The sequence below is a fragment of the Triticum urartu genome, chromosome 2 (assembly GCF_003073215.2).
Source record: "Triticum urartu cultivar G1812 chromosome 2, Tu2.1, whole genome shotgun sequence".
Taxonomy (NCBI): Eukaryota; Viridiplantae; Streptophyta; class Magnoliopsida; order Poales; family Poaceae; genus Triticum; species Triticum urartu.
The window spans coordinates 37,904,810-37,976,898 of record NC_053023.1 but is presented as its reverse complement, the minus strand read 5'-3'; the positions used below and the strand labels follow the sequence as shown (position 1 = coordinate 37,976,898).

At 47.2% G+C, this 72,089-nt stretch overlaps 2 long non-coding RNA genes across 2 annotated transcripts; both read left to right on the top strand.

The window, feature by feature from the left end:
- The first annotated feature begins 33,112 nt into the window (after positions 1-33,112).
- On the top strand, positions 33,113-40,913 carry LOC125535489. The gene is made up of 2 exons (XR_007294691.1): positions 33,113-37,712; positions 37,779-40,913. It is a non-coding gene; the product is annotated as an uncharacterized LOC125535489 (long non-coding RNA).
- Positions 40,914-52,735: 11,822 nt separating this feature from the next.
- LOC125535488 lies at positions 52,736-59,001 on the top strand. The gene is made up of 2 exons (XR_007294690.1): positions 52,736-57,345; positions 57,446-59,001. It is a non-coding gene; the product is annotated as an uncharacterized LOC125535488 (long non-coding RNA).
- Positions 59,002-72,089: the final 13,088 nt, after the last annotated feature.

Sequence of the window (72,089 nt, the reverse complement as noted above, 5' to 3'; positions counted from 1 at the left end):
GCACTCCCCAGGTAGGTGCTAGGAATAAAATTACAACATAAGATTCTCACGAGGAGACCGATCAATGCTCAAACATGAATTAGAAGCCAAGTGTTTGATTAGTGGTACGGGAAATGTACATGGCTAATTGGCATGAGTTTTGTCTGAGGATGATCAGTTACTAAGAAGACCGTCTTCAAAAAAATTCAGCTCAAAATGAGGAGCCTAGGTGGTACTTGATTTGCAAAGTACCACACTGGACATATATACAAATGTTAAAGCTGGGCTCAAAATAATGAATGGATTGAGCTGGTATTTGGTGGAGGATGGTTATTTGGGCATAGGAAATGTCGGGGACGCTGAACCCACGGACACCTATGGGACCACGGTGGACCGAAGCCCCTTTTTGGTTCGGCGAGGGCGGGGATTGCACAAAGAGCAGATCGAGGCGAGGCACGCAAGCGATATTACCCAGGTTCGGGCCGCACGGATGCGTAAAACCCTACTCCTGCTTTGTGGATTGTATTGAGTTCTTGCTCGGGAGCGCGGAGTGCTACAGTACACTCCGGCGGCTGGTGAGGGCGAGCGTGAATGAGTGTCCCCCCCTCCCCCACGTTGCGCACGGGCCTCCTTTTATATGCTCAAGGGGTTACCGACAGGTGGCAACGTAGACAGAAGGGCAAAAATGGGAGAGTGGTGGTTGGTACAACTACTTGTACAGTGGTATCGTACCTACCCCTGACAGCAGGGGGCAAGGGCATTAACTGCCCGTCTGTGTCGCCCAAACAGTGCAGAAAGGGACCGTTTGGGACGCCACCGTTTGCCACGATGGCTACCTTGTCAGTGCATGCTTGCCACCGCGCACCCCTAGCTGCGCAGCCCCCCCCCCCCCCCCCCCCCCGCGCCACGTGTGCTTGGGAGGGCCCAGAGCGACACGTGGTGGGTGTGCTGGAGCGCGGGCACGAAGTGGGGGCTTGCCGCGGCAAGTTCCTTGCCGCGGTTGTTGTCTTGTCGCGTCCGGGAGCTTGTCGCTCACCGGGCCTTGCCGGAGCGCGTGGCACGTCGCGGCAAGTCTCCTTGATATGCCTTGGTTGGCCTTCCCGGCAAGCTCCTCTTGCCGAGGTCTTGCATGCCTTGATAGGCCTTCCCGGCAAGCTCCTCTTGCCAGGGTCTCGTTTTCTTCCCGGCAAGCTCCTCTTGCCGGGGCCTTGGTTTAAATACTTTGCTCTTGAATGGGTCTCGTTTTCATCCCGGCAAGCTCCTCTTGCCGGGGCCTTGGTTTAAATACTTTGCTCTTGAATGGCTCAAAAGTAGCCACGGAGGGTCTTGGCGGACGCCTGGCAAGCCTTGCCGCGGGAGGCTGCGACTGCCCGTGCACAAGTTCGGGGTACTAGGGTACCCCTATTCTAGTACACCGACAGGAGCCCCCGGGCCTGGGGCATACACGGTGCCGAGCGCTGTTGGGCCAGGCCCAAAACAGTGCACGGGCACGCGCGGCCTAGGTCACGCCGTAAATCTGTCTGCTCCCACCACACGCGCCCCGAACAGCACGCGCCGAACGAGGCGTCGTGGGCGAGATCATGGGTGGTATTTTATTCGGAAATGCGGAACGTCCCCCCTCTCCCCCCCCCCTTTATAAGCAGGGGAAACAGGGGCAGTTCGCCCATTACTGCTTCCAATCTCAGAAATCTCCGCCGCTCCCCCATCTAGAGAGAGAGCAGCGCTCCATCCCCCATCGCCACCAGCACCGCCCACGCCGTCGTCCTCCTCCACTACTTCCGCCATGGCTCCGAAAGGCGACAAGGGGAAGGTCGTGAAGTCGAGCGAGGCGCAGCGGCTCGTAACGCTGCGGAAGGAGCAGGCCGTCTTCCCCCCAAGGCTCGCCGCGAAGGAGCTGAGGGATGACTTTTACCTCTTCTGGGCAACGGAGACGCGGGCGCACCCGCGCACGAGGGTGCTCCCCGCCATTGCCTCGAAGATGGCTCCCAACGGGTATCCCTTCTTTCCTCTGTTCTTCTACTGCGGGCTCTGCCCGCCCTTCTCGGAGTTCTTCTGTGACATCATGAATACCTACGGGTTCCTCCTCCTCGATTTCACCCCCAACGTCGTTCTGACCATGGCGGTTTTCGCACACTTGTGCGAAAACTTTGTCGGAGTCCATCCCAACGTTGCCCTCTTCCGCCACTTCTTCATACCCCGAGTAGAGAAAGGAGAGGTACTATCCGGTGGGATTGCCTGGGTCTCAAGGGGCGGCAAGAAAGAGGCGTATCTGGAGGGGGAATTCCGCGGCAAGTGGGAGGAGTGGAGAGCCGACTGGTGCTGGGTTGTCGAGGAGGACCCGCAGCCATTCACTGCCCAGCGCCGAACCCCAGTAGTCCGCGGCAATGACTGGAGCGACGTGGCCCCGGAAGATGCTAGGCTGAGAATCGCCATCGCCCAGATCCAACGCCTTAGGTGCGCCGGGCTGACTGTCGGCGCGGATGGCGCGGATTTCCTCTGTCGCCGCATCGCTCCGCTGCAGGAGAGAGGGAGGCCTGCCTGGGAGTTCAAGAACGCGGCGGATATCATGAGGTTGCGCCCGGGCCTCAATTATAACTTCACCGTGCTGGAGCTCAACTCGGTGCTCCAGGAACTGTTCAAATATGACTCGGAGCACCCCGAAGTCTTCAGGTTGCCGCAGGGCGTCGTCCCGTTGTGCAACAATTCCTCGCTCGACCGCATCCGCGCAATGATGCTGTTGTGCGACTCACATGGAATTGTGCCAACTTGGCAAGAGCCAGACGACGCCGTCGTGCAGAAATTCTTCGACAGCCTGGTGGAAGTGCCGATCCGTGCCGACGAGAAGGACGGCCTCACCCACGCCACCACCGAAGAGGAGATGCAACGCATTTTCACCCGGTTGGAAGAGGCGGTGGTAGCCGCGGCCGCGGGCGAGTATGGGTTTACTTTGGCGGAGGCGGAGGAGGCAAGCCGTGCGGAGCGAGAAGAGCTTGCCTGCAAGGAGAAGAAGACTGCCGGCCGCGACGCCGAGTCGAGCGAGCCCGCCAAGGACGCGAGCGGCCCATTAGAGATCGGCTCCCCCCCCTCCTCGCCTTCGGGCAGCTCGCCGCAGGCAAGGCCTCCATCTCTGCCAAGAAGGCGCCTCCGCAAGGTCGGGGACGTGGTGGAGCAGCGGACGAGCCAACAGCCGCCGCGTCGCGCGACACGCTCTACCACGACAAACACTGTTGCCGCGGGAGCGCCTCACGTTGCCGCGACAACGGTGGCGGGGTCTTCCCGAACCGCCGCTCCCACTCCTGCCGCTTCTCGCGCCGTGGGGTCGTCTCAGACCACCACCACTGCCCCCGCCAAGCGGCCAAGGGAGCCTACTCCTCCGCCTCCCCGCGCCGGGCGTGAGCCGGGTTTCGACTTCTCGGCGCTCAGCTCCGACGAGGAGGAAGAAGAAGAGTAAGATTCCCGTGCACCACTTGTAGTTCTTCAATCCTTGCTTGTTTTATCTTGCGTCTCATTTGCCTCGCTCCGAATCCATTCCTTTTCAGGACCCTGGCCCAGAGGGCGGCAAAGAGAGCCAGGATCCCGGTGATCAATATTAACGACGTGCCCACTCCGCCAGAAGAGGGTGCGCCTGAGACCACCTTGCCGGATCCGGAAATCATTCCGCGGAGCAGCCCCCAGCGTAAGCATGCGGCTTGTTTTCTGCCGTTGGGCATGCTGGGATGCTTTTTCTTTGCTGACATCTTGATCGTTGATTTGTGCAGGAGCAGAACAGCCCCACCAGGAGCGTCCAGAGACAGCCCTCGGCATGCCATCTGCTTCGACCACGCCGCCAAGGGAAAACTCTTCAGCAAGAGACCCTCCGGCAAGGGACTCTCCGGCAAAGGGCAGTTCTCCGGCAAGGGGGAGCTCTCCGCCAAGGGGCGGCACCAGCGTCCCTCCAGTGACAGAGACCACGCCCACCGAGCCCAGCACAGGTAATCCTCTTGCTTGGAAACTTTCCTTGGGTTCTTCTTCTTTTTATCTTTGCTTGATTCTCTTGGATATTTGTCTGATTCTGCTTCCTTCCTCGGTTTGCCAGATCCATCTGCTCCGGAGCCGATGGAGATGGAGGTTGCCGCCAACGACGACGCCGCCCCCGAAGGGGGCAACGGTGCCGACGATCCCGCCGGCGATGAGGCCGCCAAGGCTGCCGACGCAGCAGCAAGTGGGGGATCCGGCGATCGTACCGACGACCCGGAGGCCGCGGGAGCGCCATGCGCTACACCGACCGCCGATCCGTCCGCTGCTGCCGCTGCGCCAGGCTCCGAGGAGCCCCAGCCAGGCGTCTATCTGAAGGCGGGCGAGGACGTCTTCATCAACCTCCCCTGGGCGTCAAGCTCCAGGGCGCCGATCGAGGGAGAAAGCTTCAACGGGGAGGTGCTCGTCTCCGCCGAGCTGAAGGTAGTTGACACGCCGAGCAGCAGCGGCAGCGAGCCGGAGGAGGAGCGGCTGCTGCAAAAACTGCTGTCGCTCTACCGCGCGCGGCAGGCCAAGCTGGAGTCCCGCGAAGCGCTTGCCGCCCAGGCAAGCGTGGACATTGAAAAGCGCGTGGAGGAGCTTGCGGGCTTTCACCGAGAAGCTCTCCGGTCCTTGGCGGAGGAACGGGAGAAACTTGCTGAAGCGCGGATGGCCTTCCTCCCCGAGAAGGCTGGCGTCGAAGAGCAACAGCGGCTCGCCGCTGAGAAGATATCTGCGCAGGAGGGCGAGTTGGCGCAGCGGAAGACCAGCCTCGACAGCCACGAGGAAGAGCTTGCCGCGCGCGAGCAGTCGTTTGGCGGGGCCCTCAAGGAGGCGAAGGAGGCTACCGCAGCCGCCGAGGCCGCCAAGAAGGTGCTGGAGATGAAGGTGGAGCTGGAGGCTGATCGCAAAGCACATGGTAAAGAGCTTAGCGCCGCCAAGGACTCCAACGCCGCCCTCGAGTCGAAGCTGGCTGCTTTGACCAGGGCGCTGGACGGCGCCAAGCAGCAGGAGGCGGCCCTGAAGAAGGAAATCGAAGCTGACAAGGCACTGCTGGCGAGTGCTGCCACCACCCAAAATGCCTTTAGGGACACGATGGAGCGCTGGACGGAGAGCCTTGTGAGCATCGCCGGGGACATCGACAAGGAGCTGGCGCAGCTGGGGATGGAGGACCTCGGGTACTCCTCCGACGAGAGCCTCCAACCTAGGGCCAAGCTCACTCTGTATTTCAAGGGCGTGGCGACGGCGCTCCAGCGGCTCCGGGATAGGATCCCGAAGCAGCTGGCCGACGAGTCGCGCAAGATCTGCGCGGGAGCCCTTCAGAAGGTGTTGATGAAGGTGGCCTTCCGCAACCCAGGCCTCCGCCTCAACAATGTCCTCAGACCCTTGCCGTCTGATATCGATCAAGAGGAGCTCAAGGCCCTTGTCGCACCCATTGTGGACAAGGTGGGCGGGATCAAGAGGGTTGAGGGCGACCGCGTTGACTAGGCCGCCTGCTTTCTTCTTTCCTTGTCGCTGCTAGCTATGTCATGGAAAACATCTGTTAGAGCTGCGACAAGCTATTTTGTAATATAACTTTAACCTTGGTTAATAACCGCTATGTTATTTCCTTTACTTGCTTCCTCCCCTTGTATGCTTTTACCCTACGCTTTTAGGGAACTTGCCGGTGCGGGCACCTTTGCCGCGAGCGCTGAGTGCGGAACATCAGCAGCGGAACTCCAGCAGCCTGCCGGCGGTGCTGTAACCGACAGGAAACCTCGTCACGGAGCTAGTCGCAACTTACTTAAGTCGTTGAGCGGGCTCGAAACGACAGTAAGGCAACTAGCTACGAGTTGGTTCCCTGCCGGCGGTGCCGCAACCGACAAGAAACCTTGTCGCAGAGCTAGTCGCAGCTCCCTTAAGTTGTTGAGCGGACTCGAAACAACAGTAAGGGGGCGACTAGATACGAGTTGGTTCCTCCGCGCACAGGTTTTCCATACAAGGGACGATCGCAAGAAGGAAGATAACTCTATAAATTTAATTGCTAAGTTATTTCCTTTACTTGACTCCTTCCTTTGCATGTTTTTACCCTGCGCATATAGGGAACTTGCCGGCGCGGGCACGCTTGCCGCGAGTGCTGAGTGCGGAACGTCAGCGATCTGCGGGCGGTGCTGCGGCCGACAAGAAACCTCGTCGCGGAGCTAGTTGCAGCTCACTTAAGTTGTTGAGCGGGGCTCGAAACAACAGTAAGGGCGCAACTAGCTACGAGTCGGCTCCTCTGCGCCCAGGTTTCCCATACAAAGCACGGGCGTTCAAGGAAAATAACTTAAAATCTTAAAGGGAAACTGATTGTTCAAACTTTGGCACTTATCTTTCTCTGTTGTCTTCTTTCCCGGGGGTATGTGCTGAGCACATAATCTTCATGCACGGGGTCTGCGCCCGGCTTTGTACAAAGGATTACATGCAACAGCGGCAAGACTTGTACAAATGGGTGGTTGCCGGACGGGGTCCGACAACCGCGCCTCACGGGCAAAGCTTGCGAAGATGCGCAATATTCCAGGAGTTGCTCACTGGTACGCCATCTTCGGTCCCAAGGCGGACAGCGCCAAGCCTAGCGACTCGCTTCTCCCGGTAAGGGCCTTCCCACTTCGGCGTCAACTTGTCGGAAACCTTGGCGGACTGATCGCACCAAGGAAACAAGGTCGCCTTCCTCGAAACTTCGGGCGTTGACTTTGCGGCTATGGTAGCGGCGCAAAGCTTGCTGGTAGCGAGCGACTCGCACAGCAGCCTGAAGACGATCTTCCTCAAGGAGCAGTGCGTCATCTTGCCGCAGCCGCTCTTGCTCAAGCTCATCATAAGCGAGCACTCGAGGTGACCCGTATACGAGTTCCGTGGGGATAACTGCCTCCGCTGCATGGATTGGAGCGAAGGGTGTGCGGGCGGCGGCGGCGAATGGTGCGAGGAGCGAGATATGCTTGGACTTCTAACTGCGTTAGAAGGAGCAGTACCTCATCCAAGCGACCGTGCCACGCTCGTGTCGGCATGTTGGCGTGCATCCCGGCCTCGAGCGCTCCGGGATCCGCCAGCTTGATCTTGGCCCAGCAGGCGTATGGTACCGTGGGTACCATGACGCTGCTGGTCCCGCGCCTCCTGGGACGGGCGCGGTGCGTGTACGGACGTCGAGGTCTTGGAGTGCGCGCGGTCATTGTGGGAGGTGACCGCGCCGCCGGCGTGTGGCGCAGCCCGGTCCTGGGACCTGGCAGCGCCACGAGTCTCCCCGTCGGCGCCCGCTCTTCCGCCGGCGTCTACCCCACCAGCCGCTTGCTCCGATGGCGGTGGGTTCGGCGCGGACGGAGCGGCCGCCTCCGAGGCCTTCTTCTTCGGTGGCATGTTGATGAAGATGATGGAGATCTAGCTCGTGTGGACGCCGGATCAGGTTCACACAACCTCGACGCCCCCTACCTGGCGCGCCAGAGATGTTGGGGACGCTGAACCCACGGACACCTATGGGACCACGGCGGACCGAAGCCCCTTTTTGGTTCGGCGGGGGCGGGGATTGCACAAAGAGCAGATCAAGGCGAGGCACGCGAGCGATTTTACCCAGGTTTGGGCCGCACGGATGCGTAAAACCCTACTCCTGCTTTGTGGATTGTATTGAGTTCTTGCTCGGGAGCGCGGAGTGCTACAGTACACTCCGGCGGCTGGTGAGGGCGAGCGTGAATGAGTGTCCCCCCCTCCCCCACGTTGCGCACGGGCCTCCTTTTATATGCTCAAGGGGTTACCGACAGGTGGCAACGTAGACAGAAGGGCAAAAGCGGGAGAGTGGTGGTTGGTACAACTACTTGTACAGTGGTATCGTACCTACCCCTGACAGCAGGGGGCAAGGGCATTAACTGCCCGTCTGTGTCGCCCAAACAGTGCAGAAAGGGACCGTTTGGGACGCCACCGTTTGCCACGATGGCTACCTCGTCAGTGCATGCTTGCCACCACGCACCCCTAGCTGCGCAGCCCCCCCGCCACGTGTGCTTGGGAGGGCCCCAGAGCGACATGTGGTGGGTGTGCTGGAGCGCGGGCACGAAGTGGGGGCTTGCCGCGGCAAGTGCCTTGCCGCGGTTGTTTTCTTGTCGCGTCCGGGAGCTTGTCGCTCACCGGGCCTTGCCGGAGCGCGTGGCGCGTCGCGGCAAGTCTCCTTGATATGCCTTGGTTGGCCTTCCCGGCAAGCTCCTCTTGCCGAGGTCTTGCATGCCTTGATAGGCCTTCCCGGCAAGCTCCTCTTGCCAGGGTCTCGTTTTCTTCCCGGCAAGCTCCTCTTGCCGGGGCCTTGGTTTAAATACTTTGCTCTTGAATGGATCTCGTTTTCTTCCCGGCAAGCTCCTCTTGCCAGGGCCTTGGTTTAAATACTTTGCTCTTGAATGGCTCAAAAGTAGCCACCGAGGGTCTTGGCGGACGCCTGGCAAGCCTTGCCGCGGGAGGCTGCGACTGCCCGTGCACAAGTTCGGGGTACTAGGGTACCCCTATTCTAGTACACCGACAGGAAAGCACTGTAGAAAATGGATAGTATTTGGACATGCCAAAGTGGTACTTCCTTCACAAAGTGCTGCTCTGAACAGAATAGGAAAATGAATATTGTTGAAATATTTTTGAACAAGGCAAGGTAGGTTTTTGACATATTTGATGAAGATATGATCCAAACAATTTATGAGAATTTTTTAGGAATTTTTGGAATAAAATAAATATAGGTTGCTTCACAACCTAGGGCAAAAACTGCCACATGGACATGACACATAGGCAAAACTGACGAGGTGGCGCCTAGTCATAGCAACCCACCACAGTTTACAAGGTTATGACCATCTATATTGGTCGTTAACAACTAGAAATAAGGCAACGGACTAGCGTTGTCTGCTTTATGACCATTTCGTGTAAGGAAATTACGACCTTTCTGACCAAAATGGTCGCAATGATTTAGGGTTTGGAGCCCCCCGAACAGCTTTTGACCAATTGGTCTCAAATGGTCATAGATCTATGACCAATTCTTCCAGGGTCACTGATAGAAGGTCACTAGTTGACATATTTCTTGTAGTGCAACATTCGTTTCAGTATAGCTTTTCATCCTCAAACTAGTGGCCAAGTTGAGCGTGTCAATCAGATTCTTGAAGATATGCTCAGGGCTTGCGTCATCTCTTTCGGTATGAAGTGGGAAGATTGTCTTCCATATGCCGAGTTCTCCTACAACAACAGCTTTCAAGCGAGTTCGGGCAAGGCCCAATTTGAAATTCTCTATGGCAGGAAGTGTCGTACTCCTCTTAACTGGTCAGAGACTGGTGAACGTCAACTTCTTGGCAATGACTTGATCACACAGGCAGAAGAGATGTGCAAAGTCATTCGTGATAATCTCAAAACCGCGCAATCGCGCCAGAAGAGCTACTATGATAGTAAGCATCGTGACTTGGCATTTGAGATCGGAGTCCATGTCTACCTCCGCGTCTCTCCAATGAAAGGTACTCGTCGCTCCGGTATCAAAGGGAAGCTTGCCCCTAGATACGTGGGTCCTTTCAAGATCTTAAGCAAGAGAGGCGATCTCGCCTATCAACTTGAGCTTCCCTCCAACTTTGCAAACGTGCACGACGTGTTTCATGTCTCTCAGCTCCGCAAGTGTTTCAAGACTTCTGACTGCACCGTCAACTTCGAAGACATTGATCTCCAAGAAGACCTATCTTATCGTGAGCACCAGTCGCTATTCTTGAAGAAACTGAGCGCAAGACTCGCAACAAGTCTATCAAATTCCTCAAAGTCAAGTGGTCACATCATTCCGACCGTGAAGCCACCTGGGAACGCGAGGATCACCTTCGTTCTGAGTACCCGGAGTTTTACAAGTCCTAGATCTTGGGACGAGATCCTCTCGTAGTGGTGGAGTGTTGTAACATCCCGGATGTAACTTGCCTTATCTGTATTCCAACTCTTGCTGTTTCCGGCACTAAGTTATATTATTTCCTCATTGTTGGGTTTTTGTCTCCGTGTGCTTTTGTCTTTGTCAAGCATCTCATATCATGTCATCATGTGCATTCCATTTGCATACGTGTTCGTCTCATGCATCCGAGCATTTTCCCCGTTGTCTGTTTTGCATTCCGGCGCTCCTATGTCCTCCGGTGTCCCTTTCTACCTCTTTTCGTGTGAGGGCATTATACATTTCCGGATTGGATCGAGACTTGCCATGCGGCCTTGGTTTACTACCGGTAGACCGCCTGTCAAGTTTCGTACCATTTGGACTTTGTTTGATACTCCAACGGTTAACCGAGGGACCGAAACGGCCTCATGTGTGTTGCAGCCCAACACCCTTCCAAAGTGGACCAAAACCCACCTAAACGCCTTCCATCATCTAGAGCGTTCGATCACGATCGTGTGGCCGCAAACCGCACATCATTTGGAGCTTCCTAGCTCTCTCTACCTCTATAAATAGACCCCTCATTCCAAATCCCGGATCTCCTCCCCCGAAACCCTAAAAATTCCTCTCTGCGCGGCCGGACACGTCCGCCGGCCGCCGGACACACCGCCGCCACCACTCAGGAGCCAACACGTGGCGGATCCGGCCGCCTCCCACCGCCACGGGCCCGCAGGCCCATCTCCGGCCCTCCCCGCGCCCGCTCGGGCCGCGCCTCGCCGCCGCCTCCTCCCTGCCGAGCGCCGCCTGCCGCCGGGGTTGCTCCGCCGCACGCCGCCTCCAACGCCGGCCGCCTCCGCCGCCCGCCAGCTCGTCGCCGGCGCCGACCCCGCCGCCTTGCCCGGCCTCTCCTCGCCACCGGAGAGCCCCACGCCGCTTCCCGTCGAGCGCCGCGCCACCCCGCTCGTCTCCGGCCTCCTCCGCGCCCGAGATCTGTCGGCCGCCATCGTCCCTGACATTTCCGGCGAGGGCGCCGCTGCCTCGAAGTCCATGCGTGCCCAGATCTGATCTGCGCTACAGTAAATCCTAATTTTCGGGTTGACTTTTGCCCTGAGTTCATTATATTTTTGCTCATTTCACCGCATCATAACTTCGTCATTGTGGCTCCGATTCGTGCGTGTAGCATATCAAAATGTTCGTCTCGAAGAGTACATCATTTAATCTCATTGCATCATTTTCATTTGAGCTCATCTTGATGCCCGAAATGCTGTTGGAAGAGGGCTATGTGATGATAGTTTTAGATCTGTTTTAGCAAATGCACTTTTGTCATTTTTGCCATGATTAATGTGTGCATGCTATGATCCTGAGCTCTACATGTGTTTTGAAGAATGCCATGCCATCTTTACAGGGGTGTATGCCATGTATTTGTTTGATCTTTGTGGTGACTATCACAAGCATGCAAAGTAGCTTACTTAAAGATGCTGATTTCACGGACTTCGAATTTCACTAAGTCCTTGCCCTGTCATTATTTTTATGCCATATGTTCGTGTTGTTTCCTAGTGATCTGTGCCTCTTTTGAGCATGATCAGTAAGGATGTTTTGTAAATAATGTTGTGCTCTATACATCCATATCTTTGTTTGCAATTATGGAGCACCCTAGCTTGAGTTAATCGAGCTCTACTTGTGCTATAAAATGTTCCTGGCAGATTGTTAACATGTTTAGCAATTTTGCCGAGCTTGTTGTTGTTGATCCGTGCATGCTATGATGCTGTTATTGCCATGTCTACTTGCTGGGTGTATGCTTAGATTATCATGCCATGCTTTGTAGTGAGTGCATCGAGCTCGTAAACATGCCTACTCATTATCTGTTTTGCCATGCTCCAGTTTTTCACAAAGTCTGAATCTGTTTATGTTTTTGCTATGTTCACATGCTTGCAATTGTATTTTCTGATCCCTTTTGGCTCATGGTCACCAAGGGACTTTTGTTATATGCTTTGAATAGCTTCATGCCATGCCTTTGTAGCATGTAGTTTTCATGCTCTAAAGATTGCTTCCTGTTAATAAATTCCTGACTTGCTGTTAATTTCACTAAGTTTGAAACTTGTTATCTTTTGCACTTTTACCATGCTTGTTTGAACCTGTTATTGAGTGAACTAGCCGTAGCTCAGTGTTCATATTTTGTCAAGCATCATGAGTGGATCCCTGCCATGTATTTTGTTGTCATGTTGGAGTGTTGTAGCATGTTGTTCTTGATGCATTTAGATGGTCTCGTGCTGATTATCGCAGACCGGTGCCATATTTGTTTTGCTTGCCATTTCCAAACCGTCCATCCGATTCCGGTGATCTTTATATCGATTTTGACCGAAATCAACTCACCTTTCTAGTGGCACTCTTGGTTTTCCAAGTTGAGGCCAGGTTCAATCATTCCTTTGCAAATCATGCATATGCATCACATACCACATCCCACATATCATACCATGTTTGCATCATGTTGCTTGAGCATTGCACGTGGTTGATTATGTTCCCTTTTGCTTGTTGTTATTGCTTGGGTAGAGCCGGGAGACGAGTACGTGAACGAGGAGCCCATTGAGTACACTTACGAGGATCAAGTCGACTCTGAGAACTTTGCAGGCAAGATGACCATACCCTCGAAATCACTTCTATCTTTGCTTGCTAGATGCTCGCTCTTTTGCTATGCCTATGCTACGATACCTACCACTTGCTTATCATGCCTCCCATATTGCCATGTCAAACCTCTAACCCACCTTGTCCTAGAAAACCGTTGTTTGTCTATGTTACCGCTTTGCTCAGCCCCTCTTATAGCGTTACTAGTTGCAGGTGAAGATTGGAGATCATTCCTTGTTGGAACTTGTTTATTATTGGGATATCATAATATTATCTTGTTTATCTTAATGCACCTATATACTTGGTAAAGGGTCGAAAGCTCGGCCTTATGCCTGGTATTTTGTTCCACTCTTGCCGCCCTAGTTTCCGTCATATCGGTGTTATGTTCCCGGATTTTGCGTTCCTTACACGGTTGGGTTATAATGGGAACCCCTTGACAATTCGCCTTGAATAAAACTCTTCTAGCATGGCCCAACATTGGTTTTACAATTCGCCACCTAGACTTTTTCCCTTGGGTTTCGCAGACTCAAGGGTCATCTTTATTTTAACCCCCCCCCCGGCCAGTGCTTCTCTAAGTGTTGGTCCAACTGAGCGATGTCCGGGGCTACCAGGGGCAACTTTGGGCTGTCCTACTCGACGTCTGGCTCATCTGAGTGTGCCCTGAGAACGAGATATGTGCAACTTCTATCGAGATTTGTCGGCACATTCGGGCGGCTTTGCTGGTTTAGTTTTACCATTGTCGAGATGTCTTGTAACCGGGATGCCGAGTCTGATCGGATTGTCTTGGGAGAAGGAATATCCTTCGTTGATCGTGAGAGCTTGTGATGGGCTAAGTTGGGACTCCCCTGCAGGGATTTGAACTTTCAAAAGCCGTGCCCACGGTTATGGGCAGATGGGAATTTCTTAATGTCCGGTTGTAGATAACCTGAAACTTAACTTAATTTAAAATGCACCAACCGTGTCTGTAACCGTGATGGTCTCTTCTCGGTGGAGTCCGGGAAGCGAACACAGTGTTTGAGTAATGCTTGACGTAGGTTGTTCTAGGATCACTCTTGATCATAGTTGTTCGACCGTGCCTTTGCCTTCTCTTCTCGCTCTCTTTTGCGCATATGTTAGCCACCAAATATGCTAGTCGCTTGCTGCAGCTCCACATCATACATTTACCCTTCCTATAAGCTTATATAGTCTTGATCGCGAGGGTGTGAGATTGCTGAGTCCCCGTGACTCACAAATTCCTTCCAAAACCAGATGCAGGGACCGATGATACCGCTCCAGGTGATTCAACTGAGCTCAAGTGGCTGTTCGATGAGGACTCAGGACGATACTACGTGTCTTTCCCAGATGATCAGTAGTGGTGCCCAGTTGGGGCGATCGGGGACTATGTTGCATTTGGGGTTTATCTTCATTTTGGTTCCGTAGTCGGACCTTGAGTGTATTTGGATGTTTGTAATGTTATTTATGATATTTGTGTGATGTGGCGAGTGTAAGCCAACTATGCATCTTTTCCCTTATTATATTACATGGGTTGTTGTGAAGATTACCTCACTTGCGACATTGCTTTCAATGCGGTTATGCCTCTAAGTCGTGCTTCGACACGTGGGAGATATAGCCGCATCGAGGGCATTACAGTGCACCACCCCCGTCCAGGGGTTGTACCCTGTGAGCTAGGGCGGGGGCGCCGCAGCCTGGGCAGGAGCGGGGGGAGCCGCTTGGCGGGGCTGAGAACCGTCGTTGCGGCCGCGGCCGTCGCAGCCTCCCCACCTCTTCTGGCGGCCCTGATCCGGGGCGGCAGGCGGCTGTGGAGCTGGTGCGCGGGGAGGCTACGGTAGGGCGGCGGGGCCCTTCACGGTGCCGGCGTGGAGCGCGGCGAGAGGCGCTTGCCGGGCGCGTGACGAAGACGTTTCTCCTCCATGCGAAGATACGTGACCACCTTGGCGTACGTCGGCGTGATGAGGGAGAGGTTGGTGGCGGATTGGCCGAGGTCGGGGTGGAGGCCGCGAAGGAGGTTGGTGAGGAGGACGGAGTCATCGGTGACCATGCCGACGTCGCGTAGCTCATCGGCGAGAACCTTCATCCGCGTGTAGTACTCGTCGATCGAAAGATTGTTTTGCTGCATGGTGAAGAAATCCTCTTGGAGGAAAACACGACGCTGGAGTTGATTGTCGAGGAAGAGGTCGCACAGCCATGTCCACATGGCGTACACCGACCGGTCACGGGAGTTCACCATGTTGAAGAGACCTGGAGAGATGGTGAGAAAAAGCCACTTGACGATGGAGGCGTCCACGGCAAGCCACTCGTCGTCGTCCTTCATGTCGCGGATGTCGACGCTACCATCAACATGCTTGATGAGGCGGTAGGAATGAAAGAGGAGCGCGAAGTAGGTGCGCCATGCGTTGTAGGATGGTGAGTCGAGGTCAAGGATGACGGGGACGTGGTCTTTGATGTGGAGCTCGTTGAGGCGATCGGAGGTGAAGCTGTGTAATGCCCCGAGACCGATGTGCCAGGTGTCTTCCAGTTATTCGCCGTTGTTGCCTTGTCATTGCTTGCGTGTCATGCATTCCATATCATGTCATCATGTGCATTTCATTTGCATACATGTTCGTCTCATGCATCCGAGCACTTTCCCCGTTGTCCGTTTTGCATTCCGGCGCTCCTATGTCACCCGGTGTCCCTTTCTACCTCTTTTCATGTGCGAGTGTTAAACGTTTTCGGATTGGACTGAGACCTGTCATGCGGCCTTGGTTTACTACCGGTAGACCACCTGTCAAGTTTCGTGCATTGGGACTTCGTTTGATACTCCAACGGTTAACCGAGGGACCGAAAAGGCCTCGTGTGTGTTGCATCCCAACACCCTTCCAAAGTGGCCCAAAACCCACCTAAACCTCCTCCATCATCTCGGTCGTTCGATCACGATCGCGTGGCCGAAAACCGCACCTCATTTGGACTCTCCTAGCTCCCTCTACCTCTATAAATAGATCCCCTCCCCGAAATTCCGGGTCTCTTCTCCCCCTAACCCTAAAATTCCCTCGCGCGCCGCCGGACATTGTCCGATCCAGCCGGACGCTTCGCCGCCACCACTCCCGCGCCGCCACCTGTCGCGCCTCAGCTCCCTCCGCCGCCGCGGCCCGCGGGACCCAGATTGGGCCCGCGCGAGCCCATCTCGCCGCCGCCCGAGCGCCCGAGCTCTCCCGCGCTGGCTCGCCGCGTCCTTCGCCGTCCTCGCCGGTGCCGCCGCAGGACCTCGCCGCTGCTCCGTCAGATTGCCGCGCCACCATCCTTCGTCGCCCGCCACCCTCGGCCGCCGCGCCGGCGCGCCTCCCCGCTGTCTCGCCGCTGCGCTCGCCGCCGGTCGCGCCCCGCCCGCGCTGCTCCGGCCACCGCCTCCGCCACCGCCCTGCCGGACCTCCCTCGACCCCGGCCACGCCAACCGCCATCTCCGGCGAGCTCGAGGAGATCCTCGTTTTGCGTGCTGCCTGCTACAGTGCGAGATCTGGATCTGGATCCCCTCGGGTTGACTTTCTCCCCGATACCCTAATTTTTATGCAAACTTTGCAGCATCATATCTCTGCATCCGTAGCTCCGATTCGTGCGTGTAGCATATCAAAATGTTCGTCTCGAAGAGTACATCATTTCATCTCAGTACATCATTTTCATTTGAGCTCATATTGATGCCCGAAATGCTGTTGGAAGAGGGCTATGTGAGGAATATTTTAGATCTGTTTCAGCAAATGGCATTTTGTCATTTCTGACATGATTAATGTGTGCATGCTATGGTCCTGAGCTTATGCTATGCCATCTTTACACGGGTGTTTGCCATGTATTTTTGTGACATTTGTGGTGACTAGCACAAGCTTGCAAAGTAGCGTAATCGGTAATGCTGATTTCAGGGACTTAGAATTTCACTAAGTCCTTGTCCTGATTTTGTTGTTATGCCATATGTTCATGTTGTTTCCTAGTGATCCGTGCCTCTTTTGAGGATGATCAATAAGGATGTTTTGTTAATATTGTGGTGCTATGTCCATCCATGTCTTTGTTTGCATTTATGGAGCACCCTAGCTTGAGTCAATCGAGCTCTACTTTTGCTATAAAATGATCCTGGCAGATTGTTGACATGTTTAGCGATTTTGCCGAGGATGTTGCTATTGATCCGTGCATGATATGATGTTGTTCTTGCCATGTATAGCTCCTATGCCATGTCTTCTTGATGAGTGTATGCTTAGTTTGTCATGCCATGCTCTATAGTGAGTGCATCGAGCTCGTAAACATGCCTACTCGTTGACTGATTTGCATGCTCCAGTTTTTCACTAAGTCTGAATCTGTTTATGATTTTGCCATGTTCACATGCTTGCAATTGTATTTTCTGATCCCTTTTGGCTCAAGGTCACTAAGGGACTTTTGTTAAGTGCTTTCAGTAGCTTCATGTCATGCCTTGCTTTGCCATGTTAAGTTCTTGTAGCATGTAGTTTTCATGCTCTAAATTATGCTTCCTGATGATAAATTCCAGACTTGTGTTAATTTCACTAAGTCTAAAACCTGTTGTCATTTGCACTTTTGCCATGCTTGTTTGAACCTGTTAATGGATGAATTAGTCGTAGCTCAGTGTTCATATTTTGTCAAGCTTCATGAGTGGATACCTGCCATGTATTTTGTTGTCATGTTTGAGTGCTGTAGCATATTTTACTTAATGCATTTACATGCCTACTTGCTGATTATCGTAGGTCGGTGCCATATTTGTTTTGCTTGCCATTTCTAAACCGTGCATCCGATTCCGGTGATCTTTATATCGATTTCAACCGAAATGACCTCACCTTTCCAGTGGCAGTCTTGGATTTCCATGTTGAGGCCAGGTTCAATCATTCCTTTCTAAATCATGCATATGCATTACATACCGCATCCCGCATATCATACCATGTTCGTGTGTTGGTTGTTTACTATGTTGTGTGCTTCTTTCCAGTGTTGCTTCTTCGGCTTGGTTCCGATTACGCCACGTTTGTGAGAACCCGTTCGACTACGTCCGTTTGTCTTCTTCATGGACTCGTTCTTCTTCCTTGCGGGATTTCAGGCAAGATGACCATACCCTCGAAATCACTTCTATCTTTGCTTGCTAGATGCTCGCTCTTTTGCTATGCCTATGCTGCGGTACCTACCACTTGCTTATCATGCCTCCTATATTGTTGAGCCAAGCCTCTAACCCACCTTGTCCTAGCAAACCGTTGTTTGGCTATCTTACTGCTTTGCTCAGCCCCTCTTAGAGCGTTGTTAGTTGCAGGTGAAGATTGAAGTTTGTTCCTTGTTGAAACATGGTTATTTTGTTGGGATATCACAATATCTCTTATTTAATTAATGCATCTATATACTTGGTAAAGGGTGGAAGGCTCGGCCTTATGCCTGGTGTTTTGTTCCACTCTTGCCGCCCTAGTTTCCGTCATATCGGTGTTATGTTCCCGGATTTTGCGTTCCTTACACGGTTGGGTTATAATGGGAACCCCTTGACAGTTCGCTTTGAATAAAACTCCTCCAGCAAGGCCCAACCTTGGTTTTACCATTTGCCACCTAGCCTTTTCTTTTCCCTTGGGAGTTGCGCTCCCGAGGGTCATCATTTTAACCCCCCCCCCCGGGCCAGTGCTCCTCTGAGTGTTGGTCCGAACCGAGTAGACTGCGGGGCCACCTCGGGGCAACTTGAGGGTTGGTTTTACTCGTAGGATGTCTCATCTGAGTGTGCCCTGAGAATGAGATATGTGCAGCTCCTATCGGGATTTGTCGGCACATTCGGGCGGCTTTGCTGGACTTGTTTTACCATTGTCGAGGATGTCTTGTAACCGGGATGCCGAGCCTGACCGGAATGTCTTGGGAGAAGGAATATCCTTCGTTGACCGTGAGAGCTTGTGATGGGCTAAGTTGAGACACCCCTGCAAGGATTTGAACTTTCGAAAGCCGTGCCCGTGGTTATGGGCAGATGGGAATTTGTTAATGTCCGGTTGTAGAAAACATGAAGTTGATATTAATTAAAATACATCAACCGCGTGTGTAACCGTGATGGTCTCTTTCCGGCGGAGTCCGGGAAGTGAACACGGTGTTGGAGTTATGCTTGACGTAGGTTGGTCTAGGATCACTTCTTGATCATAGTTGTTTGGTCGTGCTTTTGCCTTCTCTTCTCGCTCTCATTTGCATATGTTTAGCCACCATATATGCTAGTCCCTTGCTGCAGCTCCACCTCATACCTTTTACCCTTCCTATAAGCTTAAATAGTCTTGATCGCGAGGGTGTGAGATTGCTGAGTCCCCGTGACTCACAGATACTTCCAAACCCAGCTTGCAGGTGCTGTTGAACTGTGCAGATGACGCAATCAAGCTCAAGGAGGAGCTCGTTGAAGATCTTGTCCTTTGTGTTGTTTCGTTCTAGTTGATCAGTAGTGGAGCCCAGTTGGGGTCGATCGGGGATCTGTGTAGCATTTGGGGTAGTTTACTTTTATTTTGGTTCCATAGTCGGACCTTGATTGTATCTGGATGATGTAATGCTTTATTCATGTAATTGTGTGAAGTGGCGATTGTAAGCCAACTATGTATCTCTTTCCCTTATGCATTACATGGGTTCTGTGAAGATTACCTCACTTGCGACATTGCTTTCAATGTGGTTATGCCTCTAAGTCGTGCTTCGACACGTGGGAGATATAGCCTCATCGAGGGCGTTACAAGGTGGCACCGGCGAAAGAACCGGCGTTGGAGGGTTCGGCTTTGCGAGACATGGTGGTGATTGGGAGGAGGTGGGTAGGGGCGGCGGCGGCTACAGAGGAAGGAGTGTTGGAAATATGCCCTAGAGGCAATAATAAATTAGTTATTATTATTATATTTCATTGTTCATGATAATCGTTTATTATCCATGCTATAATTGTATTGATAGGAAACTCAGATACATGTGTGGATACATAGACAACACCATGTCCCTAGTACGCCTCTAGTTGACTAGCTCGTTGATCAATAGATGGTTACGGTTTCCTGACCATGGACATTGGATGTCGTTGATAACGGGATCACATCATTAGGAGAATGATGTGATGGACAAGACCCAATCCTAAGCCTAGCACAAAGATCGTGTAGTTCATATGCTAAAGCTTTTCTAATGTCAAGTATCATTTCCTTAGACCATGAGATTGTGCAACTCCCGGATACCGTAGGAGTGCTTTGGGTGTGCCAAACGTCACAACGTAACTGGGTGGCTATAAAGGTACACTACAGGTATCTCCGAAAGTGTCTGTTGGGTTGGCATGAATCGAGACTGGGATTTGTCACTCCGTGTAAACGGAGAGGTATCTCTGGGCCCACTCAGTAGGACATCATCATAATGTGCACAATGTGATCAAGGAGTTGATCACGGGATGATGTGTTACGGAACGAGTAAAGAGACTTGCCGGTAACGAGATTGAACAAGGTATCGGGATACCGACGATCGAATCTCGGGCAAGTATCGTACCGCTAGACAAAGGGAATTGTATACAGGGTTGATTGAATCCTTGACATCGTGGTTCATACGATGAGATCATCATGGAGCATGTGGGAGCCAACATGGGTATCCAGATCCTGCTGTTGGTTATTGACCGGAGAGTTGTCTCGGCCATGTCTGCATGACTCCCAAGCCCGTAGGGTCTACACACTTAAGGTTCGATGATGCTAGGGTTATAGGGAAAGTATGTACGTGGTTACCGAATGTTGTTCGGAGTCCCGGATGAGATCCGGACATCACGAGGAGTTCCGGAATGGTCCGGAGGTAAAGATTTATATATGGGAAGTCCTTTTTTGGTCACCGGAAAAGTTTCGGGTGCTATCGGTAATGTACCGGGACCACCGGGAGGGTCCCGGGGGTCCACCAGGTGGGGCTACCTGCCCCAGAGGGTTGCGTGGGCCAAGTGTGAGAGGGGACCAGCCCCAGGTGGGCTGGTGCGCCCCCCCCCCCCCCACCAGGGCCCAAGGCAAAGAGAGAAGGGAAAAGGGGGAAACCCTAGGCTCAGATGGGCCTAAGGCCCACCTGGTGGTGCGCCCCCCCTCTCTCCCCCCTTGGCCGCCCGCTAGATGGGATCTAGGGCTGGCCGCCACCCCTAGGGGTGGAAACCTAGGTGGGGGCGCAGCCCCTCCCTTTCCCCTATATATAGTGGGGGTTTTGGGCTGCCATACATACGATTCAATCTCCCTGTTGGCGCAACCCTGCCCCTCTTCCTCCTCGTCTCTCGTAGTGCTTGGCGAAGCCCTGCTGGAGTCCCGCGCTCCTCCACCACCACCACGCCGTCGTGTTGCTGCTGGATGGAGTCTTCCCCAACCTCTCCTTCTCCCCTTGCTGGATCAAGGTGTAGGAGACGTCACCGGGTTGTACGTGTGTTGAACACGGAGGTGCCGTCCGTTTGGCACTAGGATCATCGGTGATTTGGATCACGACGAGTACGACTCCATCAACCCCGTTCACTTGAACGCTTCCGCTTAGCGATCTACAAGGGTATGTAGATGCACTCTCCTTCCCCTCGTTGCTAGATTGCTCCATAGATTGATCTTGGTGATGCGTAGAAAATTTTGAATTTCTGCTACATTCCCCAACAGTGGCATCATGAGCTAGGTCTATGCGTAGTTTCTATGCACGAGTAGAACACAAGTTGTTGTGGGCGTCGATTTTGTCAATTTGCTTGCTGTTACTAGTCTTATCTTGATTCGGCGGCATCGTGGGATGAAGCGGCCCGGACTGACCTTACACGTACTCTTACGTGACACTGGTTCCACCGACTGACATGCACTAGTTGCATAAGGTGGCTAGCGGGTGTCTTTCTCTCCCACTTTAGTCGGATCGGATTCGATGAAAAGGGTCCTTATGAAGGGTAAATAGAAATTGGCACATCACGTTGTGGTTTTCGCGTAGGTAATAAACGTTCTTGCTAGAAACCTATAGCAGCCACGTAAAAACTTGCAACAACAATTAGAGGACGTCTAACTTGTTTTTGCAGCTTATGCCTTGTGATGTGATATGGCCAAAAGGATGTGATGTATGAGATTGATCATGTTCTTGTAATAGGAATAACGACTTGCATGTCGATGAGTATGACAACCGGCAGGAGCCATAGGAGTTGTCTTAATTTATTTATGACTTGTGTGTCAACATAAACGCCATGTAATTACTTCACTTTATTGCTAAAGCGTTAGCCATAGTAGTAGAAGTAATAGATGACGAGACAACTTCAAAAAGACACGATGATGGAGATCATGGTGTCATGCCGGTGACAACGATGATCATGGAGCCCCGAAGATGGAGATCAAAAGGAGCAAAATGATATTGGCCATATCATGTCACTATTTGATTGCATGTGATGTTTATCATGTTTTACATCTTATTTGCTTAGAACGATGGTAGCTTAAATAAGATGACCCCTCACTAAAATTTCAAGAAAAGTGTTCCCCCTAACTATGCACTGTTGCGAAGGTTCGTCGTTTCGAAGCACCACGTGATGATCGGGTGTGATAGATTCTAACGTTCGAATACAACGGGTGTAAGCCACATTTACACACGCAATACACTTAGGTTGACTTGAGGAGCCTAGCATGTACAGACATGGCCTCGGAACACGGAAGACCGAAAGGTCGAGCATGAGTCATATAGAAGATACAATCAACATGAAGATGTTCACCGGTGTTGACTAGTCCGTCTCACGTGATGATCGGACACGACCTAGTTGACTCGGATCATCTTTCACTTAGATGACTAGAGGGATGTCTATCTGAGTGGGAGTTCATTAGATGAACTCAATTATCATGAACATAGTCTAAATTGTCTTTGCAAATATGTTGTAGATAAATAGCTCACATTATAGCTCCCTGTTTCAATATGTTCCTAGAGAAAGATTAAGTTGAAAGATATTGTAAGCAATGATGCGGACTGGGTCCGTAGTCCGAGGAGTGTCCTCACTGCTACACAGAAGGCTTATGTCTTTGATGCACCGCTCGATGTGCAAACCCCTACAACATCATCTGTGGATGTTGTGAACACCTGACAGACACGTCCTGATGACTACTTGATAGTTTAGTGCACCATACTTTACGGCTTAGAATCGGGATTCCAATGACGTTTTAAACGCCATAGAACATATGAGATGTTCCAAGAGCTGAAATTGGGATTTCAGGCTCATGCCCGTGTTGAGAGGTGTGAGACCTCTGACAAGTTCTTTAGCCAACAAGATGGAGGAGAATAGCTCAGCTAGTGAGCATGTGCTCAGAATGTCTGGGTGCTACAATCACTTAAATCAAGTGGGAGTTAAACTTCCAGATAAGATAGTGATTGATAGAGTTCTCTAGCCTACTAGATCTTCATGATGAACTATGACATGCAAGGGATGGAGTTGATCCCGGAGCTGTTCGCGGTGCTTAAGACCGCAAAAGGTAGAAATCAAGAAGGAGCATCAAGGGTTGATGGTTTAACAAGACCACTGGTTTCAAGAAGGGCAAGGGCTAGAAGGGAAACTTCATGGATGGCAAATCAGTTGCCGCTCCAGTGAAGGAACCCAAGGTTGAACCCAAACCCGAGACTAAGTGCTTCTATTGTAAGGGGAACGGTCACTGGTAGCGGAATTACCCCAAATGCATGGTAGATAAGAAGGCTGGCAACTTCAACAAAGTATATATGTGTTATTGATGTGTACCTCACTAGTACTCCTGGTAGCACCTGGGTATTAGATACCGGTTCAGTTGCTATTATTGGTGACTTGAAGCAAAAGCTACAGACTAAACGGAGACTGGCTAAGGGCGAGGTGACGATGTGTGTTGGAAGTGTTTCCAAAGTTGATGAGATCACCATCGCACGCTCCATCTGCCTTCGGGATTAGTATTGAACCGAGATAAATGTTATCAGGTGTCTACGTTGAGCATGAATATGATTAGATCATGTTCATTGCAATATGGTCATTCATTTAAGTTAGAGAATAATGGTTATTCTGTTTACATGAATGATACCTTTCATGGTCATGCACCCTATGTGAATGGTTCATTGAATCTCAGTCGTGGTAATACACATGTTCACGCCAAAAGATGTAGAGTTAATAATGATAGTACCACTTTCTCGTGGCACTGCCGCTTAAGTCATATTGGCGTAAGATGCATGAAGAAACTCCATGTCGATGGATGTTTGGAGTCACTTGATTTTGAATCGCTTGACACATGCGAGCCATGCCTCATGGGCAGGATGACTAAGACCCCGTTTTCAGGTACAATGAAACAGGCAAGTGACTTGTTGGAAATCATACATGCTGATGCGTGTGATCCAATGAGAATTGAAGCGTGCAGTGGATATCACTATTTTCTCATCTTCACTGATGATTTGAGTAGATATAGGTATATTTACTTAATGAAGCACAAGTCTGAAACGTTTGAAAAGTTCAAGCGATTTCAGAGTGAAGTTAAGAATCATCATAACAATAAGATCATGTTCCTACGATCTGATCAAAAGGGGATTTTCTGAGTTATGAGTTTGGCAATCACTTAAGACATTGTGGAATTGTTTCACAGTTGAAGCCACCTGGAACACCACAAGGTAATGGTGTGTCCGTACATCGTAATCGAACCCTATGAGATATGGTGCGATCTATGATGTCTCTTACCAATCTACCGTTTTCATTTTGAGGTTATGTGTAACGCCCTCGATGCGGCTATAGCTCCCACGTGTCGAGGCACGACTTAGAGACATAACCGCATTGAAAGCAATGTCGCAAGTCAGGCAATCATTACAACATCCCATGTAATACATAATAAAACGGGGAAGATAACATAATTGGCTTACACTCGCCACGTCACATCAGAGTACATAAATAACATTCATCATACAAATCACTCATGGCCCGACTACGGCGCCAAAATAGAAAAGACTCCCAACATGCGACAAGGCCCTGAATCGATAACCCCAACTAGGCACCACTACTGATCGTCGGGAAAGGAAACATAATAACGCTGAGAGTCCTCGTCGAACTCCCACTTGAGCTCGTACTCGACACCTGGAGCGGAATCACCTGGACCTGCATCTAGATTTGTAGTATCTGTGAGCCACGGGGACTCAGCAATCTCACACCCACGCGATCAAGACTATTTAAGCTTATAGGAAGGATAAGACAAGTATGTGGAGCTGCAGCAAGCGACTAGCATATGTGGTGGCTAACTTATATGCAAAAGAGAGCGAGAAGAGGAGGCAAGGCGCGAGCGAGAATCTAGAGGAACAACCTGCGCAAGCATTACTCCAACACCGTGTCCACTTCCCGGACTCCGCCGAGAAGAGGCCATCACGGCAACACACTCAGTTGATTCATTTTAATTAATTAAGGTTCAAGTTATCTACAACCGGACATTAACAAATTCCCATCTGCCCATAACCGCGGGCACGGCTTTCGAAAGTTCAATCCCTGCAGGGGGGTCCCAACTTAGCCCATGACAAGCTCTCACGGTCAACGAAGGAAAAGACCTCCACCCGAGACACACCGATCAGACTCGGTAACCCGGTACAACAAGACAATTCGACAGGTTAAAAACAAGACCAGCAACACCGCCCGAATGTGCCGACAAATCCCGATAGGAGCTGCACATATCTCTTTCTCAGGGCACACTCAGATTGTCCAAACTTCCGGTAGGCCAGCCCAGAGTTGCCCCTGGTAGCCACCGGCGGCTGACGGTTTGGACCAACACTCAGAGGAGCACTGGCCCGGGGGGGGTTAAAATAAGATGACCCTTGAGTCTGCAGAACCCAAGGGAAAGAAAAGGCTAGGTGGCAAATGGTAAAACCAAGGTTGGGCATTGCTGGAAAAGCTTTAATCAAGGCGAACTATCAAGGGGTTCCCATTATAACCCAACCGCGTAAGGAACGCAAAATCCGGGAACATAACACCGATATGACGGAAACTAGGGCGGCAAGAGTGGAACAAAACACTAGGCGAGAGGCCGAGCCTTCCACCCTTTACCAAGTATATAGATGCATTAAGACAACATAGCAATATAGTGATATCCCAACAAGCAAATAAAAGAAGTTCCAATAGGAACGGCTCCAATCTTCACCTGCAACTAACAACGCTATAAGAGGGGCTGAGCAAAGCGGTAACATAGCCAATCAACGGTTTGCTAGGACAATGGTGGGTTAGAGGTTCAACATGGCAATTGGGAGGCTGACAAGCAAAAGGTAGGCATCGTAGCATTGGCATAGCAAGAGCGAGCAAACTAGCATAGCAAAGATAGTAGTGATTTCGAGGGTATGATCATCTTGCCTGCACAGTTGTCAAAGTTGACTGGATCCTCACAAGCAAAATCAACGGGCTCCTCGGTAGCGAACTCGTCTCCCGGCTCTACCCAACAAGACAAACAAGCAACAAGGATACAATCAACCACGTGCAAGACCAAGCAATATGATGAAATGATGATATGCTATGCGGGATGCGATGCGGGATGCAAAATGCAAGATATGACAGGAAATGCATGAACCTGGCCTCAACTTGGAATTCCAAGGGTGCCACTGGATAGAGGGGATGAAATCGCTTGAAAACGATATAAAGATCATTGGAATCGGAGCTACGGTTTGGAAATGGCGAGCGTTTTAAGATATGACACCGGTCTGCGATTTACAGCAAGTAGGCATCTAAACGCAACGAAATGAACATGCTACAGCCACCAAACATGAAAACAAAATACATGGCAGTGATGTACACAAGATTCTTAACAAAACACTAGCACTGAGCCATAGGCAAATTCATCCATTAAGGGGTTCAAACAAGCATGGCAAAAATGAATATGCAAAACAGATTCCAGACTTAGTGAAATTAACACTAGCCTGAAATTTCAGATCACGATGCTCTCTTTGGAGCAGCAAAACAACATGATAAATGACCTGAACATGACAAGTAAGAACATGGCATGGAGCTACTCAACAAGCTTAACAAAACACCCAAAGTGACCTTGGGCCAAAAGGGTTCACAAAATACTCTACCGAGCTCACGAACATAGCTCGAACACAATCAGTTTTCAGACTTAGTGAAAACTGAGACATGCTGAAATATAACTCACGAAGGCATGTAAATGAGCTCGATGCACTCACTACGGTGCAAGTCATGGCAAGTCAGGCATACATCCATTAAGAAGGCACAAAATACAAGCTAGACATGGCAAGAACAATGGCATAGCATGCATGAAACACTAACGGTAGCATCGGCAAAATCGCAAACAAGTTGACGATCTGCCTAGATTAACAACGAAGCAAAAGTTGAGCTCGATTGAGTCAACCTAGAGCACTCCACATATGCAAAAAAAGACATGGATGGATAGAGCATAACATAAATATCAAAACTCCCTTACTGATCATCCTCAAAAGAGGCACGGATCACTAGGAAACAAGCTGGACATATAGCATCACGAACTAAAATATCCCAGACTTAGTGAAAATCACTAAGTCCCTGAAATCAGCAATCTCAGGTACCTCTCTTCGCAAGCTTGCACAAGACAATAAACACATCCTAAAAATTCATGGGTGACACCTTTGGAAAGAAGACAAAATTCTTAACAATTCATCCCAAAGGGGCACAGGCATATCATGCACGGATTAAACATGGCAAAAATGACAAAAGTGCATGATGAACTAACGGATCTGCAATTTAACTCACGAAGCCTCTTTCTAACAGCATTTTGGGAATCAAGATGAACTCAAATGCAAATGATGCGATGGAATGAAATGATGTACATGTCGAGACGAAGATTTTGATATATTATATGCCCAAAACGGAGTAACGGTTACAGAGTTACGGGCGGTCAAAGTATGCATAAAAAACTAGGGTTAGGGGCGAAAAAGTCAACCGAGAACTCAGATCCAGATCGGGATCTCGCGGGTACTGTTCACGACACTGTTCACGGCGCGTTCTTCGAGAACTCCGGCGAGGGCGTGGTGGCCGGAGATGGAGGGAAGAGGCCGTGGGCCGGTAAGGGGCGGCCGGATCCGGCCCGGACCTTGCCCCGGCCGGGCGGAGGGCGGCGGAGCTCACCGCGGTGAGTTGCGGCGGCGGTGGAGCGGCCGGCCGGCGGCTGGGCGGCGATGGCGGGGCTCACCGGCGACGGAGGCGTGCGGCGGTGCGGGTCGGCGGCGTCGGGGAAGACGGGTGGCGCGAGGCGGCGGGGAAGTGGCCCGCTCGGGCGGCGCGGGGGCCGGGCGCGGGCTCCCGCGGGCCGGCGGCGGCGGCGGCGGTTGGCGCCACGTGGCGCGCGGCGAGAGGGCGAGGGGCGCGGCGGACATTGTCCGGTCCGCTCCGGACACGTCCGTCGGCGGCGGTTCTGGAGTTTTTTTTTAACTAGGGTTTCGAGGTGAAAGACGAGATCCGAAATGGAGGGGGCTATATATAGGCATAGAGGGAGCTAGGAGACTCCAAATGAGGTGCGGTTTTCGGCCACGCGATCGTGATCGAACGCTCTAGGACATGGAGCAGAGTTAGGTGGGTTTTGGGCCAAATTGGAGGGGTGTTGGGCTGCAACACACACGAGGCCTTTTCGGTCCCTCGGTTAACCGTTGGAGTATCAAACGAAGTCCAAATGACCCGAAACTTGACAGGCGGTCTACCGGTAGTAAACCAAGGCCGCATGACAAGTCTCGGTCCAATCCAGAAATGTTTAATCCCCACACACGAAAGAAAGTTAGAAATGGCCACCGGAGGAGAACGAAGCGCCGGAATGCAAAACGGACAACGGGGAAAATGCTCGAATGCATGAGATGAACATGTATGCAAATGCAATGCACGAGATGACATGATAAGAGATGCACGGAAAAGAAAAACACACACGGAGACAAAGACCCGAACCCGAGAAATAAATATAACTTAGCGCCGGAGACGGCAAGAGTTGGATACAAATATGGAAAGTTATATCTGGGGCGTTACATTATGCGTTAGAGACAGCTGCATTCACTTTAGATAGGACACCATCTAAGTCCATTGAAACGACATCGTGTGAACATTGGTTTGGCAAGAAACCAAAGTTGTCACTTCTTAATGTTTGGGGCTGCGATGCTTAAGGCTTCAGCCGGAGAAGCTCGAACCCAAAGCGGACAAACACATCTTCATAGGATATCCAAAGGTGACAGTTGGGTACACCTTCTATCTCAGATCCGAGGGCAAATTGTTTGTCGCTAAGAACGGGTCCTTTCTCGAAAAGGAGTTTCTCTCGAAAGAATTGAGTGGGAGGAAGATAGAACTTGATGAGGTTGTCAACCCTTTACTTCAACCAGAGAGTGATGCAACACAGAAAGATGTTTTCTGCGGCGCCTACGTCTGTTGAATAGGAAGTTAATGATAGTGATCATGAAGCTTCGGATCAAGTTGCTATCGAACCTCGTAGGTCGACAAGGATATGTACTACTCCTGAGTGGTACAGTAATCCTGTCTCAGATATCATGTTGTTGGACAACAATGAACCTACGAGCTATGGAGAAGAGATGGTGGGCCCGTATTCCGACAGATGGTTAGAAGCCATGAAATCCGAGATAGGATCCATGTATCAGAACAAAGTATGGACTTTGGTGGACTTGCCCGTTGATCGGCAAGCCATTGAGATAAATGGATCTTTAAGAAGAAGACGGACGTGGGCGGTAATGTTACCGTCCATGAAGCTCGACTTGTGGGAAAGAGTCTTTTCACAAGTTCAAGGAGTTGACTACGATGAGAATTTCTCACCCGTAGCGATGCTTAAGTCCGTCGGAATCATGTTAGCATTCGCTGTATTTTTCGATGAAATCTGACAGATGGATGTCAAAAACAAGTTTTCTTACCAGTTTTCGTAAGAAAGAGTTGTATGTGATACAATCAAAGTTTTGTCGATCCTAAGGATGCTAAAAGGTATGCTGGCTCTAGCAATCCTTCTATGGACTAGAGCAAGCATCTCGGAGTCGGAATATATGCTTTGATGGAGTAATCAAAGCTTTTAGGTTTATACAATGTTTGCTAGAAACTTGTATATACAAGAAAGTGAGTGGGAGCACTACAACATTTCTGATAAGTATATGTGGATGACATATTGTTGATTCGAAATGATGTAGAATTTCTGGAAAGCATAAACGGTTGTTTGAAGAGTGTTTTTCAAAGGAAGACCTGGATAAAGCTGCTTACATATTGGGCATCAAGATCTATAGAAATAGATCAAGACGTCTAATGATACTTTCAAAGAACGCACACCTTGACATGTTTTTGAAGGAGTTCAAAATAGATCAGTCAAAGAAGGGGTTCTTACCTGAGTTGTAAGGTGTGAAGTTGAGTAAGACTCAAAGCTTGACCACGACAGAAGAAAGAGAAAGGACGAAGGTCGTCCCCTATGCTTTTGTCATAGGCTCTATACGGTATGCCATGCTGAAGTACCGCACCTGATGTGTGCCTTGCCACATGTCTGGCAAGAGGGTACAAAGGTGATCTAGGAGTAGATCACCAGATAACGGTCAAAATTATCCTTAGAGGAATAAGGAAATGTTTCTCGGTTATGGAGGTGATAAAGAGTTCGACGTAAAGAGTTACATCGATGCAAGCTTAACACCTATCCGGATAGCTCTGAGTAGAGATACCGGATACGTATAATGGAGCAATAATTTGGAATAGCTCCAAGTGGAACGTGGTAGCAGCATCTATGACATAAAGTTTTGCGAAATACATAGGGATCTGAATATGGCAAGAGCCGTTGACTACAACCTCTCTCACAAACATAACATGATCAAACCCAGAACTCATTGAGTGTTAATCACATAGTGATGTGAACTAGATTATTGAGTCTAGTAAACTCTTTGGATGTTGGTCACATGGTGATGTGACCTGTGAGTGTTAATCACATGGCGATGTGAACTAGATTATTGACTCTAGTGCAAGTGGGAGACTGTTGGAAATATGCCCTAGAGGCAATAATAAATTAGTTATTATTATTATATTTCATTGTTCATGATAATCGTTTATTATCAATGCTGTAATTGTATTGATAGGAAACTCAGATACATGTGTGGATACATAGACAACACCATGTCCCTAGTAAGCCTCTAGTTGACTAGCTCGTTGATCAATAGATGGTTATGGTTTCCTGACCATGGACATTGGATGTCGTTGATAACGGGATCACATCATTAGGAGAATGATGTGATGGACAAGACCTAATCCTAAGCCTAGCACAAAGATCGTGTAGTTCGTATGCTAAAGCTTTTCTAATGTCAAGTATCATTTCCTTAGACCATGAGATTGTGCAACTCTTGGATACCGTATGAGTGCTTTGGGTGTGCCAAACGTCACAACGTAATTGGGTGGCTATAAAGGTACACTACAGGTATCTCCGAAAGTGTTTGTTGGGTTGGCATGAATCGAGACTGGGATTTGTCACTCCGTGTAAACGGAGAGGTATCTCTGGGCCCACTCGGTAGGACATCATCATAATGTGCACAATGTGATCAAGGAGTTGATCACGGGATGATGTGTTACGGAACGAGTAAAGAGACTTGCCGGTAACGAGATTGAACAAGGTATCGGGATACCGACGATCGAATCTCGGGCAAGTATCGTACCGCTAGACAAAGGGAATTGTATACGGGATTGACTGAATCCTTGACATCGTGGTTCATCCGATGAGATCATCGTGGAGCATGTGGGAGCCAACATGGGTATCCAGATCCCGCTGTTGGTTATTGACCGGAGAGTTGTCTCGGCCATGTCTGCATGACTCCCGAGCCCGTAGGGTCTACACACTTAAGGTTCGATGATGCTAGGGTTATAGGGAAAGTATGTATGCGGTTACCGAATGTTGTTCGGAGTCCCGGATGAGATCTCGGACATCACGAGGAGTTCCGGAATGGTCCGGAGGTAAAGATTTATATATGGGAAGTCCTGTTTTGGTCACCGGAAAAGTTTCGGGTGCTATCGGTAACGTACCGGGACCATCGGGAGGGTCCCGGGGGTCCACCAGGTGGGGCTACCTGCCCCAGAGGGTTGCGTGGGCCAAGTGTGACAGGGGACCAGCCCCAGGTGGGCTGGTGCCCCCCCCCACCAGGGCCCAAGGCGAAGAGAGAAGGGAAAAGGGGGAAACCCTAGGCTCAGATGGGCCTAAGGCCCACCTAGTGGTGCGCCCCCCTCTCTCCCCCCTTGGCCGCCCCTAGATGGGATCTAGGGCTGGCCGCCACCCCTAGGGGTGGAAACCTAGGTGGGGGCGCAGCCCCTCCCTTTCCCCTATATATAGTGGGGTTTTTGGGCTGCCATACATACGATTCAATCTCCCTGTTGGCGCAGCCCTACCCCTCTTCCTCCTCGTCTCTTGTAGTGCTTGGCGAAGCCCTGCTGGAGTCTCGCGCTCCTCCACCACCACCATGCCGTCGTGCTGCTGCTGGATGGAGTCTTCCCCAACCTCTCCTTCTCCCCTTGCTGGATCAAGGCGTAGGAGACGTCACCGGGATGTACGTGTGTTGAACACGGAGGTGCCGTCCGTTCGGCACTAGGATCATCGGTGATTTGGATCACGACGAGTACGACTCCATCAACCCCGTTCACTTGAACGCTTCCGCTTAGTGATCTACAAGGGTATGTAGATGCACTCTCCTTCCCCTCGTTGCTAGATTACTCCATAGATTGATCTTGGTGATGCGTAGAAAATTTTGAATTTCTGCTACGTTCCCCAACAAGGAGCACCGGCGGCGGCGAGATAGGGTTAGGGTTTGGTGTGGCGGCGGCTATAGGAGAAGTAGCAGCGGCGACGGCGACGTGGAAGGGCTAGGGTTGGGTGCGGCAGCGGCGGCGTGTGGAACAGGCGGCGGCGGCAGGAAGAGAGGGGCGGCGGCGGCCTAGAACGCGGCGGTGGCGGAAGCGAGAGAGATCGGTAGAAAACTGATATCATGTAGAAGACTATAGGATGCAACTCAATTGTATTTCATCGGAGTTGGTTACAATATATGCAGGGTGGTGAGTTGCGTGACAAGCCAACTAACCCTACAATATTTCTAGAGATCAACCTATACAAGACTAGAGATAATAGGAGAATCAGTCGGAAATATATACAAAAATATCACGTTTCAACATTTATCATTTTCAAATGTAAAATAAACTCCCTGCAAAAAAAAGATAAAATAAACTTAGCTAGCGAGCACGTTGATTCCGTAAATCCGCGAAAAAAGAAGATAAAATAAACTCAGCTAGCGAGCACGTTGATTCCGTAAATCCGCAGACCACGTTTTAGGACCGGGACGACGATCCTCTCACGGCACCGCCTGTTCCACGTTCTCATCCGTCGCGCTCGCAGACACGGTATCTCACCTCACATGGCCCGTCGCGACTCCCCGAGCACCCTAGAAATTTCCCGTTGAGTAAAGTCTGGAAAAAAACCTTAAACTCGTACGTTTCGTCGAAATTGGACCCTCATCTTCAAATCTCAAAAAAAAAGTTTTTTTCAGACTTTACTCTTTCCCGTTCCGCCGGTGCGGTGCGGCCCACGTCCCAAACCCCATACCCAACCCGATGCTTTGCCGACCTGCCAGCCACCCGCCCACCCGAACCGAACCAAACCAAACCCGGTCCGGATCCAGTCCGATCCCACCAGCCCAGCGCCCACCCGTGACCAGAAAGCAGAATTATGCCTTGCCACGCCAGCGGGGCGAAGCCGTGTCCGGTAACGACCCGGTTGGCGCCAGCGCCAGGCCGGCTCCCTCTCCCGCACCGCCTCTGCGCCGGCTACAAAAGGCGCCACAGGTGCGCCCCCCTGCACCCCGCGCTCCGGCCTCCCCTCTTCCCCTTCCGAGCTTTCGTTCCGGCCGCGCCTCTGCTCTGCTCTCCCGAGCCGCCTCCACGCGTCTCCGCGACCGTTTCCTTCCCCTTGTCCGTCAATTCTCGATTCGTTTCGAATCGCGATTGATTTCGCTCCTCGTCGCCTCCGCTCCCTGTGCTCGCAGGGGATTCGGCGCGTCCCGTCCTTCTCCGGGAGCGAGCGAGCGAACGATCGATCGATCGATCGATCGGGGATTCCGTCGAGCCGTCCGGCTATGCCTCTGCGTCTGATTTGATTTCGGGTGACCCCAGGGCCGAAGCAAGGTCAGTTTCCGGTGCTCGGTCGGTCAGATCGATTCCTTGGTTCCGTCACCTGCCTCTGCGTTCGTCTCGTCGGCGGTTTCAGATTTGAATTGAATTGAACGGCTGTCGCCCGTGCTGTCATCAGTTAATACGAGGTGAATTCGAGGCCCTCGTGGATTCTTGTTGTACCGGCTGATCTTGCTTTTGGCATATGTGCTCTCGGTCCTAGATGCAGAAGAGGGCGAGCGCTCTCGGTCAGATCTTCTCGGGTGATGATGCTTTTGACCTCTTACCAACCTGGAACCGGTGATCTGAGTTTGGATAATAATTAAATCCCTCCCAGTTTAGTTTCTTGGTCCCCCCAGTAGTCAATGGCAATTCTGATTTCGATCTGTTGGCGCTTCTCCAGATATTGGATTAAAGGCATAGGGGGAGCGGCATATCTTACCTGTGTCTGGATGATTATTACATTACCTCCTCTGTTTAATTCCTAAATCTACACGGTTCAATTTTAGTTGGTTCTCATTTAGATTTCTTGATGATTGTCCAGAAATTGGGATTATACGGCTTAGCGGGATTTACTTGTCATCCTTCATGACCTGTGTTTGAATAATCATACTCTCTGTCTATTTTCTTTTCTTCACAGTTCTGTTAGTCTCCACACAATTCCGATTTGGATTTTGGATTTGTTGCTGGTACTCCAGATATTGGAATTGTACGGCTTAGCGGGTGGCCCTATTTTCCCTCGGCACGGCGGTTCTTCTATGGCGCAACATTTTCTTACTCATCAATAATATAATTAGAACACACCAGACAAGTTTCTCTGCCTTAGTTTTGTCATTCTCAGCTCTTGCAGACACCATCTTGGAAGGGATATAATTGGAATCGGTGCTGTCTACCTGAGCTTCCCAGCCCAAACTTCCTTATAACTTCTACTCCTCGTTTGAATGCTTTAGTTGAGCCTAGTTTTCCCCTAATTTATAGAGACACATCTTGCCCGTTGCAGGTTTGACGAATGCAAAGTCCAACCTGATGCTGAGTTCAATCTGTTTGCAGTTTTTTCTAAATCTAATCTCTAATCAATTCATCATTACTTAGATAACCTTTAAAATCTTCTCACTAGGCAATATTTTAAATTCAGATTTATCTACGAAGGTGCCAGATGGAGATTCAAACTTGGCAAACCTTACAAGCAGAAAAGAGACTCCTCCATTTTTAACTCTCATCTCTTATTTTTATATCACCTAGCTACTTGTACATGCCTTTGATTTAGGCTTTTTTCTGCCCCTGTGATTGCAGATTTATTTTAGCCCAGAGCGTGCTGGTAGTCGAAATCTGTTAAAATCGTTTGGTTTGCATTCTATCTCTATGCGGTTCAATTCATTATCTGTACTCTTATCCTGTCGACTGCAGGACATAGTTAGGAAGTTTGGGCTTATGGGTAAATCTCTGTACAGTGAGTCAGGTTGTTTGGTTTAGTTGTGTTCCTCCACACATTGGTTGCAGGATTGGATCTGGAATGTGGAGAGCCCTGTGGTGTTGTATGTTGAAGGGGCTCTGAGCAGGTCAGGTTTGAATGGCTATTGCCTGTGTGGTCTTCTGGTTCTCATCACGTGTTTCTTCATCATCAGCTAATATGAGGTGGATTAGAGAGGTCCTGGTGGATTCTTATTACCAGCTGATCGCGCTTTTGGTGTGTGTTTGTGCTCCTTTGCTTGCAGCAGATGCAGAGTGTAGTAAGATGAATCATAGGGTGGAGATTTGGTTTCTGTTAGTCATTTTGATTGATTGGATAATGAAGCTTTGGATCTCTTACCAACCTGGAACTTGTGATCTGCGTTTGGATAATATATATTCCATCCCAATTCAATTTATTTGGCTTGCACAATACAATTTATCCCTTGGTAGTTCTGATCTGTATTCATTTGTGGTTTTCCAGAAATTGGGGTTAATTGGTTGATTGGATAATGAAGCTTTGGAACCTGGAACTTGCGATCAGTGTTTGGATAATGAATTCCGTCTCGATTCAGTTTATTTGGTTTGCACAGTACAATTTAGTCCTGGCAGTTCTGATCTGTATTCGTTTGTGGTTTTTCAGAAATTGGGCTTAGTAAGGTTTAGCAGGAGCAACCTATCTTCTTGCTGATTTGCATTTGGATGATTACGAACCCCTCTATTTAATTCCTTCTCCTCAATTCAATTTTAGTCTCCGACAATTCTGATTTGGATCTGTTGCTGGTTGTCCAGAAATTAGGATTATATGGCTTAGCGGGAGCGACCTATCTTCTTGCTGACCTGTGCTTGGATGATCATTACTCTCTCTGTTCAGTTTCTTCTCCATAGCTCAATTAGTTGCCGGACAATTCTGATTTAGTTTTTTTGCTGGTTCTCCAGAAATTGGAATTATATGGCTTAGCGGGTGGTCCTATTTTTCCTCGGCATGGTGGTTCTTTCTGTGGCCCAACATATCCGGCCTTTATCCTCCCTTGATAATTTAACTTCCAAAATAGTTTCTTTGCCTTGGTTGGTAATTCTCAGCTCTTGCAGATGTTGACTTGGGAGCAAAATAATTGGAACCAGTGTTGTCTACCTGACTTTCCGGCTGAGACATGCTTACTTACCCTTTACCTCAACATTTGATGCATGCTTTAGCTGAGCCTACTTTTCCTCTTAAAGGTATCTTCCTCGTTGCAGGTCATAGTTGATTGAACTCGTCCAACCTGATGCCGACTTGAATCTGTTTGCAGCCTTTAAAATCATCTTACCAGACAATATTTTGAATTCTTATTTATCTTCCAAGGTTCAACCATGAAGATTCAAACTAATGGAACATCCTATAATGAAAAGACTGGTCCAGTTTTAACTTGCCTCTTATTTTTGTTTCACGTAGCTACTTGTTCATGTCTTTGATTTAGGTTTTTCCTTCTACCCTCCCTTTGGTTGCAGATTAAGCCCAAACCATGCTGGTAGTGTGTTGGTATCTGTTGTTTGCGATCTATCTATCTCTCCCTGGGTCAATTTGTTGTTTGTACTCTTGATCCCTGTGCTTGTCTTCTGCGCGTATCAGTTGCAGGATATATTTAGGAAGTCTGGGCCTGTGTGCAGGATACATATTTGGATATGTTGGTGGTTCTCCAGAAATTGGAATTATATGGCTTAACGGGAGCGACGCATCTTGCTGCTCTGCGTTTGGATAATTATCACTCCCTCTGTTCTGTCTTGGCTTCCCACAATTCTGATTTAAACTATTTCTTGGTGGCTCTCCAGAAATTGGAGTAATATGGCTTAGAAGGCGGTCCTATTTTGCCTCGGCATGGCGGTGCTGCTCTGCGTTTGGATAATTATCACTCCCTCTGTTTTACTCTTTTGTCTCCACTGTTCTGTTTTGGTTTCCCACAATTCTGATTTAAACTATTTCTTGGTAGCTCTCCAGAAATTGGAATAATATGGCTTAGAAGGCGGTCCTATTTGCCTCGTATGGCGGTTCTATCTGCGGCTAAAACTTTTTCAACCTTTTTTACTCTATAATTGAACTCGCTAGACATTAGGTTTTCTTTGCCTCAGTAATTATCAGCTCTTGCAGATACTGACTTGGAAAGGATATAACTGCAGTTTGGAACCGGCGTTTTTGTCCTCCATCATCCATACCTGACCCTAGACAGGCTTTACTTGTTCCCACTCATCATCCATGCTTTAGCTATTTATAAGCAGCATTTCCCCTAACAATTTTTTTTTATAGAAACGGTCTCTTGCTCGCTGCAGGTTGTAGTTGACGAACTCCTGTCCAGTTTGATGAATCCGTTTACTGATCTTCAAAATCAACTAGTACCGTTTCAATTCATTGTAACTTACATAACTTATAAATTATCTTACTAGACAATGTTTTAAATACAGATTCATATGCAGCACAAATATAAGGATAATCCAGAGCTTTCAAATAATGGCACATCCTACAACCGAAAAAGACTCTTACCTTCCTATATTTTTTAGTTTCATTTAGTTACTTCGCCATCTCTCTGATATAGGTTTTTGCCCCTGCCCTTCCTATGATTGCAGATTTTTCTTTAGCCCAGGCCATGTGGGCAATGACTAGCTCTTCATGATTATTATCTGTACTCCTGATCCCTGTGTTCTCTTGGTCTTCTGCGTGTGTGGGTTGGCAAGATATAATTTTGTTAGGAGTTTGGGCCCAAACCTTTGCTCTGGAGTCAGGTCAGTGTCTTGTATACGGTCTGTTTGTTTCATTTGTTATCGCCTCCTCTACAATTTGGCTTGCAGGACTGGACCTCGATCTGGTCTGGAAGTGAAGCTCCATGTGGTGTGTGAACGTATGGTGAAGGGGACTCGAGGCAGGTCAGTTTCCCATGTTTGGTCACATTGGTTTACTGGATTCCTCATCTGTGCTTGGTGACGTCAGATTTGAGTGGCTATACATTAAGTTCTTTGATTTATGTTCGTCTGATGGCTGTTTGGGATCTTCGTTCGGAATCTTCTTCAACCACAAAAACTTACACCTGGACTCCAGCTTGTTTCAACTGATTTACCAGATTTCACTATGGTCTGACTTTCCATGAAGAAACTTTAAGTATGCTGATTATATTTGGGCCGTCCATTGATTTGCATTGTTGGAGGTTTTATTGCAAGATTGTAGAGTTGGATAGACAGTTAGCGTGGGGACTTGGTGAAGCAAATGGACTTTCCTGATGGTTTTGACCTCTGATTACTGATCCTGAAGCATAATGATTTGGTCTTTGTGGTAGTTTTCAGTTTGAACTTGCATTCAGTGGCCTCATATCTTTGGTGCAGCTTGGAGTTGGTAGTGTGCACATCTGATGATTCTTTCAACTGTCCTGAAGCATCTTACTTGGTTCTGTTGTGCCATCCTACTGGTTACAGTATCTTATTCAACTTGCATGTGGTTTGGATGGAATATGATCTTATATTTTGCTCGAATCAAGAAAATGCTAGAAGTTTCAAACAAGGGTCCAAAATGGAAATATCAGTTCGTACTCAGTTTGTATAGCAGATTATCAAAGTTTGACTTGGCTATTAATTACCTGGTTACCATACTGTTTCATGAAGTTTGGTTTTGGTATTTGGCTGCTTGTATATTTTAACTTGCAAATTTATCACCTAATAGGAAGTAAAGATCGCATGTACATGAGCTTTGGATGCAGTAAAAATGTTAAGCATATTATATGAATATATGTGAATTGGTCATACTTGGATTTGTCAGTCTACTATTCTACATACTCTTGTCCATGATTGTACTTGGTTTGTTTATATACGTTCTTTAGGTTCATCTTATGACACAAAATTAAATTTTGGTGTGCACATAATTTTTAACTGAAAGATCCCACCCTTGCACTTGTGTTGGTTTAACAGTAGTGGCCTCCTGTAGTTGGGTAGTATTGATGACTTGACATGCAGAAAGAGGTTAGGAGTTCTTGCTATATATGTACTATAAAACAATGAAGAGTTGAAGGTTCTGAACTGGAAGCTTGAACAAATATTTTGCCCTGAACACTCCACCAATGTCCACTGAATATGATTCTGGTTTGTTGGTCTGGAGTTGATTTTCAGAAGTGATGTTCTTCTTATTGGTGCTTCTCATGTGAGATCTGGATTCTTCAATGCATCTTCTCGGTTTGCTGGGGAACTTCCTACGTTAAATTGACAACTAGCAAAACAGTCTGGCTAATTTGATGATTCCTAAACACACTGGCAAATATGATGATGAATCCCACTGATTACTTTCAACATACGGCAGTTTGTTTTCGTACTTCATTCATCCTGGATTTAAAGACACAAAGCGCTCACACATCTCTACGGTCTTCCAATGGCTCATTTGATCTCTTTACAGCAAACTGCTAACTTGATCTCGATTATGGAATCTTCCAATACATATTCTTATTAAATATATATAATATATATAATTTCATAGCATTTACACATCTGGCAGCCCTCTAATGGCTAATTTGACCTTCTTTTTGGCCGAAATGCTAATTTGATATGGATTATGGAATCTTCAATTACGTAAATCTATAATTTCATGGCGTTCACACATCTGACAGTCCTCTAATGGCTAATTGACCTTCTTTTCTGGCGAACTGCTAATTTGATCTGGATTCTGAATCTTGAACCACATATTCTCTTTAATTACATATATATTCGTAGTTTTCTGGAAACTTCCTAGTTTTAATTTAGTTGGCAAGTAGCAAAAGTACTAATTTGATTATTCCTGTCAATTGCTTAGACAAACCCATTCTGTTTCATACTACATAATAATCCTATATAGATTATAGACACGGAAGTATCTGTTAACAATTCTTACGGTCCTCTGACCCTGTATAAACTACAAAAGCTTTCTCTGTGCAAAGATTTGAATCTAGCTCATCCCACTAGATAAATTAGTTACTCCCATTCAGGTTCTGGAATTTATGGCATTCTTTGTTTGCGCCCCATGTCAGTCTTATGATGTTGTGAAAACTTTGCGTGAATATTTATTGCCAATCGCTTGTCGTGCCAATGTTGCCTTTGGTTGATTGCGTGGCTTGTATGCTTAGCTGAATATAATTGTTTGTAGTGTTTGCTGTTTTTTGTGTTTATGTAGGAGTAGTTTAACACTGCCTTTGCCGGTCCCAAGCCCGGATGAGAAAATGTGGAGGGGACTGCAGTTAGCTCCTCTGTATCGTTTACATTGAGTAGCAGTGAATGATGTGAGTAAGTTGCACAGACTGTCTAGTCGAATACCGAATCGTCACACAATGTGGTGGCAAGCTTTGGAATGCATCCTTTGCTATGAAGAATCTGGGCAAGTGTAATTTGTAGTCAGTCAGACTCCTCCAGGAACTTGCTGATTACTAGCTGTACAAGGTCAGTGTGTTTTACTTACGTTCCCAGAGGGAAGTGAGTGTATAGGAAGCTTTGAATGAAAGGCCTCATGTACCACACAATTCTCAAGAAAAGATGTAGTTCAATTGTTGTGGGTAAACTGCTTCCCTAGAAAATGTTGTGGTATTGTAGGTAATGGCAGCCTGACCCGCAGTGTAGCAGATGCAAGCAAGTGGGGATGGTTCACAAGTTCCCTGATAATTCCAGTTTCAGTAAACTAGCAGGTATGGTTTGCATGACTGATCCTGGATGGGCGTGGTAATCATAGCTCATAGCAGTGATTCAGGAGTTGGGAAATATGTACTCCCTCTGTAAAGAAATATAAAAGCGTTTAGAACACTACTTTAGTGACCTAAGCGCTCTTATACTTCTTTACGGAGGGATTTAATTACCACTAGTTGAGTTAATGATGTGTACTAGGTTAGTAGAGGAATTGTAATAATCTGTCAAAGCAAGTTCAGGGTGTGTTGGGAAATACTTCCTTCGTAAAGAAATATAAGAGAAGCTGGTTGTCCTTGAGCAGAGTTGTGGTTGTCGTTCTCACAATCTGATTTGCGCCCATAAGAAAGTCAGAGATGCAGACATGGTTCATTTTCAGAGTAGAAATTCAGGTCCGACGAAACTGAAGCTCTTCATCACCTTGTGCGTAGAGGTTCATTTTAGTTAGACACGCCGACAGTCAAGCTTTGCGCACTAGATGTCGCTGCAGTTTCGACTGTTTACAGATTTCCGGCCACAGAGTTTGTCTCGTCTTGTAATTTCATCGTGCTGGTGAGACCTATCTTAAATCTTGTCAGCACAGATTTGTTTTTTCTGTTAATATGCTGTTGAATCATTGGGCAGTTGTTTGTCGAGTTGGTGCTGATGTCCAGGAACCGTGGGTTATTCGGCATATGTGACCTGTTTTTCCTTTCTAATAAAGCACTAGTGGGCAGAGAAGCCAATGTGGGTGTCTATGTTGTTTTTTAATCAGAGAAACGAAAACAATGCATTTGAAAGCGAAAAGTATCTGTGTATTTAGCAGAGTTGATGCAGGTCACTATATTTTCTTATTTGTATTAGCTAGGGAGGCCATAGCAACATGCAAGGAAGTTATTTTTCGCATGAAAGAGTGGTGTCATGGCTAACTATGCTAAGGAGCCGGACGGCATTGCTGGCGCCAGCGGGAAAGAGATGGACAGGAAGATGGTTGGCTGTGGCATTGGAAGTCGGGTAGTGTGCTTGTTGGTTTGCTTGTTATGTGAGTGAAAGAGCGCTAGAGGTGTGTGTTTTATATCCGGGGCGGCTGGGCTAGTTGGCCTGGGCCCAAATCCGCAGGCACTCCATGTCGGATGCCGGGAGCCGCGTCGGGCGCTGCCTCGCCTCCATCGGCCGCCTTCGTCGTTGCCAGGAAGTAGAAAATACAGGTGCGTCACTGCCGAGGAGCCGCTGTGGGCTCCGCCACGAGCCGTGATGGGGAGGGTGCAATGCTCCACGCAGCGGGAGGTCAAGGCCGGGCTGTGCCCCACCGTCGGCACCGAGCCTCCGGTTGGGAGGCGCTAGCCATGCTGTCGTCCTCGAGTAGCAAGCCGGGGTCATTAAGAGCATGTTTAGTAGAACCTTCAAACTCTTAAAGCAGTTTTAAAAATTGAGAAGTGCCATTTTTTAGCATTTTTTAGGGGTTTTAAGGGTTGGGTTTGAGGGTTCTAATTAAGGGTTGGGTCTAATTAAGGGTTGGATTTGAGGGTTCTAGTCTTTGTCTCAATCCCAATCTTTAAATCTATCATTTCACATATCACAATTTATGACTACAAAAACACAATCAACCTCAAACAAACTACCCAATGACAATCATTGATGCATGGTTTAATAGTTTACATCACAAAATCATCATCTTCCCCCTTTCATCGGCACCATCACCAAAAAGTTGCACCTCGGCGCCATCTCCTAGACCACATTCGGGCTCCATCAAGCATCTCCATAGGCGCCGGCGGAGTCGTCCACACCGCCATCGCCACAACTACTCATCGGAGTGTCACCTCGAAAAGTAGAGGACGCATCAGGGAACATCCTCTTCCTCTCCGCGATGTCCTCCTTGTAGTCCTTCTACCATTGCAATTGGTCTTGATCCATGTCCTTCTTGGACATCATCATGTGCTCCTTCTCTTCCACCATGAGTTCTTTCCATACATTTGCCTCTTTGAGCTTGATCATCCTCTCCTCCAAGTCGGCTTTGCGCTTTGCTTCAACTTGTGCAAGCTTAACCTCTTTCTTCTTCTTGGTGATAAGAAGCTTCGTCTCCAATGTCTTCGTTGTCAATTCCTCTCTTGCCTTCATCATGTGCTCCATCTTCTCCCTTAGGCTTGACGCCTCTCCTTCCATCTTCACCCTTAGCTTGCCCTTCTTGTTTCCCTCGGGCTTGCCCAAGTTACTCTCCTCCTCATCTTCACTATCATCCATCCTAAGCATTGCCGACTTCTTGGGTGCGGTCTCTTATCCCTCAACTTCCACTTGTCAAAGGTTTGAAGAATTGCCCAAGCATGCTTAAATGGGAATGGATTGCCCTTGGAAGCAGCCATCTCCTTGTACCTCATGCCGGCAATTGTCTCCTATCAACCACACATAATCACATAAGAACCCACCAATAGCATAGTACACACACATAATCAAAATAGTGAAGAGATATGTACTCACATAGTCACTCTCCACGGTTCCACTAGGTGGTGCATCCCTCACTTGGTCCATGGCCGCACTCCAACGAGCACAAGCGGGCTTCATCAACTCCCACCGGCCTTGAAGCGACCGGTAAGTGCGAGAGATGAACCCACTATTCTTCGGCTTGATCCTACAATACGTGTCCTCGATCCTTTGCCAATACCGTTTACCGGTTTGATCAGTGCCGGTGCTTGCATCCGCCCCCACAGCTGCCCAAGCACGAACCAAGAGGATATCTTCCGCCTCGGTGTAGTTTGTCGACCGTGCGTGTGGGCGGGAAGCGGCGGTGAATGCCTCCTCCCCTATCTCGGCCACCTCCTCCTCGTCATCCCCTTCATCCTCCTCATCTTCCTCCAAGTCGTCACCAACCCTAAAGGGGTCTAGAGGTGGAGCTCTGAGGTCCACCTCCGCGTTTTGGAGGAGGTCCATGAACGAGGATGGGGTTGCCATTTCCTCGAACACCTCGTGCGCGGCGGGAGGAGGTTCGACGACGACGGTGGGCGGGGCCGCGGGCTTCTTCCGCGCCGCGGGCTTCTTCGCGGCTTGTTCACGGCTGGGACGAGCCGGCGACCTTGGAGGCCGCCCCTCGCGGCCCATGAGAGGCCGCCTTTGGCCGGCTCTTCTTGGGGGCGGGCGCGGCGGCGGGGCCAGGCGCCGGGGCGGGGACGGGGGCCGGGGCGGGAGCCGGGGAGGCGGGAGGAGGCGGGGCGAGGCCCGCCCGCCGCCGCTTGGCCCCGACGTGGGTCGCCGCCACCACGTCGGCCCCGGTCGGGGCGGGGGCGGGCCCCGAGTCGGGCGGGGCGGCGGGCGGGGGCGCGGCGGCGGCGGAGGCCTCCATGGCCAGCGCGGGGCGAGGCGACGGGAGGAGCCGGGGAGGCAGGATGAAACTTCCCTCCCACGCGAGAGGAAAGAGGAGTGCGGGTTGGGGGGAGTTTTTCCTCTCAACCCTCACTTCTACTGCTTGGGAAACAGTTTGAGGGTTGGACCTCTAATTTTTTTTTTACGGGTTTGAGGGTTTAGAGGTTCTAGTCTACGGCTTTTTTTCGACGAAAACTGTAAAAAAACAGTTATTTTTAGGGGTTTGAGGGTTTGAGGGTTATACTAGACTTGCTCTAATGCGCCACGATCTGCATCTGGAAGAAGGGGAAGGAGAGGACGAGACCAAACCATGCGCTGGAGGACGCCGCGGTTGAGCGTCGGCACCTGGGCTCCAATTCCTCGACGCCGGAAGGTGTCTCGCCATGAGCGCTAAATGAAATCGTTGTTCTTCTCTTCTATCGCGGCCTTCCGCTCTCGGCCAGATCATGCTGATAACGTATTAGAAAGAAAAGAAAATGATGGAATCGTTGTTTTTTACTGATGATGATTGAAGGCTATATATACAATATGAGGGGATGCGTTGTCGCAACCCTTATAAAGAAGGACAACCAATGACGGTTACCAAACATAAGTCGATTGCTAATAAGCGGGGATTACCCATCGATGCCATCTATATGTGATAAAAAAACATTTCACACACGGGAATCCCCGTCCGAGCCGACCCACTAGGAACCTTCTATACCGTGCTCTGCGGTCTGAGAGAAGACACGGCGCGCCTGCATAGGCCGGCCCATGTTCGACGGCTTGTTCTTTAAATTTCATTTTTATTTTATGTCTTTGTTTTTTTCAATCTATAAATAATTTGCACTTTAAAAAAGTTCTGAAATTTTTTCAAAACCGGGAATTTCAAAAATTATTCCACCAAACAATCTCTAGAAAAAATGTTCGTCAATTCTAGATATGTTCGTCTATTCAAGAATAATATTCTAGAAAATGTTCAAAATTTAAAAAATGTTTGCAAATAGTATAAGATATTCATGATTTTATAAAATGTTTGAAAATCTGTAAAAATGTTCACCTATATGAAAAATGTTCACGGTTTCAGATATGTTCACGAGTTTAAAAAAATATTCATGATTCCCAAAAATTGTTCATGATTTCACAAAAATGAGAGTGATAGCGTATCTCGGTGATGCAGCAAAATATGGTCATCGCCATTGGAGATTATGATTTCTTCTCTGTTGCAACGTACAGGTGGTTTCGCTAGTACCTAATAATAAGGGGTTATTACTTCTTGCAGTACATCATGGAAATTGTCACCAAAGTTGCAAAATATTATCCAAGGCCACCTATAAGTGATAAAAAATGTTGCATATACGGAAATCCCCCACCTGGGCTGGCCCATGTAGTAGGGACCTCCTATACTGCGCTCTGTGCGCCAGGAGGAGACACAGCGCACCCGTTTGGGCCGGCCCATGTACGGACGGTCTGCTATTTATTTAGTTTTTAGTTTTTAGTTTTTTTGTTTCGTTTTTTCAGTTTTAAATAATTTAGGACTTCATAAAAGTTCCGGATTTTTTTAAAAATGATAATTTTGAAATACAATGTTTAATAAATCATAAAATGTTTGTAGATTCACAAAATGTTTATGATTTTATAGAAAGATGTTTGCTTATTCAAAAAATGTCTGAAATTTTGAAAATAATTGTAAGGGAAATCAAGAAATTCTCATGATGTTTAAAAAAGTGGACGTATTATTTAATGAAATTGAAAGAAAATCTGCTGATTCAAAAAATGTTCACAAACGGAAAAATATACTTAAAATTCAGAAATTGTTCGTACTGAATAAAGTATTTGCTGATTTAAGGAAATGATGATGCATTTAAAAAATGTCTGATAAATCATTTTTTAATGCAGAAATTGTACCACCAATTTCCAAAACAATATTCGTCCATTCTAGTATGTTCGGTGATTCAAGAAAATTGTTTAAAAATGTTTACAATTTTTTTTTGCAAATTGTATAAAATGTTCTTGATTTTAGAAAATGTTCAAAAAATTGTAAACGTGTTCATGTTTACAAATATGTTCACGAGTTTAGAATATGTTCATGAGTTCATCAAATTGAGAGTGATAATGTATATCGGTGATGCATTAAAATGTGACCATGGTCATCGAAGATTCTGATTTTTTTTTCTTCCGTTGCAACGCACGGGTGTTTTTGCTGGTTATCCTAATTATTTTATTCCTAACGCGTGCAGCGACTTATACAGTGATCAGTGTGTTCACGCCGGACATTATAAATAAGTAAAAATTACTACTACCTCCGTCCGAATTTATTAGACCCTTCGTATTTTGGGCCAGACTTTGATCATCTATATAGACTACTAAAATATAAACACAGTACAGACGCAAAGTGGGGACGTCTTCTCCCATTGAACGCGTATCGCCGGAATTCCTGAAAATAAATTTAGGGTAAATGCGAGCATTAGGACTTGAACCTTGGTGGAAGGATCGAGGGTAGTTGAACGGCGCCCTTCTGCTTGGATCACCCCTCCAGAATGCTTTGTGAAGCTGAACATGGATGCTGCGGTAGGTCGCGGGGGTCGGTATGGAGCTGTTGTTGCGATCTGCAGGGAGCGAGATGGAAGCTTTCTAGGGGCATCAGCACTTATTTTCAAACACATTGCTGATCCAACCACACTTGAAGCTTTGGCGGTCAGAGAGGGCCTTGATCTTGCTGCCGATTTGAATCTTGCAAGAGTATATGCTGCTACAGATTGTAAAGAGGTGGTAAACGAAGTAGAAGGAGGCAGTGCTGCGGTCTATGGTCCAATCATTAGGGAGATCAAGTTACAAATTTCTTCTTTTACTTCTTGTAACTTAGTTCATCAGTTTAGGAGTTTAAACTTTGATGTTCACAACCTAGCAAAACATGTTTTAAATTTGGGAGTTGGCCGTCATGTTTGGTTAGGCCAGCCAGACGGTATTTCATTCGTCCCTGTAAACATTGTGACGATCTAATACTTTGCGAAGTTGTCTCAAAAAAAAATCAACCACAGGTTGGTTCGTTATATATAGTTTATATATTGATAGTTAAATTTCTAGGTCAAGTTTTAGCTCAAAATAAGAGGGGGCCTAGTAAACCCAGACGGAGTGAGTGTTTGGGAGAAATTAAAACAAAACAAGTGAGCACATTGGTCGCGTAAACACAGCAGCTGATTCGGCGGATCACGTTTAGGACCAGGGCAACGCTCCTCACGGACACGGTCGGCGATCAACGGCGGCCACGGACGCTGATAAGTAAATAGGCAGTTTTCCGATTAAATTAATCCATGAATAAATCATGAGCATGACATTGACAATATTGATAACACACTGGTTACGATCTAACAGAGCATTATTACGCATATAGTAGAAACATCTACGCATATCGCTAGTACTGCTATAACAGAAAGAAACATGGGAGGGATAAACGACGTATACCCTCCAATCGGCCATGCGGCGGCGGTGGCGGTGGCAGTAGCCGCGGCATCCTGGCGGCCTTCTTGTCGGCTTCGGCCTTCTCAGCGGCGGCACGGTCGGCGTCGGTCGACATGGTGATGACGAAGGTGATGTGGATGTAGATGAACAGAAGCGAGCAGTCGCGTAGTCGCTACCCAAAAACCTAATCGCCCCTCTCCCGTACAGGATCCGGAGAAGCGGGGTTTCAGAGGCCTGCTCTCCCGTCAACTGTGTACGCGGTGAACGGGACGGAGTCGCCGGCGGCAGCAGCAGCAGAGGAACGACGTGGGCGTGGAGGCGGAGATGCGTTCTGTTTCGTGGCGGCTAGGATTGGCAGCGCCCCACATATATATGTGCGGCTGCGCGTGGAGAGACGTGGGCTGAATCCACGTCCAAGTCGGTAGCCCATGATCCGACGTCTCAGGTCGTGGCCTTACCTGTCAAAGACTCTCTGTTCCTGACCGGCAAAAAGAAGCGCATAGGAGTGAGCTCGGCTCGGCTCAATCCCGCAACCCGCGGCGCATCGTGAGGAGGCGTGGCGAGGCGAGCGGAGGAGGAGGAGTGCGCGAGGGCCTCATCTCTTCTTAAGCTCCAATAGCATGAGGAAGAGAATCCCTTATAAACCACTCCAACTCTTCTTCCACTTCCGGGGTGGGACTAAACTTCCCACCATCTTGTCATGCCACCTACATGGGCCCTTAGAGATCAAATCTGAAATTGCTATATGGGCTCTAGGCCCATCTCATATTTCAACAATCCCCCACCAGATCTCAGGGGCCCACTTTGTCCTTTGTTCCAAATGCTGTTTTGATATACCAGCATCTCAGTGGAGACCGATTAAGGTTGAGCTCCACCTAGACCAAGTAGTTACACTCCTTCACAACTGAACAATGGATTATACCTTGAATTGTCAGTTTGGCGTCAAGAAGTTTCACCACAAGTCTCACTGATACGAGGCTGCCGAAGGCCGATCCCTCGGGTGAAGCATATTAGTCACACTCCTGGCCTGTTCATGAGCTTGCTAGAGATCACCCCAATCTCATAAACCGTGACCAGCAGTCGGGCTCATATAAGTGTGTTCCTCCAAAGATCGCTCTGTAGGATAGCATCTTGCTTATGCATATAAGCCTTGGAACACATTAAGACAGTAGTCATCCTTCCATACAGTTTCCGAGAGTATTGCATCTCCAACGGAGTGGGTTAGTAAAGTTACTCTCCTCAGTTCACCACTGGCTTGTTTTCCCAGGTCCTACTTCACGGGATCTCCGATCACATAGGTTGGGTTACTACCATGGCAACTCATGTGGGTCTCATACCCATCTCCCTTGATGCGCTATCTATGACAACATGTGATAGCCCTTTAGTAAAGGGATCTGCCAGATTCTTAGCCGTTTGAATATAATCCAACGCTATCACTCCGGAATTCCTCAATTTTCTAACAGCTTTCAATCTCATTCTTATGTGTTTATTGGACTTCATGTTCTACTTTGAACTCTTCACCTTGACAATAACTGTTTGATTGTCACAGTTCATAAGGATGGCCGGAACCGGCTTCTCAACCACTGGCAAGTCCATCAACAGATCTCGAAGCCATTCTGCTTCGCCACCCGATGTGTCTAATGCTGTTAATTCTGCTTCCATTGTCGATCTTGTTAAGATCGTTTGCTTGCAAGACTTCCAGCAAACAGCACCACCTCCAAGAGTAAATATATACCCAGTTGTGGCCTTCATCTCATCAGCATCAGAGATCCAATTCGCATCACTATACCCTTCAAGTACCGACGGGTATCCGGTATAGTGAAGTCCATAGTTCATAGTACCTTTCAGATAGCGCATAACTCTCTCAAGAGCACGCCAATGTACATCACCCGGTTTGGAAACAAATCGGCTCAGTTTGCTAATAGAAAATGCGATGTCAGGCCTCGTTGCGCTCGCTAGATACTGGAGTGAACCAACAATCTGAGAGTATCTCAATTGATCTATAGCTGTGCCTTTAGACTTTCGAATCAGCACACTAGAATCATATGGTGTTTGAGATGGTTTGCAGTCCAAATATCCAAAACGACTCAACACCTTCTCAACATAATGGGATTGCAGAAGTGTAATCCCACCTTCATCATCTCTCAATAGCTTGATGTTCAAGATAACATCAGCCACTCCAAGGTCCTTCATCTCAAAGTTCTGAGATAGGAAAGACTTAACCTCCTCGGTCAACTTGAGATTAGTCCCAAATATCAGTATGTCATCAACATATAAACACAGTATAACTCCTTCGCCCCCACCATAGCGATAGTATACACATTTGTCGGCCTCATTAACAACAAAGCCAACAAATGTCAACGTTTCATTAAACTTGTCATGCCATTGCTTAGGCGCTTGTCTCAGGCCATACAAAGATTTCACCAACTTACACACCTTTCCTTCCTGACCATCCATCACAAAGTCATCAGGCTGTTGCATATAGATTTTCTCCTTTAGCTCTCCGTTCAGGAAAGCCGTCTTAACATCCATCTTATGAATGAGAAGACCATGCGAGGCCGCCAACGAGAGTAATACTCGAATGGTGGTCAGTCTGGCCACAGATGAATAAGTGTCGAAGAAATCTTCTTCTTCTTTCTGGGCGTAGCCCTTGGCCACAAGCCTAGGCTTGTACTTTTCTATCGTACCATCGGGCCTAAGCTTCTTCTTGAACACCCACTTGCATCTCAATGGTTTGCAACCATAAGGACGTTCAGTAAGCTCCCAAGTCCCGTTAGCCATGATGGAATTCATCTCGCTACGGACCGCATCCTTCCAGTAGTCAGCTTCTAGAGATGCATACGCTTCTGAAATAGAAGTGGGATTATCCTCCACGAGGTATATGAAGAAATCATCACCAAAGGTCTTTACAGTCCTTTGTCTCTTGCCCCTACCAAGGGATTCCTTATTATCCTCCTCTGGATTTTCATCATGTGTTTGATTATAATATTCCATCGGAATGGCAGGTTCAGGAGTCTCCTCAGATTCCTGTCTAGAAGTGCTTTGTACATCTCTCATGGGAAAAATGTCCTCAAAGAATGTAGCATCTTTAGACTCTATAATTGTACCGACTTTCATGTCAGGTACCTCAGATTTCACTACTAGAAATCTATAGCCAACACTATTCATAGCGTAGCCCAAATTAACACAGTCCACAGTCTTTGGTCCAAGCTTACGCTTTTTGGGGATCGGCACATTAACTTTCGCCAAGCAGCCCCAGGTACGTAAGTACGAGAGTGTTGTCCTTCTCTTGGTCCACTTCTCGTAAGGAGTGATCTCGTTATCCTTTGTCGGAACTTTATTCAGGACATGACAGGATGTCATTATAGCCTCCCCCCACCATGCCTTGGATAAACCCGACGTATCTAACATGGCGTTAACCAAATCAGTTAGAGTACGGGTTTTCCGCTCGGCAACCCCGTTTGACTGGGTGAGTAGGGAGGCGTCCTCTCGTGAATAATGCCGTGTTCCGCACAAAAGTCATCAAACTCTTTCGAGAAGTACTCTCCACCACGATCTGACCGGACTCGTTTAATTTTCTTTTCAAGTTGATTCTCAACTTCCGCCTTATAGATTTTGAAGTAGTGTAGAGCCTCATCTTTAGTATTTAACAGATACACATAGCAATATCTAGTGGAATCATCTATCAAAGTCATGAAATATTTCTTTCCACCTTTAGTCAACACACCATTCATCTCACAAAGATCAGAATGTATGAGTTCCAGTGGCGCCAAGTGTCTCTCCTCTGCTGCTTTGTGAGGCTTGCGAGGTTGCTTAGATTGCACACACGAATGGCACTTAGAACCTTTGGCTAAAGTGAAACTCGGGATTAAATTCGATTTTGCTAGCCGTGTCATAACACCGAAACTAATGTGACAAAGACGTGAATGCCATACTTCAGATTCATTAACACTCAAATGAATATTGTTCACGACTTTATTACATAGATCTGCAAGAGAAAGGCGGAACATGCCTCCGCATTCATAACCCTTTCCAACAAATAGTCCATATTTCGTAATAACTAATTTATTAGACTCGAATACCAACTTAAACCCTTCTCTACATAGAAGGGAGCCACTAACGAGGTTCTTCTTGATGGCGGAGACATGCTGCACGTTTTTCAGCTGCACAATCCTTCGCGAAGTAAACTTCAGATCGACCGTGCCAACACCAAGAACAGAAGCACTCGCGCCATTCCCCATCAGTACGGACCCGTGACCTGTGGCCTGGTAAGAAGAAAACAATGAAATGTCAGCACACACATGAACACCTGCACCTGTGTCGACCCACCAATCGGTGGACGGCTAAACTGAAAATACAGCAAATAAATTACCATACCCAGATGCACCACTCTCATTGTTGCTCACAATCATATTGACGGACTTGGAGTCCTGCCCTTGCTTCTTATACTTGTTTGGGCACTTGTTGGCCCAATGTTCAAGCGAACCACAAGTAAAGCAGCCCTGATCCTTCTTGTTCTTCTTGAAGGTTTTCTTACCCTTCTTCTTAAAAGTCAGCACTTTGTTGGACACCGTTCTTTCCCTTGGGCTTGTGGGAATTGGAGTTCTTATGATGCACCATGTTGGCCACAGAAGTTCCTTCGACCCCTTTTCCGTGCGAGTCATTTGCCACGCAAGTCCTTGGCAGACCGCACATGCAAATATGCGTCAACCAGCTTATCTCCAATCACGCTCAGAACTGCCCCGAGGAACATGACAGTGGCCTAGTCACACCGGCGACCCAGAACACGTTCATGGCAGTGAGCCATAAGGTGGTTTTAGTCTGCCAACGCTTAAAGTACGTCCCCGTTCCTGACCGGCGCAGCGAGCGGAGGAGGAGGAGTGCGGAGGGCCTCATCTCTTCTCAAGCTCCAATAGCATGAGGAAGAGAATCCCTTATAAACCACTCCAACTCTCCTTTCACTTCCGGGGTGGGACTAAACTTCCCACCACCTTGTCATGCCACCTACATGAGCTCTTAAAAATCAAATCTGAAATTATTATATGGGCTTTAGGCCCATCTCATATTTCATTCAACAGACGACGTCTCCCGTCACATGGCCCGTCGCAACCCCCGAGCAGCGAGCCCCCTAGAGATTTCCCGTTCCGTGGGTCCGGCCCACATTTATCTCCGCGTCGCATGGCTCTGCCGACCTGCCAGCCGACCGCCCGCCCGCCCACCCGAACCAAAACCAAACCCGGTCCGGTCTCACCAGCTCCGCTCCCGTTTGATTTCCGCCGCCCCCCCCCGTGACCCGAAAGCACAATTATGCCTTGCCTAACACGCGGGTGGGCTCGCCAGCGCGGCGAAGCCGTGTCCGGTAAGGAATCGGTTGGCGCCAGCCGCCAGGCCTCCCCCACCGCCTCTGCCCCGACTACAAAAGGCGCCCCAGGTGCGCCCTCTCCTCCCCGCGCTCTGGCCTCCTTTGAGCTTTCGTTCGGGCCGCGCCTCTGCTCTCGCCCAAGTCGCCTCATCGCGTCTCCGCGATTGTTCCCTTTCCTTTCTCTCGTCGTCTCGATTCGTTTCGAATCCCTCGTCGCCTCTGCTCCCTGTGCTCGCAGGGAATTCGGCCCGTCTCGTCCGCCTCCGGGGAGCGATCGACCGGGGATTCCGTCGAGCCGTTCGGTTTTGCTTCTGCGGCTGATTTGGTTTCGGGCGACCCCAGGGCCGGAGCAAGGTCAGTTTCTCGTGCTCGGTCCGATCGGTTCCTTGGTCCCGTCACCTGCCTGCGCTCGTCTCGTCGGTGGTTTCAGATTTGAATTGAATTGAAGGGCCTTCCGGTTCCATGTCCCCGATCGAGCGCCCTCGTCGTGATGTTAATACGAGGTGAATTCGAGACCCTCGTGGATTCTTGCTGTGCCGGCTGATCTAGCTTTTGCTGTATGTGCTCTGCTCTCATCCTAGATGCAGAACCAATTGAGCGGGCGCTAGTTCTGGTCAGACGATATAGATGAAGGGGCGAGGTTTGACTTCTGTTCATGGTTATTCTGATTGATTGGTTACAGTCCAACGGTTATTCTGATATGGTCAGATTTTCTCGGATGATCAAGCTTTCTATCTCTTATCAAGCTATATAGGATGGAATACACGATCTGCGTTTGGATAATATGTCAATCCCTCCTAATTTAGTTTCTTGGTTTGCACTGTAAGGTACAAATTCTGATTTGGATATTTTGCTGGCTGTCCAGAAATTGGGATTACAGTGCCTAACGGGAGCCACTCGTCTTCTTGCTGACCTGCGTTTGCATGATCACTCTCTGCTCAATTTGTTCTTCTGCACAATTCAATTATTCTCCCAACAACTCTGATTTTGATATGCTGCTGGCTCTCCAGAAACTGGAATTACATAGCCTAGCGGCGGGTGGTCCTATTTTGGCTCTCCATGGCGTTTCTTCTTATGGGGATCAACTTTCTGGACCTTTCTTATTGAAATAATTATATTTCAGCAAACATTAGTTTCCCTGCCTTAGTCATTCTCAGCTCTTGCAGATGGTGCCTTGCAAGGGATATAATTGGAGCTTGTGTTGTCTACCTGACCTGATGAGTTTGCGGTTCTTCTGAATCTATCTTCTCAATTCCTTAACTTAGATAATAGTACTAAGATTTCTTACTAGGCAATATTTCAAATTCAGATTTAGCTGCAAAGGTGCAAGAATGAAGCTTCAAACTAGTGGCGTATCCTACAACCGGAAAAAACTTAATCTCTTATCCTCTTATTTTTATTTAATACAGCTACATGTTCTTGTCTTTGATTTAGGTTTTTTGCTTCTGCCCTCCATGTCGTTGCAGATTTGTTTTGGCCTCAGACAATGCTGGTAGTGAGCCTGAATCTGTTAAAATTCGTCTGGTTTGCCATCTACTATCTCTTTGTGGTTTGATTGGTTATCTGTACTCTTGATCCCTGCGTTAGTCTTCCTGCCCATTGCTATCTGATATATTTAGGAAGCCGGGGACTACATGCAAACATGTGCTTTGTACGTGTCACGGTGTCAGGTCAGTGTCTTGACTGTTGGTTCATTTGTGTTTGCTTCCATGCGTTGGTTGCAGGACTGGATCTGGTATGTGGAGATCCCTGGGGTGTTGTATGTCGAAGGGGATTTGAGGCAGGTAGATTTGAATGGCTGTCGTTCGTGTGGTCTTCTGGTTCTCACTTCTGGTTCTCACCGGAGGACATGTTTTGGTGTTCTAACTGAAGTTTTGGGTTGCTCATCAACCTGGAACTTGTGATCCGTGTTTGGATGATCTCAAATTCTCGATCACTCTGACTTAACTTCTTCATATTCATTTTCATAGTAAAATAATTTACTCTCCAGAGGTTCTGATTTGGATTATCATTGATGGATCTCCAGAAATTTGGATTTGGCTTAGCGGCGGGGCTGGTCTTCTTCCGATCACTTTGACTTAACTTCTTCATATTCATTTACATAGTAAAATAATTTACTCTCTAGAGGTTCTGATTTGGATTATCATTGATGGATCTCCAGAAATCTGGATTTGGCTTAGCGACGGGGGTGGTCTTCTTCTTGCTGATCTGCTTTGGAATCATTGCTTCCTCCATTTCATTTATTTCTCTCCATAGCTCACCTTTAGTCTACGACAATCCTGATTTGCATTTGTTGGTGGTTCTTCAGAAATTGGGTTATATGGCTTAGCGGGAGCACCTATTGTCTTGGTGGTCTACATTGGATGATCGTTACCTTCTCAGATTAATTTCTTCTTCTCCAGAGTTCAATTAGTCTCCCAACAAATTCTGATTGTGATCTGTTGATGGTTTTCCAGAAATTGGAATTGCGGGCGGTCCTATTTTGCCTCAGCATGGCAGTTCCTTTTGTGGCTCAAACTTTTTCAACCTTCCTTATTGAACTGTAATGACATTAGGTTTTATCTGCCTTAGTCGGTAATTCTCAGCTCTTGCAGATACTTGACATGGAAAGGATATAACTGCAGTTTCGGACTGGTGTTGTTGTTGTCCGTCAACCATAGCTGAACTTCCTATCGGAGACAGGCTTATTTGTTCCTGCCCATCGTTTGATCAATGCTTTAACATTTCCCCCTAACTGAAAATTTACAGAAAGGTCTCTTGCTCATTGCAGGTTGTAGTTGGCAAACTCAAGCCCAACCTGATGATGAATCTGTTTGCAAATCTTCTAAATCCACTAGTATTGTTTCAATTCATTTTAACTTAAGTAAAACTACAAATTATCTTACTAGGCAATATTTTATAATACAGATTCATATGCATAAATCTAAGGATAATCCGAAGTTTTTGACCAATGGCACATCCTACAACCGAAAATAACTCTTGCCATCCTTCTTTTAATTTCATTTAGCTGCTTGGCCATGTCTTTGATATAGGTTTTTGCTCCTGCCCTTCCTGTGGTTGCAGATTTGTTTTAGCCGAGGTCATTTGGGTAATGACGCGGAATCTGTGTTAATATTTTGGTTTGCGATCTAGCTCTTCGTCGTTATCTTTAACTCTTTATCCCTATGTTCTATTGGTCTTCTGCAAGTGTGGGTTGCAGGATATAATAGTTAGGAGTTTGTGCCCAAACCTTCATTTGTTAGCGCCACCTCCGTGAGTTCGCTTGCAGGACTGGATCTGGATCTGGTTTGGACAGGAAACTCCCTATGGTGTATAACAGTATAGGAAGGAGGCTTGAGGCAGGTCAGTTTCCCATGTTCGGTCACATTGGTTTACTGGATCCCTCATCTGTGCTCGGTGATGGAAGATTTGAGTGGCTATACCTTGAGTTCTTCTGTCTTTGTCTGATGGCTCATCAGTACCGTTGTCCCTCAATACGAGTACAGCTGATCTCGCTTGTGGTATGCGTTTGTGCTCCTTGAGATGCAGGATGTTGTGGAGTGATGAATCAAAGGATCGAGGTTTGCCTTACTGTTCATGGTTATTTTGATTGGTTATGGCTCAGTGGATGGTTATAAGCTAGGATCTTATGTGCTGATGTTTCCCTTATGGATTGAAGTTGTGGATTGGATAGTTAAACATGGGATGGGATCAGAGAATTTGTGAACAGTGCTCGGATAATCAATCCTCCTTGATTTAGTTTCTTTGTTTGCACAGTCAAATTTAGCTTACAACATCTCTGATATAGATTGTTGGTTCTGGGGACTTTCCGGAAGGTGCTCTGTTTTGTTTCACCATGTTACAGGCGGTTTCTTCTGTTGACTTCAATATTTCCTGATTTGTTTTGAACATTATACTTCCTATGGTTTTCTCTGCCCTTGGTAACTATGTGTCCTTGCAGATATTGACATGGATGAGAGATAATATAGTTCGCTATCTGGAACTGGTGTCGTTGCCTAACTGATCTCTCCCAGCCAAGCAGGCTTATCCTAGCCCCTAACTGTTTTTGATGCATTATTTAGCTGTTTAATGGGAAGGTGGCTGCAGGTCCTAATTGACTTATTTAGGTCCACCCTGATGTGGAGTTATCTGTTTGAAGATCTTCTAAACCCTACACCTTTCCAATTCATTGCAATTTGTTCAACATATAAATTATCTTATGGAGACAATTTGAACATTCAGATTTATTTGGTGGATCTTTAAGATTCGAAGGTTGCTCTGGGGCTTCAGTCTTGATGGGACATCCTACAACCGAAAAAACCTCTCTACAACCGAAAAATTATCTTATGCTGAGTTATCTCCTGAAGAAACTTGTGTTGTCTTGGTTTCCTTTTGCTTGTAGCATTGATTGTGGTTTTTTGCTTCCGCCTTCCTGTGGTTGCAGATCAAGCCATGCTGGTAGCCATTCAAAATATGTTACCTTTGTGGTTTCTCATCCTCTCTGGTTTACTTTGTTATCTGTACTCCCCATCCATGTGTTTCTGTTGATCTGTTGGCATGCTGGATTTGTTCTTTGCAGTATATGTTGGAATTGGTGGGTGTGCCCTGTAGAGTCAGGTCAGTGTCTGGTCTGCTCTCAATGCAAAAATTAGCTTTGTTCCTATCTTCTCCAATCTCCAATGGCTAATCAACGATTCTGTCTGTCACATAATACAAGGTGAATTTTATCTCGTTCATGGCATGCGCATTTGTTCCTTTAGATACAAGACAGTGGAGATTGTATTGAAGGCTAGAGGTTTGGGTGATTTATGGCTGTTCTTTAGCTCCTCGGATGATATCTTAAGTTTGGGATTGGAATTGTTGGTCATGCCTGCATGGTTGAGGATTCATAAGTGTCTTGAGGCGTGACTGGACTGTTTTGGATATATTCTCCTCCTATTTTGTTTCTCCATGTGAGCAGTTTGGTTTCTGTTCTGAGTATTATTTGGATTTTTGGTTGTTCTATTTGAGCGTAGGCTTGCCAGGACTACTTTTTGGCTCAATAGTTGGAATGGGGCAGAGCTCTAGGAGATTCTTCGTGATTTGATCTTGTCAAACTTCTCTCTGTTAGCTTTTAACATTCCAAACATTGTTCTTTCTTGTCAGTAACTCTTAGTTCTATGCAGATGTGGCATACAATGAGGATAATTCAGATCAGCGTGCATAACTTCCCTAAACCAGGCTTATCCCTATCTCCCTTTCTATACTTGTTCACATGTTTTTGATGTTGAACAACTTTCTCCAAAATGGTTAGGCATCATGGTCTCTTGTTCATTGCAGGTGTACTTGACAATTTTACGAAAGAAATCCGATGTCATGCTGTGTGAAAATTTGCTTGGAGACCTTCTGATTTCACATTTTTCTATTTAGTTAGCTAGAAAACCAATTAGCTGTCAAGTCTGAGTATTCAAACTAATCCGCAGAGGTGAAGAGTTCTAAAAGCTTGTTTGGGAGCTTCTTTTTGGATAGAGGACTAATTTGAACTAAAACCACGATACTTATTTTGGGACAGAGGATATATGCTCCATCCTTGTTTTGACTCATTGTCCAGTTCTAATTTTCCTTGAAGAAACTTTTAAGTATGCCGGCGTACCTTTTGCGTCAGCGAGGAAATGGGGACAACGGCTTAAGCCATTAGGTGGGCTGTTCATTGATAGGCACTGTTGGAGGTTTTATTGGAAGATTGTTGAGTTGGAAAGTCTAGCAAAACGTCAGTTGGTGGGGGTACTCGGTGAAGCAAATGGATTAATCCTGATCCTGAAGCATACTACTTGATTTGGTCTTTGTGGCAGCTTTCAGTTTGAACTTGCATTCAGTGGTAGTCTGGAGTTAGTAGTGTGCACATCTGATTCTTCCAACCGTCCTGAAGCATCTTACTTGGTTTCTGTTCTGTGCCATCGGTATCTGCTTCAACTTGCATGTGGTTTATAATATGATCTCATCTTTTGCTCCGAATCAAGAAAATGCTAGAAGTAATGATGCCTTAACTGGAAGTTCCTTTAGTCTCAAACAACGGTCCAACAATGGAAATATCAGTTCATACTTGTATAGGAGATTAATCAAATTTTCATTTGGCTATTAATTGCCATACTGTTTCCGGAAGCTGGGTTTTAATAGGCTGCTTGTATCTAATTTTATATCTAGCAGCAATATCTTAGCTGCAAATTTATATCAATGTACATGAGCTCTGTATATGCAGTAAAATATCTCCATATATTTGATTGCTTTGGGACACTTGGATTTGTCGGTCTGCTATACTGCATACAGTTGTCCACACTTGGTTTGTTTATTAATTATTTCCTGGTGAGATCCTTAGGATCATCTTATGACACAATCAATTTTTGGTGTGCACAGACTTTTAAATTTTGGTGATAAAGAAAGATCCCACCTAGTTTGTTGGCTCTCTCACTTGAGTTGATTTAACAGTAGTAGCCTCCTGACTTGCTGGGTAATGTTGATGACTTGATATGCAGAAAGAGGCTAGGAATTATTGCCGTATACTAAAACAATGGAGGGTTAAATTCTGAACTGGAAGCTGAACAAATAGTTTGCGCTGAACACTCTATTCCAGATGTCTTAGATTACTTTCATCTCCACTGATTCCTGTTTGTTGGTATGGAATTGATTTTCAGAAAATGATGTTCTCTCATTGGTTCTTCTCCACTGGGATCTGGATTACACATATCTTCAATTCAATGCATCTTCTCAGTTTGCTGGGGAACTTCCTAGCTTTAATTTGACAACTAGCAAAACAGTCTGGCTAATTCGAAGTTCATTCATCCTGGATTAAAGACAAAAAGCGTTCGCACATCTTACTGTCTTTCTAATGGATAATTTGATCTGGTTTATAATTACATAATCTCGGTTTCTGGGAGCTCCCTAATTTCAATTTCGTTGGCAACTAGCAAAAATACTAACTTCGACAATTCCTGCCAATTGCATACTCTTAACTCCAGCTATATATAGGCCAGACATCATGTTTCATAGTCCATACGTCCTGAATTTTTAAGACACAAAAGTATCTCCTCTAGCTTTCTTTGTTTGTGCCCCATGACCTTATGATCTTGTGAAAACGTTGTGTGAATATTTATTGCCAATTGTGTGTCGTGCCAATGCTGCCTTTGGTTGATTGTGTGCTTTTCTGAATAACTGGATGTAGTGTTTGCTAATTTTTGTGTTAAGTAGTTTTGTAGTTTAACACTGCCTTTGCCGGTCCCAAGCCCGGATGAGAAAATGTGGAGGGAACTGCATCGTTTGCATTTGAACCTGCATGGTCTCCAAATATCACTGCAGTTATGATTACCACTACCTTCCAAGTGCAGTATCAGGATCAGTCATGCATACAACAAAAATAACAGGGAACTCGCCCACTTGCTTGAATCTGCTACACTGCAGGTCACGCTTCCATTGCGCTACTTGTACAGCAAATTGTAGGGTTTTTTTTGACGCGTCAACGGCGGGCTTACGCCTGCCTGAACCTTTATTGCGATAGTCAAGAGGTGTTACAAAGTGCTCAGCAGCAGAAGTACATGGGGCCAGCGAGAGAGAAAAGAAGAGGAAAGGTACATAGCGCTGGAGGCTACAATCTCGCAGCTAAGAGGAACAACATGGATGCCCAGTCTTGAAGCACAGGTTGTTTCGTGGCGTTCTTGCAGCGGTGAGACCAAAGGCGAAGGTCATTGGCCGCTGAGTTTGCAGTTGTGTGAAGATCCAGGTGAAGGTCGCGGAAAACTTTTGCATTTCTCCGCTGCCAAATATTCCAGAGAACGGCCAAAAGGACTGTTGATCTGGTCTTGTTGTTGAAGTTCCCGCCCCAGGCGTGTAGGAACCCCTGTGGCGCAACTGGGCAAAGGCTACCCAGCTCTGCCCACAGCGGGCTTAGCCGTCGGCATTTGAACAGGAGGTGTTCAATGGTTTCGCATTGCGAGCAGAAGGGGCAGACATTGGAAGTAGTAATGCCCCGCCGGAAGCGTCTGTCGTTTGTAAAGAGGCGGTCTTTGGTTGCAAGCCAAAGGAAGATCCGGCACTTGTTCGGGGCGTAGTTACTCCAGATGGCCGGGGCGAAGTTGTCTGCGGGCCTTGTCTTCCAAACCGCCGTGTAAGCCAGTTTAGTGGTGAGCGGCTTGCCGGCCTCCCTTGATGTTCTGCAGTCGGGTACCTGTGAATTCACGTTTACCGTGGCCAAGATATTGCGTAAATCGTTCAGTTCGCGATCAGCTATGTGTGACAGCCTTGGGGTTAGTTCCAGGTGCAGGTCGGGCGTAGCCAGAGCACGAGCCACGGAAGTATTAGGCCAGTTAGAGTGCGAGAACAGCGCACGGAAAAGCAGGGCTAGTGGGTGGAGTTAGGGAGCCAGAGGTAGAGGCCCCGTTGCCTAGTTGTACCATGGTGTTGGAGCGAAATAGGTCAAGCCCTTTCATGATGTCACGCCAAATAGGGGTGTGGTTAGTGGCCGTTGCGGACACGTCAGCAAATTGCAGGTTAATGGCATTCTCCATGGAAGAAGCTACCAAGAACAACTGAACTACATCTTTCTGGAGAATTGTTACATGAGGCACTCACTTTCCTTTGAGATCGTATAAGAAAAACATTGACCTAGTACAGGTTTGGAAAGGACTCAGTAAGTTCCCGGAGGACAGTCAGTGCTAACACTGAGTCATAGAAAGGATGCATTTCAAAGCTTGAATCATATGCTTCTACATTGGCACGACCATTTTCTATTTAATTATCATTAGGCCAGTAAGGACTGCAACTCTGTAACTTCTACTCACTTCATTCACTGTTGCTCAATTTCAAAAATATGCGTACCTCAAATAAAGAAGGCAGTGTATCTGTCGAATAATGCGAGTGCTTGGAGGAGGGTGTTCTTCGAGTGTAGGGGTTAATTAGAGGGTTTGGTAATTGATGTTTACTACGTTCGCATGGGAAATAATAATTTGTAGAAGCAAGAACTCTACTTGGTTGTTTTCGCCCGGGAATTACAATACTAGTTGTATGTAGTTAATGTGGTTCTGTCGAACAACACAGGTGCTTGGAGGAGTTTAGTTAATGATGTCTACTAGGTTAGTAGAGGAAATACACTACAGGAAATAGCTAATTTCCCGTCTGGCACGTCTTTGCCGTCAAGTTTTTGTCGGGCAAGACGGCAAAGAAAGGGTTTGCCGTCATCACAAGACGGCAAAGAAAAACTAACGGCAAAATAAACTTTGCCGTCTACAGAAAAAAAAAACACAGACAGCAAAGAGCTCATTTTGTCGTCTGGCAAAAAATACACAGACGGCAAAGATTCTTTGCCGTCTGTATTCGTTTTGGCAGACGGCAAAGATACTTTGCCATCTGTGGTTTTTCTGGCAGACGGCAAAGTGAGCTCTTTGCCGTCTGTGCTTGTTTTGCAGACGGCAAAGAGCATACGGCAAAGCTGACGGCAAAATCTTTGCCGTCTGCCTGAAGAAAAAGCTGACGGCAAAGAATTCTTTGCCGATTTCGACTTTGCCGACTCACTTTCTGACGGCAAAATCTTTGCCGTCTGTAATACTGCCTTTGCCGTTTGTAGAAGCCTGATGGCAAATTAGCTGTTTCCTGTAGTGATAATGTGAAAGCAAGAACGAAATCCACATGTGGTTCTTTGCCTGAGAAAGCAAGAACGACATCAACATGTGGTTTTGTACCTGAGCTCAGGGTGTGTTGGAAATACTCAATTGCTACTGTACTTTTACTAGCTGTCCTTTGAAGGAAGTCAAAGATGCAGATGTCATGGTTCATTTTCAGAGTAGAAATTCAAGTCCCGGTGAAACTGAGGTACAAACACATCGAATATTCAACCACCGCAAGCCTCAACAGGCTACGACCCTTCATCACTCCTGGTGTAGAGGTGTCTTTCTTGCAACTTACCTATTGCTTCCACAGTTTCCATCGGGTTGATGTCAGAAGGTCTTCTCAAATCAATCTTGAAAGTCTTTTGAGCATTCTAGATAGGCCGCTTGAGGTTGACAGGCATAGGCCATGTAATCTGCCAGCTTCTAATTTCTGAAACTCTGCCACGAACACAATCTCTGAATTCACGAATGGCCTTCAAATCATCAACATGTTTAGGTGACTGGTAAATGGCCTCCAGTTCTCATCATCCATTCCAGTCACATTGTCAAACTCAGCCTTTTTCATCCCCAGGGAGTCCAATTTCTGTGGTTCAATCCAAACAGCATCCATGCCATATTTTCAATACAAGAACTGAATGACATCACCCACACCCAGGGAGTTCCTCACGGTACAATCATATTTCACCTTCTTTTCATGCGCATGCTTGATAAACTTATTAGCATTTGATATCATACCCTTGTTCATTTTATCTAGACACAATGACAGTAAGTTTTGCGCACTAGATGCTGCCGCAGTGCTACCTGTTCAGCTAGCTGTATACATAGATTCCGGACCCCAGAGTTTGCCGCGTCTCTTAAATCGCGCTGGTTTCTTCAGCGCAGATGCTTCTTTCAATCTTTTTCTGCTAATATATATTGTTGAATCATTGGCTTGCTTCTCGAGCGCGTGCTGCTTGCCCACTAATCCAAGTAAGCATGCTCGGCGCTGCTGACTAGCAATGCCCTGGAACTCTGGATGCTGCTTGATTGCATAGTTTTAATTACATGCTTATCATACCGGTAATTTTTCGATCTAGTATGCTGAGTCGTGTCCCGAGACTTCCGATTCTTATAAAGCAGCTTGCCATGTACGCATTCCTCTGGACGGACGCACCGCTGTGGGATTCGTAAATGTGTTTCCTTTCCGGCTTAACCTTTTTTGAGCGAAAATATAGGCTTTAGTACGGAAACGGTGGGCATGTAGCCCTTGACAAGTAAAACGGACGCCATTGTCCTAGGCAAGAAACCGAGCTCATGTGCGCCATGATTAACAGCTTGCTTACCGAACTTCACAACATCAGTCTTTGATCAGCGTTGCTTGCTTGTGCCACGCAGTTGGGCGTTCTTCCTTTGTAATAATCCTGACGGTCAAGCGCAATGCCAAGCGGGCGGCTAATGAGGCAGCTGATCCTGCGCGGGTGAGCTGGCTGATCATTTTTTAATATATGGCAAATATTTTTTTCAAACATTTAAACATTTTTATTTTTTGAAAAAGTATAATAATAACAACAATAATGATAATGATGATGATGATGATAATAATAATAATAATTTTTCTTTCCTTTTCATTGGAGCAAGGAGCAGCCGGTTTTCCGGAGCTGGCACATCAAATGCCCAATCGACGACCTATGTATACTAAAGAGAAAAATGGATTTGAAGAAAAATAAAGACCAGGACGCAGGTAAGTGCTTTTTGGGCCGGCCCATAGTGGTAATCATTGATTGATTTGATAAATGCCTAGATTGATGCTAATTCATGCTAATTTTGGCATGCTCATTGCCTCAAAATCTTGTGCTGATTAATTTCCCCTAAACACTAAACTTACGTTATACAAAGAAAACCTCAAAATTCGTAATAATAGACCAAAATCCCCTAAACGATTAGTTACAAAAGCTTTTTGACAAGCACTCGCTGTGATTGGTCACGTAAACCAAAAGCCTATCAATAAATAAGAACACATTCCCATGAGTCCCCCCCCCAAAAAAAATTGTATCAAATTGGATCTAATAATAGGGTTTCTCTCCGGGTTTTTTCCTTTTTCCTATTATTTTTTAAAAACTATTCAAAAACTTTAAATGTTCATAATTTTCTTTAGAAAATAGCAAAATATAATATTTTTGTGTAAAAATCACAATTTTTTAAAAATATACATGCCTTAAAAACATCCCCTTTTAAAAAAAATACTCCCTCCAATCTGATACATCCGTTTGAGCGACAAGTAATATGGATCAAAAGAGTAAAAGTGTTCACTTTATAAGAAATATCAAATTTTATAAAACATTCATAATTTTATAAATATTTTCATAAAAGTTTAACAATGTCCATAAACGTTTTAAAAAACGAATGAAAACAAAAATAGAAGCTAAAAAATTGCTTGCTACAGTTCCACACAAATGGGCCAGCCCAGTCGGGGCGCTCGTGAGCGTCAAACTTATAAATGCTACACCAATCGGTCCTGTCAAACTATTCATTTGCCCCCTCTCATCAAAAGAAAAAAGTCAAAGTATTCGCTTTATAGGGAGCGAGGCTTTTTTTGTCTCTGGGGTTCCATGGAGCTTGAGATTTACAAAAATTCAAAAATGAACCTTTTAAGTTACAAAAAATTCTAAAAATAAGTGCATAGTACTTATACATGTATAATAGAAGTGTGTAAAATTTCATTACAAAATACGGATTGATGTGAGCTGTAAAAAACAAAATAATGTAGTTCTATAATAAACAATACATGTGCTAGAAATACATGATTTTGTTATTTTTGTGTAGCTTGCATAAAATCTATTTGTCAAGGAAACTTTATAGAAAAGTAGTATAGATTCTATAGATCCATGGGTATGTGCGTATTTTTAATTATTTTTAAACCTATATTTTTTAATTTTAAAAATTTAGGACTCCATGGAGCTCGAGCTACATTAGCAATTTCTGCTTTATTGGTCTATACTATTTATCCAGCCCACCTAGTTTATTATCGCAATAAATTAAAGTGACGCTACAACAGAACATGATACACTAATCGGTCCACCATTGACCGAGGAGCCTAAAACAAACCTCCATTGGCATTGATTGTCCGCCTATCACAATAAATTAAATTGATGCTACAAAACATGCTATACTGATCGGTCCACCACTGACGAGGCTAAATCCTAAATCGAACCTTCATCGTCACTGATTGTCTGCGATGATACATACATAATTGTTGTAAGTTGTTGAAAGTACGTTATATCGACTAGAGGGAGTGAATATGCGATTTTTACAAATTCTTCACTGAGGAAATATTTGTTGGGGAATTTGCTAAGTGACGAACTACAAGTAGCGGAATAAGTACTCAGGTGCATGCATAACAAGGCAGTAGTATAATCATCATGATGAAATGAAACATACACAGAGCACATGTAGCGTGTAAAACAGGATAAGGAGGCAGAAGACAAAGTGGCTGAAGAAACAAGATTGAGGAATTGAGAAAGTCTTCAGTTAAAATCTTCAAACAGTAACGATCAATTTCATTAACACATGAATAAGGAAATGAAAGAGTTGAGAAAATAGAACCAGTAGCTCGATCAAGACAATGAATTGGTAGACTAGTTCCAACTGTTGTGACAGTTGTACGTCTGGTTGGAGCAGCTAGGTATTTAAACCAAAATACACACAGTTCCGGACACACAGTCCTCACCGTATTCTCCTTGAGCCAAGGTCACACAGTCCTCGTCCAGTCACTCGTGGTAAGTCTTCACATGTGACTTCCAAACCTTCACAGACTTGGTCAATCGACGATCCACAATTCCTCTTGGATGCTCTAGACCATGACGTCTAACCGTCTGCAAGATGCACAGTATTCAAAGGTAACAAGTGTCGGTTCCACACAGAAATAATCTCTTCAGTGATGCTCAATCACTTTGGGTTGTAGGTGTTGGGTTTGGGTTTTTCCTCACTGGTGATTTTCTCTCAAAGTCCTCGGAGGATGGGATGCTCTCAATGACAAGTGTCAGTTTCTCTCGGAGCAGCCAACCAGCTAGTGGTTGAGGGGGTCGGCTATTTATAGCCAGGGAGTAGCCTGACATGATAAGGCATAAATGCTCTTCAATGATATGACCGTTAGGTGGATAAGATATTTGGGACAGCTGGCGCGTAGTACATCAACGGTCGGAAATTTGAACTCTCAAATTCCTCGGGGCTATCATGTTCCTTACTTGTAGGTAATCCGCACTAGAGAATTCCTAAATCCTCAGTCAGAATAAATTCCTCAGAGACCTGAAGATCTTCTTCTCTGTCACTGAAGAAATTGACTGAACTGTATGAGATTTTCAAAGGCTTCACCCGAAGGATTGGGTAGGTGTAGGACTTGAGATGAGCATCACTTGAAAACTTTTTCTTAGTTTTACCTCATCCCCTCTAACAGTACGGTGTTTCCTATGACTCAAGAAAGAGAAAATGAAACTATAAAAACAAAAGTCTTCAAGCTTCATAATCCTTGCAACAATATCAAAGTCTTCAAGGTCACATCAATTTCCTCATTTTCAAAATCTACAAGAAAACCAAAGTCTTCTACCGAAGACATTCATTTTTAGGGGTCGACTTTCATCGTAAATATCAAACTCCTCATAGAATTATAGACCATGTGTACAGTCACAAACACATTAGTCCCTTAACCTATAAGTCTTCAATACACCAAAATCGCTAAGGGGCACTAGATGCACTTACAATCTCCCCCCTTTTGATGATTGATGACAAATAGGTTATGTTTTCAATGGGGATAAACATATGATGTGTAAATGCTAATATTGAGGAATTTGATTGCAATATATAGAAGAACTCCCCCTGAAGTTGTGCATACTTGAGGAAATTTTCTTTGGATTGCAAATGCACATTGGAGAATAATATCATGGAGATCTCCCCCTATATCTTGTAATTCATACACGCATTTAACATATGATATGAAGAATTTGAAATGCATGATGAAATATGGTGTCTGACGTAATTCAGCATGCGTGCATTAAGGTACTTGAGGAAATAAGTATACAGAAAGCAGTTCAAAAGTATCAGACCACCATCGGACTTAAGTTTACAACTCGATCAACAAACACTTCAGAAGAGCGAGAGTTGTAACTTAACAAAAAATAGCCCATATATAAGACCCGCTTGAAGACGAACTCAAATTTCTCCCCCTTTGTCATCGAATGACCAAAAGGGGCGAAAAATGAGGACTAACGTCCCTGAAGAATATCATCATGATGTCGATGGAGGAGCACCAACGTTATTGGGGTCGTCCGTTGAAGTAGTCTGCCGCAGTGTCGTTGACATCTTCAGCTTCATCCATCTCGCGTGATGAAGAATATGAACTTGTGACGAGCTGAGGAACTTTGACCATCTTGAATTTCTTCAAAGGAGGCTGAGACCAGTCAAAGTCCTGTTGAAATCCCATTTGCTTGAGATCTTCATCACCGTAAAGGTGAGACAATATGTCCCAAGTGCGATCGAAGATTTCATGTGCGTAGTAGTGATTCTTCTTCATAGTGTTTTGCGTGACGGTCATATTCTAAAGAATTGAGCCAAATTGACGCTTGACCTACTTGTGATTGTGATCGAGCTTCTGATGAAGACTTAGAAGAAGCTCACGATTAGTCATCACTCGTGGAGCATGTGACGCCCCCGATTCAATCGTACACTAATCATACACGCAAACGTGTACGATCAAGATCAGGGACTCACGGGAAGATATCACAACTCTACAAATAAAATAAGTCATACAAGCATTATATTACAAGCCAGGGGCCTCGAGGGCTCGAATACAAGAGCTCGATCATAGACGAGTCAGCGGAAGCAACAATATCTGAGTACGGACACAAGTTAAACAAGTTTGCCTTAAGAAGGCTAGCACAAACTGGGATACATATCGAAAGAGGCGCAGGCCTCCTGCCTGGGATCCTCCTAAACTACTCCTGGTCGTCGTCAGCGGCCTGCACGTAGTAGTAGGCACCTCCCGAGTAGTAGCAGTCGTCATCGACAGTGGCGTATGGCTCCTGGACTCCAACGTCTGGTCGCAACAATCGGGTATAGAAAGAGGGAAAAGGGGGAGCTAAGCAACCATGAGTACTCATCCAAAGTACTCACAAGCAAGGAGCTACACTACATATGTATGCATTGGTATCAAATGCAAAAAGAGTAACATATGTGGACTGAACTGCAGAATGCCGGAATAAGAGGGGGATAGCTAGTCCTATCGAAGACTACGCTTCTGGTAACCTCCATCTTGCAGCAAAAGAAGAGAGTAGATGGTAAGTTAACCAAGTAGCATCGCATAGCATAATCCTAACCGATGGTCCTCCCCTCGTCGCCCTATGAGAGAGCGACCACCGGTTGTATCTGGCACTTGGAAGGATGTGTTTTATTAAGTATCTGGTTCTAGTTGTCATAAGGTCAAGGTACAACTCCGGGTCGTCCTTTTACCGAGGGACACGACTATTCGAATAGATCAACTTCCCTGCAGGGGTGCACCACATTTCCCAACACGCTCGATCCCCTTTGTCCGGACACACTTTTCTGGGTCATGCCCGGCCTCAGAAGATCAACACGTCGCAGCCCTACCTAGGCACAACAGAGAGGTTAGCACGCCGGTCTAAATCCTATGGCGCAGGGGTCTGGGCCCATCGCCCATTGCACACCTGCACGTTGCGTACGCGGCCGACAAGCAGACCTAGCCTCCCTTATGCAAGAGCGGGCGTTCCAGTCCAACCCGACGCGCGCCGCTTAGTCACCGACGTCACGAAGGCTTCGGCTGATACCACGACGTCGAGTGCCCATAACTGTTCCCGCGTAGTTGATTAGTGCTTATAGGTCAGTGGCCAGACTCAGATCAAATATCCAGATCTCGTTAAGCGTGTTATTTTGAAATAACTGAAGGAAATATGCCTTAGAGGCAATAATAAAGTTATTATTTATTTCCTTATATCATGATAAATGTTCATTATTCATGCTAGAATTGTATTAACCGGAAACATAATACATGTGTGAATACATAGACAAACAAAGTGTCACTAGTATGCCTCTACTTGACTAGCTTGTTGATCAAAGATGGTTATGTTTCCTAGCCATAGACATGAGTTGTCATTTGATTAACGGGATCACATCATTAGGAGAATGATGTGATTGACTTGACCCATTCCGTTAGCATAGCACTTGATCGTTTAGTTTTTTGCTATTGCTTTCTTCATGACTTATACAGGTTCCTATGACTATGAGATTATGCAACTCCCGTTTACCGGAGGAACACTTTGTGTGCTACCAAACGTCACAACGTAACTGGGTGATTATAAAGGAGCTCTACAGGTGTCTCCAAAGGTACATGTTGGGTTAGCGTATTTCGAGATTAGGATTTGTCACTCCAATTGTCGGAGAGGTATCTCTGGGCCCTCTCGGTAATGCACATCACTTAAGCCTTGCAAGCATTGCAACTAATGAGTTAGTTGCGGGATGATGTATTACGGAACGAGTAAAGAGACTTGCCGGTAACGAGATTGAACTAGGTATTGAGATACCGACGATCGAATCTCGGGCAAGTAACATACCGATGACAAAGGGAACAACGTATGGTGTTATGCGGTCTGACCGATAAAGATCTTCGTCGAATATGTGGGAGCCAATATGAGCATCCAGGTTCCGCTATTGGTTATTGACCGGAGACATGTCTCGGTCATGTCTACATAGTTCTCGAACCCGTAGGGCCCGCACGCTTAACGTTTCGATGACGGTTATATTATGAGTTTATGAGTTTTGATGTACCGAAGGTTGTTCGGAGTCCCAGATGTGATCACGGACATGACGAGGAGTCTCGAAATGGTCGAGACATGAAGATTGATATATTGGACGACTATATTCGGACACCGGAATGGTTCCGGGGGTTATCGAATATATAGCGGGGGGGGGGGGGGGGGGGGGGGTTACCGAAACCCCCCGGGGGTTATTGGGCCTCATGGGCCCAAAGTAGTGGAAGAGGAGAGGCAGCAGGAGGTGGCGCGCAGCCCCCCTTGCCCCAATCCGAATTGGGAAAGGGAAGGGGGCGCGGCCCCCCTTCCCCTTCCTTCTCTCCACCTCATCCTCCCCCCTTCTCCTAGTTGGAATAGGAAAGGAGGGAAAAACCTACTTGGAGTAGGATTGCCCCCCCTTGGGCGCGCCTCCTCCTCCTGGCCGGCCCCCTCCTCCTCCACTCCTTTATATACGTGGCCAGGGGGCACTCCATAGACACAACAAGTGATGTCTTGATCTCTTAGCCGTGTGCGGTGCCCCCTTCCACCATAATCCACCTCAATCATATCGTAGCAGTGCTTAGGCGAAGCCCTGCGATGGTAGAACATCATCATCATCACCACACCGTTGTGCTGATGGAACTCTCCCGTGAAGCTCTACTGGATTGGAGTTCACGGGACGACATCGAGCTGAACATGTGCTGAACTCGGAGGTGCCGTGCGTTCGGTACTTGGATCAGTCGGATCGTGAAGATGTACGACTACATCAACCGCGTTGTGCTAACGCTTCCGCTTCAGTCTATGACGGTACGTAGACAACACTCTCCCCTCTCGTTGCTATGCATCACCATGATCTTGCGTGTGCGTAGGAATTTTTTTGAAATTACTACGTTCCCCAACAGTGGCATCCGAGCCAGGTTTTATGCGTTGATGTTATATGCACGAGTAGAACACAAGTGAGTTGTGGGCGATATAAGTCATACTGCTTACCAGCATGTCATACTTTGGTTCGGCGGTATTGTTGGCCGTCCTTGTGCAACTAGATAAGCCTTCCAGTGTAAGGCCAACTCCATCGCGCGACTCCAAACGGACGTCCGTTTTGTTCGGATTCTGTCCGTTTGGGTAGGGCAATGGGGTCGTGTCCGGGCGTGTCCTGGGATGCGGTGGCCGTGCGCCCAGTGCGCGACCGCATCCGTTGGCCCCATCCTGTCCGTCGGGCAAAAAATGCCCATATTTTCATCAAAACTAGTTTACAACCCAAATATTTGTCTGAAAATTAAAATAGTTTTACAACCCAAATATTTGAAATTGTCTTTAATAAAATAATTTTACAACCAAATCGAAATTGTCTTGACTGAACATAAAATGAACCAATACATCTATTGGTTGCCAATGTGATCCCACACGTGCTCAACCAAGTCAATTTGAAGATTCAAATGAGTGTGTCAATCACGCATCTCACGGTGGAATTGGACAAACTGTTCAAATGTGGCCGGGTCTTGATGCAGGAGCTCAATATTTTCACCTTGATAATCAAATCCTTGGTCGAAGATACTCTCATCACGCTCGTCCTCGACGATCATGTTGTGCATGATCACACAAGCAGTCATCACCTCCCAAAGCTTCCTTTCATCCCACGACAGTGCAAGTTTTCGAACGATACCCCACCGGGATTGAAGCACACCAAAAGCACGTTCCACATCCTTTCTAACACTCTCTTGCATTTGGGCAAATCTCTTTCTCTTCTCACCTTGGGGTTTCGAGATTGTCTTCATAAAAGTTGACCACTGAGGATATATACCATCAGCTAGATAGTATCCCTTGTTGTACTGGTGGCCGTTGATCTCAAAGTTGACAGGTGGGGAGTGGCCTTCTGCAAGCCTCACGAAGACTGGAGAACGCTGCAGCACGTTGATATTATTGTGAGAACCTGCCATGCCGAAGAAAGAAT